The 72,089-nt window shown below is 31.6% G+C and overlaps 2 protein-coding genes across 4 annotated transcripts in view; both read right to left on the reverse strand.

Moving 5' to 3' along the window:
* Positions 1-928: 928 nt before the first annotated feature.
* Positions 929-28,017, reverse strand: LOC111038650. Of its 3 annotated transcripts, none has more exons than XM_022321841.1 (5): positions 27,775-28,017; positions 17,012-17,338; positions 8,283-8,518; positions 2,994-3,153; positions 929-1,299 (listed from the first exon to the last, which is right to left on the reverse strand). In XM_022321841.1, exons 2-5 carry the CDS (start codon positions 17,218-17,220, stop codon positions 1,140-1,142), a joined length of 765 nt encoding a protein of 254 aa, XP_022177533.1. In that variant the 5' UTR covers positions 17,221-17,338; positions 27,775-28,017; the 3' UTR covers positions 929-1,139. The 3 variants fall into 3 exon arrangements, with proteins under 3 accessions (XP_022177533.1, XP_022177531.1, XP_022177532.1); XM_022321839.1 differs by having other exon boundaries at positions 17,012-17,341; XM_022321840.1 differs by lacking the exon at positions 27,775-28,017 and adding an exon at positions 19,472-19,813 and having other exon boundaries at positions 17,012-17,341.
* Positions 28,018-58,161: 30,144 nt separating this feature from the next.
* Positions 58,162-72,089, reverse strand: part of LOC111038651 (potassium voltage-gated channel subfamily H member 6-like) — a gene marked incomplete at its 5' end in the record, with an annotated part of 31,683 nt that continues 17,755 nt past the window's right edge. The window contains 7 exons of the mRNA XM_022321842.1: positions 58,162-60,010; positions 63,835-63,943; positions 65,536-65,705; positions 66,545-66,834; positions 67,394-67,643; positions 67,744-67,943; positions 68,584-68,763. Of these exons, the coding sequence (XP_022177534.1) occupies positions 59,003-60,010; positions 63,835-63,943; positions 65,536-65,705; positions 66,545-66,834; positions 67,394-67,643; positions 67,744-67,943; positions 68,584-68,763 (2,207 nt within the window). The remainder of the gene's footprint in view (positions 60,011-63,834; positions 63,944-65,535; positions 65,706-66,544; positions 66,835-67,393; positions 67,644-67,743; positions 67,944-68,583; positions 68,764-72,089) is intronic.

A 72,089-nucleotide genomic window follows, 5' to 3' on the forward strand; every position in this document is an offset into this window, starting at 1 on the left:
TTCTTTCACCTAATTCTCGTTCCTTCTGGAAATCTGTTCCTGAAAACAAAAACTACTTTTTACTTTCTACCATTATTATTCAATCGTCCTCTACTCAGAAATTGTGTCGATACTGCATTTATTCCCTCCATTTTTTTTAAATTAGCTCTTTTACTTCTCTACTTAAGTCTGGCAATCTTTGAAAGGTTGAAAACGTCCACCCCATTGCTGATCTGTCTTATATTACTCAGCTATTCAAATCTTTATAGTCTTGAATTGAATCTTACTATATTCATTGATTAATTTTTATAGGACGACCACCGTGGTTTTTATTCTCATTGATAAACTATACACATGTAATAGTTTACAGACTCTTTTCATTCTATACAATGTACTTTTGTCAACATCCCCAAATTTACGTCAATTGTACTACTTTAATTAAATCATTTGATGGAACGGGCCTCAATGTTGCTGGTGATAAACAATTTAACTCTAGTTTCGACAAACCTTTGCTTTCCTGTCTAATCCTTATTTTGTCCGAATAAAAATAATGACTTTAACGCTTTAATATAACGTAAACACTATATTATATTTACCTCCTGTAACTACCCTCAAAATCTAAAGTATTTTATTATGTTGGAATAAATTATATGCTCCAAATACTACACGATGAAAGACAATAGATAATAAAACAAAACGCATTGTATGAACTTATTTACTGCAAACTATATCTCCCCCATAAATAGCACCCTCATATTTTACGTACAAACTTTTTGGTTAGGTAAATAAAAACCAAAAAAATGTTTTTAGATTACCTATAGTTTTATATATTATAATTTTAGAAGTCTATAATTCTATGTACAAATAATATTTAAATAATATGTACACATATGGTATGGCGATTGGCTACTACATAAAAAATAAATACAATATTTTAAACGCCTTTTTTCAAATTTATTAATAAAACTTTAAAACTTGTATAACAATTAATACTGCGACAATAATATTATTGTCAACATTGAGTTCGATAATGTAATGTACATTGTATAATTTGATTTTGTTCATCAGTTTCTACTCATGTATAAATATTAAAATAAATATGAATAAACTAATACACAATATGAAGTATCTTAATAATTAAACAAACATTAAAATATAATTTAATATAATGGTGGTAATTTAAACACTGTTTTTCCATTCCTTTCATCCACACATGGCACACGAAGTATATTGAAGTATAAAGTTCCCATGAGATCTCCGGTTGAATGTTTTGCCTTTTTCAGACAGTTGTAAAAAGTTTTGTCACAAATGCAATGCGATCTGTAAAAAAATGTAGTACAATGTGTATCATGTAATGTGTTTTGTTTTATAAAGTTAATAATAATGCTTCATGTAGGTATATCATAATATTAAGTTATTGATAATTATATTGCAATAATCGATAATATAGGGAATTGTTGATAATTATAATAATATATTGTTATCATATTAATATGGTATTGTGCTAATATCACTATCAGTGGCTACCACCACTGTTTTTTCTCATAATCCTTGTCATTGGAAAATAGGTGTATATGCCAACTGATTACTATAGATTATGATATTACCACAGTAAGACGTTTTTTAATAATTTTGAGTGATAATAAATTATGCTAAAAAAAAATTGTTGTTAGCAAGAAAATTATTCGTTCTAACATTGAAAAATCATATAACCGACGTCACAATATGATCACTTATTAGGAAATTTGATAAACATAGTCAATATTAATGAAATTAAATATAATATTTAGTGTGATAGTTTTTTAAATTTAGGTACTAATAAATGATGTAACTTAAATGTGATGCTACCATTAATAGTTATTCTACAAACACCGAATTACATAGGAAAATGATTTTATGCTGAGAAGAATCGATGAGGCAGCATTAATTACTTAAGTTGTAACATATTGGTTAGAAACCAAATTTTCAAGAAAAAATAGGTAAATATAATATTAGTTTTAAATTTGCATTATCGTTTTAATTTCAATGATGTCAAGTTTGCAAAACTTTTAAGTAAAAGATATTACATGAATAGATACAATTAATTGTCTAAGCGATATTGACAAAAACAGTAAACGATATTGCATGGTCAAAGTTTTCACCTTTTATGGGGAAAATTTGATTTTTTTACTAAAAATCTAGAACTATATAACCCGAGTTGTTTTTGTAAGCACAAAAAAGATTTTTATTTATAATTAATGGATTTAGCATCTTCTTAAGTCTGATCTACTATATCATAATACAATATATTTATTGATCCAGTTAGTTGGCAAAAAATATGATGAATAATATGATACAGAAATAGAACGTTCTGCAAACTTTAAGATGGATAAAATTATTGTAAATGGTAAATCTATAGAGTGAAAATGAATTTCATAACTCAATGGTTGCATCATTCAGGGTTCTATCTTCTATCACACGAAAAACACGTTTTTTCAACATTTTTTTTTTTATTGCGCAACATACAAGGATAATATCTACTGATACTGCTTCAACTAAATATATAGAAACACTTGACATGTTTTTATTTAAATTCTTTAGTTAAATTTGCCTATTGAAACATTTTTCGTACTACTCCTAAAAAATCTTTATACTTAGTCGATTAACAAGATAAATTGTGCAATCTGCTTATACTACAAATGTGTTAAACACCTACATACAAGTATTGTTTGAATAAACTATATTTTATATGACATATACATTGTATATTAGCGTTTTATAGTATATGATTATTTAATCAATGATAATTTATACTTCATAATCAACGAAAGTATATATTTTACTAACGTATAAACTTGATTTAGGTACATCATTATCTTTGGTAATTACTTAAACAAGTGTACCTAAAAATATCAAATACGTCAATACTATACTGAAAATATAAAAAGAAATACCTTCTGTAGTTCTGTGTATACTTGGTATGCAGTTAATATTATATTAATGTTTTGTATTTAAATCATAACTTTATTACTTACTTTGTGTACATGGAATCGTTGGTGACGTTGTATCTAGTAGCGTATGATCTGACTTTTGATGGACACAGATCGTGTGTTCTGCAACACATGTCTAGTTTGACCTCTGATCCCAAATCAAAATACGTTGAAGCCAGATCCCCACTGCCGCACCATTTTGTACCTAAAAACAATTTATAGCTTTAGTCAAACTTAGTCCTAAATGTGTATATTTTACATTAAACTATTTTAACTGTTGACAATTATTATAAATTATCATTAAATATAAAAATTCCTTTTAGAAATAACTACCTTTTTGAGTAGACAAATATTTGATAGGGGGACGAGGTGACCGAGTGGTCTGACTCTTCCGCTGCGACTCAGCCGGTCGCGGTTCGATCCTCGGCCACCGGGCGGCATTTTTCTCCGGACAAGTCACGGTGACCGGAGAACAAGTGCTGCCATCCCCCACCCCCGGGGCATGGCAGAAACCTACGGGGGCCCCATTCGAAATTTTGCCAAAAAACAAACACACACGTGTTCCCCCCTACCGTACCAAAAACATACAAACCATCAATACAAAAACCTACAGTACCTACTAATAGCTAATGGCCACAGTTGCCGGGCTCAGGATCAATTTAAAAAAAAAAAAAAAATATTTGATAGTAATTTTAATTTTTCTATAAATTAAATATTTGTAATTAATGTTAATATTTCTTTTCTTTGAGTATGGGGCTCGCTTGAAGTATGAAAATAACTAAGCCATAATTAAAATATTTATAGAATAATGCAAATGTAATCAATACGAACATGTCTTACGCTAAGTATATTCATAATATTTATATGCACAGAATCGTTATTTGCGAGCATTTTCTAGGGAAAATTTCAATAGATGTGAGAAGAAAAGTAACGTGCTTTATGAAAATATATTTCTCTAATTTGTATTACGAATTGAGCACATTGTAAAATTTTAAATTGAACAAAAATTGTCCAAACTAATTTCTTATAGCCTAATTATAGGTCCACTGTAAATTTCACTTTATGTTACTGATTGAATTACAGTCAAATAAAATGCAAAGCCGTAATACGAGTGCAATATACCAAATATGAAAGTACCTACCTAATACGAACAAGATCAACATCCCAATAATAGTATAAAAATCAATGAATAATGATTAGAAAATATAAACATTACATATTCATGCTAGCATGGCTTTTTAAAAAACGATTAATTATTAAAAAAATTACGATGATAACTTAATTTTTCTGGACCCATATAACTAGAGCTGTAAGCTTGAACATTATTTTTCATTGAAATTTTCAGCAACTTCATCGAAAATTGTTCAACACTGACGTTTTATCGATTTTTCAATTTTTTTATTTTTTTTGTTTGCAAACATTAAGTACATAATAATGGTAGAGTTAGGGTAGGAGCAGTAGTCACAATTCCAACTTAATAATAGCATTACAAATTTTTAATATTACTTATTTCGTAATGATAACAAAAACTGTGATGATAATACACAGATTATATTGTTGTAAAACTATATTGACGGTAAATATTTTTTTGCTAATTAACAATTAATAATCTATAAATATAAGAAAAATAATTACAAAATCTATGTGAAAAAAAAAATTTCATGGAAATGTACGGCTCTGCGTACACCATGTACATTTGATTGTGGAACCTATATAAACAAAAATCGTGTATGAATGTTTAACGATTTGTCGATTGTTATATGACAAAAAAAAAAAAATAATAGATTTGGTTATTTTAAACTAGTACAGCTATAATTTGAACAAATTTACATTCACTCGTCTGCTGTCTGTCTGGGTAAAATGATTTCGAAAGTAATATGCAAGCAGGTACTCATAATTTGTACTCAGAATAAATGGCGCACTCGTAATATTTTAGTCAATAATTTGTTATGTGTATGTACAAACATTAGTGAAATTATTTATCTATATATTATTATAATATAATTATATGTGTGTAACATCTGAAACGCGTTGTTAAAACGCTATCAGTGTACTTTAGAAAACAGCGTGCCCGCGCGAAAATCTGTTAATTGTTATACATTAGTGGCGTTCGCTAATCGTTAGAATAATAATAATAATAATAATAGTCGGTTAATTGTTTCGATAATAGTTTATAATGACGGCACATGCAGTATTCATTGATTATCGGCTCGTAGCTTACACAATACCATAATTATTGAATAATTAAAATTCTTTTATTACATAATATTGTGATCCAATATTAATAATTGTTCTAGATCTCCCATTATAATAGTCAATAGTCGTACGAGTATAATAACTCGACAGCTGTGCGGAAAACCCAATTTGCACATATTATCATAATAATTATTATACTCAAAAACAAATGCATATCATATCATTATTAAGTAGGTAACGATTAAGTTATGTATGCGGTTGATTTGATTTTATAACTCCCTCGTAACCGTCATATTTGCAGTGTGAGTTTAGAATGTGTGACGTTACTTGAGAACATTTTCTGGGGGATTTTAATCGACTCGATAATTACATAGGTAATTTAATGTACAAACCTAGTCAAAGTAAATGTGTGTGTTTTTGTATAATATAATAATTATAGATTCATCGTTAATTAATTTTGTAGGAGCATATAACGTCATATCATTGCTCAAAAATGATAGCCAAATATTTTATTCATTATTATTTTATAAAAAAAAGTTGGTTACATTTTACATTTTAAAAATTGGTGAGATGGATGCAACCAACAACCTCCCCCCCCTCCCATCGCTGTGTGGACTAGCTTGTCCGGAATCAACGTAACAAAGAAATACATCTTAATAAGATGCAGATAATTTTACCGAAATGTATAATTTGTATCTTAACTCTTTAATGTTCTGAAAAATTATTATGTTAAATCATCGTCTAATCCAAAAATAATTTTAATAAAAATATGGTGAATACTTACCAAATCACACCCTACTCATTTCTCCAGTATAAAATAGAGAAATTGTCAATGAAATATAACCGAAAAAATTTTTAATATAAGCTGTAAACCTTCTGTTGATTAAAATTCATTTTTAATTTTAACGATAATGTACACAAACATATGTCGATAAACATAATTTATAAGTGCACACCTACACTACTCTATAGAATAAATCTCATATTTATGACAATTTACATACTTCTGTAATCTAAATATTTAGGTAATTAAATTCTTTACATTATTTAATTAGTATTATAATACAATAATTATTGTTCTATCATATGTGTTTTATATTCATTATTAATTATTATTATTCAATGATTGATTTTAGATTTGCACCTTCCCCGCTGTCTCCATCTGTGACACTCGAATTCCAATCACAAATCATACAGCTTAATATCTTGGGTTATCTCTAGACCATAGTTGTGCCATATTACGACATATAAACGACTCAATTTAAATTTTCGATTACGCCTACTCAAAGTATTTTATTAACAATAATAAACACACTAACAACGATTCTAAATTGCTCATCTATAAATCCCTAATTTTCCCAGTGTGGGGAAATGCAAGAAAATCAAACTTAAATGATATTGAAAAGTTTCAGAGTATAGTAATTATTAATTACCCCCCCCCCCCCCCGTATTACGTCTTGAACAAAATAGGTATATAATATTCCGACTTAAAATTAAAATTAGTCCACAAAGAAGCTAAAGTACATATTACTGACGCTTCCAAAACCGTTTTGCCTCCAACAATCACCCATTAATAATTTATTTTTTAATACTGAAAACCGACAATTTAAAATTCAACTACATTTTTAGAAAATTATGGATGGTAAAAACGTTTATTATTTGAAGTCAAATAATTCATTTTTAAAATTTTTTTTAAAAATATCTATGTTCTATGGATTAAATTCATTTGAAACATAACAAAAACCATAATAAATTATTCACCATGATCACGTTTTTATGTAATATAATTTTATTCTGTGTCGCTATAGGTAATTGCATTAAACCTTTTTATATAATTTTACTTTATACCTAGTCACCATCGGTGTGCGCCAATAAAATAATATCAATTCATAAATCGATAAGCCAAAGCTACAATGACCAACACCACCACGACTGCAGTCATCGTCAATATATAGATTAAATAATAGATATTTCAAATGAATAAAAACGAATTATCTAATGCACTTCTATAATAATATACCATAGGTAGTATTATTATATCACATGTAATTACTATTTTTATACAGTATATACTACCTACCTATTTGGGATATCAAGGGCTTCAAACCGACTGTTTATAAGGAGTTCAATATAGGCAATTTTATAAGCGCATGTCGTATCAACGTGTGCATGGTAAGTGTGTAAATAATGACGTATTTTACGCATTTATAAGGATCAACATTTCCGAAAAGTAAAAAAAAACGAAAAATTGGGAATTTAAAATTTCAGGAAAAAATGGTTTTAACAAAAAAAACTGGAATTTACTGGAAAAATTGAATGAAGAAATAGTTTTTTGAAAAAAAAAATAGTTTATGTGATACGTTCGCCACAATGTCAAAATATGTGAAAAGACAATGACAGGTTTCTGAATCTGATTTTTTTTTAAATTGGGTTCTTATATTTAGATTATTTTAAGCGAGAATACAATTTTTTAACTTTTCTAAAATTGTTTTTTTTCGGAAATGTACCTATTATTTTAATATTCTATATTTTTCAATATTTTCCGAAGCTCTGAGAAAAAAAAAACGGTTTTTCCGATTTTTTTTTTGGGAAATTTTCCGGCATTCCTACGTATTTGTAACTATACAAGTGAATCCAACCAATGGAACCAATTATGCAAAGAGCACTTCATATTAAGATTTCTGGGATCTTATTTGAATTCGTCAATAATATTATTATGTCTAGTAGAAATCGATCGGGTGACATTTTTAATTCCATACATTTTAAATATTTAAACCAAATGTTGTTATAAACGTTGAGAATGAAATTCAAAAGTATGATCGCATCACCATAATAGGGTGCTTCATTCCATCGGTACCGTTGTCGACAAATGATTGATACATTTAAAAGAAAATTTAACCACTTAAATATTGTAAAAAGAGAGAGATTATATTTTATTATACCACTATTGTAAATGTTTTATAGGACTGCCATGTTGGATATTTTAGGTAATATTATTAGGTCCTATAATTGAAATCGAAATGTACAACGTTTTGTAAACGGGATTTATTAATACCTAAACGCTATCTGGTGGTCATCGCCGGCTAAAAAGATGCGTTATTTCGTGAAACATAAAAATTTAATATATTATTAACGAACCTGGTAGTATTCCCGAGTACAGCGAACTGGACGTAGTCGTTTGGACGCCGTTCGAGTTCATTTCATCACCGCCGTTGACACCTCGCGCGTGCAGCCTCACCTCTTCGGGATTGACTTGGTGTGGGTCCAACAGATCGCATTGGCCAATCAGTTTCATCATTTGGTCTAGGGTGATCCGCAGCGGCTTGTTGATTCTTGTCAGATTTTTCAACATTTCTTTGCCTTCGTCGTCGTTGCTGAAAATATATTTTATTGTTTGCATATTACGAAAGATTGTTATGTAACCATTAATAGGGAAAAAATAATACATATAATACCTATTATAGTATTACGAGTCTTAACGACGGGAAAAAACAAGATTCCCGGTAAACGTGTCTTAATATTACTTTGTCACTTTTCTATAAATATACGATTATTATAATGTAAGTAGTAAAAATCACTGCCACTATAATAACATAATAATATTATATAGTTTACTAGTTGATCCTGTGTACTTCGCCGCCCTTTAAAATTATAGACTCTATTGTGTGTTTCAAAATGTGTGTTCGGTTCGTCATTTAATAGCCGGCGTTTTTTTTTTTTTTTTAAACTTTCCGTGGATTTCCCCCATCCTAATCTCCATTAAGACCATTAAACCCGATATCTTTAAGAACGATGTGAAATCTTCACAAAATCGATTAAGTAGTTTTTGAGTACCTATATAAGCTAAAGACATACATTCAACTCTCATATTTGTTTTATAAGATATAATTTCTTTGTTCGAAACCATAAACGAGACAGATTTAATGCAAGCTTTTACTTCACCTGCAAAGGTAATCAATGACAATATCTCTTGTTAATATTTATTATAATATGTAAGCTGTAACCAATAGCAACTATTTACAAACAAAAATGTCCATCGTAATTCTCAAAGTCCTTTCTTCGATAAAATAAATTAATAGCTACTTATCGAGATAACAACTATCCTCTATTTTAAGTTGGACCAAATTTAAAATCACACTAATTTAGCATGATCTCATCAACATTAGTTCAGTAGTTTTGGATTGTATATCGCACGTAAACTTGTCGTAGTTATGTATACAATTTATAAACTAAGATAATATGTCACCACATTTTTATTTAGATGGTTTAAGTAGGAAATTTTAAGACGATTTAAGACTTAAACTATTAAATATTATTTTTAAATACTAAAATCAAATTAATTTACTAATGGTCCTATCATTGTTCGCTGTTACGTAGTAATTACACGAGATTAGATCACTATAGAAAGCGGTTTCGCGTGAAAAAGAACCACACATTACAGGCTACAAGCCTTCGACATTCATAATTGTTAAGAAACCAAATTCATTTGTATTTGTTTGATATCATTAATAATAAATAATAATAAAAAAAAATTATTATGTTGTTAAAATCAGTTATTTGTATGCCTTTCAAGTTGAATACAAAGAAATTTCAAAAAACAGTTTCTGGGAGTGTCCTGGCTTCTTCTTAATGGAATGTCACTGATACATTGTATATTTGAGAACAGAAATTTGATTCATTCGTAGAAGGTATACAGTGGACGCGCATCGGAGTTAATTACACTTACCTATCTACCTAATTTTTCAAAGTGATTAGGTACCTAAAACTAAGCGGCCTTGATATGCACTCGTGTGGCCTATTGTCATTCCAATTGTGTTCGCGTGTATAAAAGATTAGTACAAACAAACAAATAAATGATTTTTTATTTTTTTTTATTATGATTTTTGGTCTAACAAACTGTTCATATTAGTTTTGGCACACGAATAATAAAGTGCAATTATTCTTTCTCACGAAATTTATTAAAGGATAATAATATTATTATTTATTATTCTCGTCACATCGCAAGGACGATAATTTAAAAATATATTAAGCCATAATGCACAAACGCTGTATTCACATTTTCTTTTAGTGACGCATAGAAGGATACCATTTTCAATGTTTTTTTTTCTCAGAAAAAAATTTTTTTTACATGAATGCTCAGAACTCGCCCAACTAATTTTACATTTAATTATAAATTTGCTTCTTACACGTAAACGTAATTTCCTTTGGTTACGCTGTTGTCTGTTAGCATTTCATCATGATGAAATTGTTTTTAAATTAACAATATATAAAATTCATTAAAACATATTGCTAAAAATGTCGGAAAATGTTTTATGATTATGAATATAGGTAGGTAGTGTGAGTTTTTATTTCACCGACAAATTAATAAAATTCAGTTTGGTATTTTAAATGGAAAAATGAGGTATTTACAAAAAACTATTTTGCTTATAGGTGAAAAAATAAAATAATCTACTTTTACTAATTTAAATAATTTAAATAACATAATTTTAGATAATAATAATTACTTAAATGATCTGATATTTTAAATAAATAAAATTGGTTTTGTAAAAAATATTTATTGTTCTGGTATTAATAAAACTAATTGGTAATTTTTTTGTATATATTTTTTTTTATGTATTTTTATATCGGTCTCCCGTTAGACAATATCATAATAGGCGTATAATACATATTTTTAAAAATATAAAAAATGTTTATATGTAATAATTAGTAGCATTTACTCCCAAAATATTTACACACAATGATTGTGAATCAGATTTTCATTACTCCGCTAATTATAATTACGATTTCCGAGGAAAATCAATTGATATTCAAATTATTGTAAATACCTATCTGGTCATTATCATAATAACATTATTAAATTAAATCATACTTGTAACAAAATACTACTAAAAGGAACACAAAAAACTGTATTACATATTATAATAAAATAGAACTATCCAAATTAATTGAAGCTATAAACTTTCATGAACTTTGACGATGGCTGTATTAATACTATTATGCTGGTTTTTCGAGAAAAAAATCACGCTCGGCACGGCAGTGATGAGAGTAATATAATAAGGTCTATAATTATTGTGTCGCATTAGTTCCCCACAAAATTTAAAATTTCCTAACTAATAATATATTATATATTTTTTTTTTATCGAAGAAGAAAGCCTCGATGACGTGTTTATTGGCTTGTTTTAGATATGTTTACTTAAATAGTTTAAACTAAATTATACAGTTTAATCATTTTTATAAATGATAATATATTTTGGATGGATTCTTCGTTGAGGCCCTGTGCGCAGTGAAGGTGTTCAGGTATGTTGTATTTTTTATCGGACCTCCAGCGTGTCTCTACATTCTGTAATGATGTGTTCGATCGAGGTTGGATATCCGCACGTAAGACATATTTTTGGTGTCTCTATTTTCATGAGAGGACCATGTGTGTACTGTGTAGTGTGTATAACAATAGGTTATTCTGAGGCGATTTAATACTACTTCGTCTCTTCTTTTGCGAGACATTGGGTTATTCCATTTTGCTGTTGTTCTTTTTATTTCGTTTGATTTGGTGTTTATTTTTAGCCATTTGTCTTGCAATTTTTTTTTAACTCGGTTGTAGATCGTTTATTTTATATCTGTGTCTGATTTTGTGTTTCAGATGGTTCGTTGATGTGGGTTAATTATTAGGTTTTTTCTTTGCAAGTATTTCCACTCTTTCATGTCCAGTTATTCCGCAGTGGCCGGGTATCCATGAAAAGATTATTATAATATTATAATTGTTAAATTTTAGTCATGTTGATTATTTAATTGACGATAACGTCATCGTTATTAATATTACACTAATAATATTGTACTGTGAAACGTCAAATATAAAATAAAATAATAGCACCAACAGAACATTTTAGAAGCCTGCAGTATTATTATACCAGCAATTTATGCTTTCAAAATATTCAGATTTATGGTAGCTGTTATAATAGGTAATTAAATATAGTGCCTAATAAAGTATCGTTTTTGAATTTGACTCCAAACTTTTACCTCTATCTTTCTCCAATGTGTGATATTCATGCTCCATGGCGCCACGTGAGATGATAGTATACTATAACTATATTATAGTTATTACTTATTATTATTGTTACGCCAAAAGGCAAAATATTAATATTACGGTTGGAAATAACAAATCAATTAATATCATGTTTTTATGATTTATGATTGCTTATCGAGCTGCTGATTTTCGAAAAGTAGACAAATCAACTGGCATGCACCATGCACTGCATACACAATAATATATATTAATATAAATATAAAATATCGACGACAACCGGTTGTTGCGGTTTCGGCCTGCAGCCTGCTCCATTTAGGACTTTCGTAGATCTGATTTTTATTTTACACGTCGAGTTATTGATACATTATTATAAATATTATTATTATTATGCTGTTAATGGGCTTGCGCAACGTCGTGGTAAAACCGTCGTCTCGTTAAGCTTCGGAATCGAATGACCGTGAGACGATTGCATAGTCGGTGATACGACGAAGTGTAGTGATGTGCCATTGGCCGATATTTGTGTTTTTCGTGGACAAGTTTTAATATTTTTACCTATTATCAAAATCCAACAAATTTTGCACCCGAATATGTTTAATATAAGTATACAAATGTATAAATAAAGTAAATAAATAATACAATGTTATTAAAGTGTGTTTATTTTAAGAGGATGTCAGTGCACTACATGTTTTCTCTATCCGACATACCAAATTTACGTTTAGCGGAACCGACCGTGTGTTAGCACTTTTAATATTAGAGTGAATTCACTTATTATCAAAGTTTATGTTAACGATATCGTAATGAATAATGACCTGTGTCCCTAAGTTGGCTGTTTTATGATATTTTAATTTCTGTGTAAGTTATTATAACTTACACTTCAAAAAGTAATTATAAATTATATAAAATTGTATTGTAAAAATCCAACATAGGGACACAGGTAATTGTTATAGATTAGTGCTTGATAATAGGTGAATTCACTCTAAAATTAAAATTAACTTCACTGGGTTGGTTCTGATAATTTTAAATTTGGTATGTAAGCGTTGGTCAGAGAGAGGAAATAAATGGTGTGCTGACATCCTCTCAATGTTATAAATCTGTTCGTAATATGAGTGTTGTAAACAGACGGCTAAACCCTGAGCTCCCGTCCCCTTCGATTGGTCGGTAGGTATTTATAAGTACACCTACTTAATATTACTTGTGTAATATTGTATATGAATACATTTTCAGAAAAAAAACTTTTTACAGGCTTATAATTGTATAGGAGCATAATTTTATTCCTACTCGTAGGTAGTGATTAGTGGAGGAAGTAGTGTTATTAGCAAACGATTATAATAAGATATGAAATATGTATTAAAATAATAGGATCATAATGTATGATTGCCAATGAAAATAATATGCTTGTACCAAAACAGCTTCGCCGAGAGATCAAAAGCATCCAAATCAATAGAATAAAATCAAAAATATTGTTTTCTGATTTACTGTTGTGTTATGTGAGGTTTATACAACTCGAAAAATAAATTAAATATTCCTCGATTAATTATAATTAATACTTAATACGTAGGTACCTAAAATAGACCATATACCAAGTACAAGGTATATCGTGGTACCTTTACTTACTTAAATGTTGTTCGCATTCATATAAAAATCGGTCCGGTTGGATATAGCGGCTGACATAGTGCAAACGAGTATTTTTGTAGTATAATAGTTGTGGTTATCTGCTGTGATTAACGTTCGTCTTTTGTATAAGCCCGCTCGTTTAGGTACGAGTTACTTCATTGTGCACTATTATAATATAATATTATTATTATTTATTGCTGTCCGGCCATCGCCACTTCCTGGTGGCGTGCACAATAATAATAATAATAATTGTTATGTGTAACAATGAGTGTATTTTAATTTTGCAAACGTGTGCGCAGAGGTCAACACAATTATTGTTGTCCGCCGAGTGACGTGCCGAGAACGCATAATAAAAACCGAAAACGTACGTTATTGTAATATTAATATTATTTTTATTTCGTTGCTCATACAGCGCAGTCGGCACAACAAAACACAAAACACGTGTGCCTACAATTTTAATATTATTGTAATATGCAGAAAAAAAAATAATAATAACATAATAAAGTATATTATGATACATCAACCCGGATGACCCTAAGTGTCCTTTGTTGCAGAGAATACCGAGAAAATTACAGAGAAAAGTGAATAAACGCTGCCGGCGATAAGACTCGGATTCATCCCCCGAAACGTAGACATGACGGGAGACCCTTCGTCATCCCTCGATGGAACTCTGGACGTTTGGGCCTTGCCCACAATTGTATGTTTGCATTTATTATATTATTTTGTACACTATGATAATATATTGTACTGCGATTTGTTGGTATCTAATTTTGTTATGTAGGTGTTGTAGATGATAATTGGTCACCACGGTCTTCCATTGACGTAAAAACATAATAATAGGCAACATATTTTTATCAAAACACCACGATACTTTTAATCCCAATAACTGTCGTCAGCGTTTAAGTTGAAAACGTAGATGGAATTTTGAACTGCAACTTTTTTTTAAATAAAGATCACATTTAAGCTGCCCGAGGCATAATATATACTCATAACCACAATCCCTTACCAATCTAACAGTTTGTCAAAATAATATTTTTGTGTCATTAGCATTCATATAATATTATAAATTATGGTACATAATAGGTTCGTTTACTTTATTAAGACTAATCTTGTTTGATATTTTAAACTCTGATTGCATTAATTGTAATATATTTTTGTAGCATAACTGTAGAGCCATCATAATATTCCTACTAGAAGCTCTAAGAAAAAATATTTATTAGGTAGGTAGTTACTTTTATTGTGTGTATCACACATATTTTATAAATGTTTCATCGGTAAAATCAATTTTCAAATTTGTATTTGATACCTTTGATAAGAAAACAAGTTTAAAGTTCCATTAATGAGATGAGTCCGACGAAGCTAAAATTGGAATTTATTTTTTAATTAAGGGGGGGGGGTTGAGAATTGTTTAAGGGGCTAAACCCTCTCCTATCTACTGATCTCCACCCACTGTGATTTTAACCTGTACTACTGCGACAAAATACTCCTTCAATCGTTTTACGGCGTTGCTGCAATAATATGCCCGATATTATTATTTATGTATTTCTTTTATTTTAATTACTTAAATTACTATTAAAAAGTGGCGTCAAGTGGAGAAGTTATTCTAATGACATCGATTTTCACAGTATTATAAGAAATTGTAGTGTTCTACCGGTCGTTTTCTATAGGCACCACGGAATTCGGGTTCATGCGCCTATATCGTTAATTATGCACATTTCTCGAGGCGTAAAAATCGTTTAGAAACCGGCGGAAACGGCAAAAGCCAAAACCATGTAGTTGACAACTACAGGACTGTGCACTATCTATTAGTTGTTCATCAGTGCATACGCTAATCGTCGTTTCCACTCGGTATTCTTTTTTTTTTATAAATGCATTACTATGGGTAAACGATAAGTAAGCACAATTATTAAGTGATTATTTTGATGGTGAATCCTTATATTATTATGAAAAAGATGGTAATTATTTTTACTATTTTCAATCTTCTTTTTCATTTTTTTAAAGACATCATATATTTTTAATTTCCTATCCGGAAACGGAATACTTTCTAAAAATTTTAATTTAATGAAAATAAAATTTCGAGTGTATATAGTCAATTAGTTTTAAAGTTTAAATGCATGCCGTGGCACAGAGTGGTAAGCCAGTAATATATTTTTTTTGTCCACTACTCAGTCACCTTTAAATTATGATGAGTAGTTAACTTATCATTTAAAACTTGGTTTCTATTATATACAATTTATTGAAATTCTCAGAAAAAATATTCTACAGTTAAAAAAAATGTATAGTCATTCTAAAAACTTTAAAAAAAAAATATATATATATATATATATTTTAATATTGTTTCGCAATGACTTAAAACAAGGTAAAAAAAATATTTTCAAAAATGAATAATAGTTATGAACAGCGATTGAGGTTGGTTACGAAGCGGATAAATTAAAAACGAGTACCTACCTACTTTTGATAACAATATAGCAAGCGTGGTTCTGACTCATACGTAAGAAATTGCAGATCAGATAATGATAGAAAAATAGCTATAATATTAAGTATTCCGTGGCAGAGAAAAGAAACAGTCAAGTTAATATTCTTTTTCGTTGATCATATTGATTATGCCTATTCATTTAAACTTTTTCAATATGTGTGAGTAATTAATTTACTCTTGATTAGCTGATATTTAATGGTTTTAAAAACTAAAAAAAATTGTAATTACCTACCTCGCAATGACCCTGTTACTGTCGTTATTTAAAAAATATTCAGACCGTAAATTATATATGTGCACTTAATATACCTAGACCGCAATCTGAATACAAATTTTAAATTTGACGCGATAATTTATTTTTAATAACATTATTTCACGCTAAAGTTAGTCTGTAATGGCTCCAAAAAATATTTTTTGAATCGTTAAAAAATGACGAAATAGTCAATAAGAAAATCTTAAAACTGTGTAGAATATTACAGAGATAATAATATTTATATTACAAGACGTATTCATAACATTACTAAATTTGTTCAAATTTACGAAACACATGTGACTAGTGAGCAGCTACCAATTGTTATTAAAAAATAAATCGGATGCAGTGCAGTTATGGCAATTTTTTTTCTCCAGAGGACTATACTATTGTCCCTTTAGGCTCAAAAATCTTCCAAACGACAACATCCTCCCCCCAAAAAAATTATTATAATATTTCCTACATTTGCTTTTCAACGAGGTTGGTATAAAAAATATGTTTTTACTCACTAGATTTCGACGAGCTCGCAGTTGAGGAGCGCTTTGCCTTCGCCAATCTCAACGATGGCTATGGTTTGGTCATGGTGATAAATCATGCGCAGAGACGTTGGCTTCAGCTTGTATCCAGTGTAAGTTTTGGTCGGGCTGTTTACTCCGTGGGTTCCGCAGAGGACGCTGGCCAACAGGGTGCAAACCACCCATACGTTTGGCGAAGACATTTCTTGTCTCGAAGTGATTTATTTATTTATTTACTGATTTCTTTATTTATAATGATCGGGTTACGTGACATTTGGTTGGCGAGTGACGAGGAGACAAACTATGTTCTTATAACTGTTGCTGCTGCAAATAAACATAAATACGATATTATAATGCAAAGTTGTATAATGACAACAGTTTAAATACAATACAGGTGCATTTGAAATATATCATGAAATTAGATGCTGATATGAGATTCTAAGCAAAATACGATTTATTTATGATTAGACCATTTCATGGTATGATAAACAAATTAAAATTTGTATAATTAAACTGACCAAGACATGGGCCACACCATCACCAAATATGATGAACACACCAGTAACAAACGGAAGCTAATTTACACTATAAGTACTGTATCCTGAGGGTACCTAATCCTTTACCTTAGCGTTTATGCTAAGTTGTATAGTGAAAACAGTTTTAATAAAATACAAGTGTATCTGGAATATATTATAGTATTTTTATGTTTTATCTCATTGTGAGATTATCAAATCCTCTAGAAATACTCAAGACTCATGTACAGAATAATTTGCCAACACACGATTATACATTAAGAAAATATCAAAAAAGTAATTTATAACAATTTTATAACTTTTAAAAATTTCAGAGTATCGGAGTAGAGAGATCGATTAAAAAACAACACTCTGATGAGGTCTTCTAAATAAAAACTAGGCCTACTGTAGACCGGGTTATCGTTCGTCTTGGATTACTGTAGGTATTACACACTCTACAACGACGACGACGAATTTTTCTAATCGGTTCAAATTTTACACGCTTCGTCTATACCGCTACAACTATACAGTTGCAGACGAGCGGATCGGATAAACAGACGAGCGTAAAATATTTATGTCTTATATAGTTATATCACAAAAAAAAATAATAATAGCAATAATATCATTACGGTATAACATAATTATTAATGTACGGTAATAATAGGCGCACACGTTTCATCACGTTTTAGTGTGACTAAACGTGTACTGGATTATCGAATTATTTAAAAATAAAGACCTATGATACCGTTAGTGCACGGAGCCCAGAAACTAATCGGTCGAATTTCGATATTGTTTCTAGATGCGCGATCAATTTTTTTTCAAAAAAACATCTGCTTTCAGTATGTGTACTGAGAAAACTGGAAGTACCCATTTGAAAAAAATCAAACCTGCCACACCACGACACCATACTACCACTGAATATTATTATGTATAACCACCATGACACATAACATAGAAAACAGGAGTAGGTATTTACAAATATCTTCTTTGAGTATATTTAAAAAATTTAAAAATCAGAATTTGAGTAAATGCCTAATGAACTGTGCAGCAGTGAGCATGTTGGGTGTCAACCTACACAACATAAAAAATCTAAGTGTTTCAAAATATTTAAAAAATTAAAAAATCAAAATTTGAATAAATGCTTAATGAACTGTGGATAAGCATGCGAGGTGATCACTCAGTGTCTTATAATATTGTGATATTAATATATCATACTACAACTCGCAGTCACTGCCATAATACTTTACCGACCTATAACAACAACAACAACTACTACCTACTACCACTACTACTACAGTACTACTTCCACTATACTTTGTGTAATATACCTACACACAGATGTAATTATATGGTAATTTTTCGGTTGATCTTTGACCTCGAACGTAACACACATGGCACATTATTATAGTGAGAGGAGTATACAATACTCCGGAGGCGACTGCACATAACGGTACTTGAAAAAAAAAAATAATAATAATAATATTCGACTTTAACAATCGGCCCGCGCTGCTAGAAGACGATACACCTTACACATAATAACATAGCTTGCACTTACGTCAGTTAAGCGTTGCTATAATATGTATACATATATACAGGGTGTCCCACGAGGATATAACAATTAGGCATGGGTGGGGGGGGACTCACCACTTGGACAAAAACCGGTTTTTTGACGTTCTACATATAAAATAAAAAAAATAATGAAATTCATGAAAATATACATAATATGTTGAACGATCAAGATTTTCAGAAAAGTAAACTCTACAAAAATTGTTTCGAAAACGAAAAAATATCAATATGTGTAGTCCTTGTCTATGCGAGTCTAATAAAAAACAAAAAAACAGATTTATGATAATATATTTATTAACTCAGGATACATCGCAATGGGTAAATCCTAGCGGAACATCGCGGTGTATATTATATAGGAGATGGCGAGTGTACTTACATAATTTTGAAAACCGACTGATAATATTATATTAATTTATAAAATATTATTATTGTGAGTACGACGACGTTGTCCGGTTGCTGCAGTCGTCGGCGAAACATCGGCGGTTTTAAACTCTGATATCATCATCTCGAGACGACGGTTTTCAAAAACAATATAAATATATTTAATTATAACGCGGAACGTCGCTATAATATTATAACAATATTATATCGATTATCACAGTAATATTATTGGTACGAGTAAACGTATATTAAAGTGTTGCGTATACGAAAAATTGTTTGATATTCGGCCGATATTCGCAGGCCAATAATATTGAAACATTCGCGTTACGCAACCGTCTTCTTAATCCGCGAGTTTTCGACTACCGTCCCCGCCGGGACGCCGTGACGAGAACAATCTGTTGTCCGAAATAATTCGTACAAAACGTCATAGTATGAACGTTTCAATTGTTACATATCATTATTATCATTATTATTATTATTATTATTATTATTATTATTATTATTATTATGACGAGCGTTGTACGCACACGTGCAATGACAGCAGCTTTCGAAACCTATACGAAACGAAACCGGTACGGTTTTTAAAAAGCGCCGTCGGTGATTGTGATTTAGGTGGGTCAGGTAGCATCAAATGTTATACGCATACCGTCCGAAATCATTTCAAATCGCAACAGTGTTATAATAATGTAAAATCATAAAATATTGTAGTCTGCAATCTATATCGGTCGGTTAAATGTTGACGTCGCGTCGACAGCGTGTTTCCCGCACATCATTGACGTAGTGGGCACAGTCGAGCGATACTAACGTACGTCGTTATTGTTCGACTGATATTATTAGGTATAATGGATTATGTGAGAACAAAAAAAAAAATGTTTGAACACAACCCAACGCGTCGTGTCTTTAAGGGTTTTTTTCTTAACTATCCGCGAGACAGTTTATTGTCATTTACAATATAATATATTATATAGGTAAAAAATAATAATAATTTGCATTATTTGTCTATTCTGCGGCATTATGCACGTCGCCAATATTATTATTATAATATATGTATTACCTACTTTCGAGCTATTATTTTCTACGATAATAATACATCGGTAAATTATCGTAACAACATAATAACAACATATCATATTATTATAAGTACGGGTATAGGTGGGTACGAGAACAACGAGTTTTGTTTTGCTTTCTTTCGATAATGTTACGAGTAAAATACCGCTCGTGTGTGCGTTATAATATACCATGTACATTGTATTTTAATGTCGAATAAATAGATGCGAAAATATTAGAGCAACGTTTAACCCCGATACGATTGATAAGAGCGTTGACGATAAAAAACATTATCATCAAATATTTGTACACCGCAAGAAGACCATAGCTCGCGGTATGTCGTAACATTTGAGTCGAGGAAATGCTGGTCTTCAATTTAGTTGTATTAAATAAATACCTATCCACCCATTACGCATAAGAAAAATTCAGTACGAACACACACACACACACATACACAAATGGCATAAATTGAAGATAACGACTAATAAAAAAAAACATGTGTGTCGTGAATTCGTGAATAATTGCGCTTCATGGACGATTTTTATCAAAGCAATTATTTCGTACAGCAACAACGATAATAATAGTATGATCTCGGTTCGACATACTGCGGTGTTGTGTGTATGGAAAACAAAACACATTGTGAAACTTTTAACGCAAACAATCCGGTTTTTTCACACAGTTTTTTATTTATATAAAATCAAAAAAAATACTTTCTACTAACGGTGTAGGTACCTATATTATGTTATTATGTAGTGTCTGCGTGTATTTTAAAAATGTGGAATTCTAAAGTGTACGTTATAATAATTCCATTTGAATACATAGTAATAGCGATAATAATAATAATAATAATAAAAATGAATTTACGTACCTAGTGAAAATCATAATAAAATAACGCAAAACAAAAAATTATGAGTTGTGTAAAATCTTTTATAATTCTCTTTGTTTTGTTTTGTTTTTTTTTTATATTCTGAGCGGAGCGAAACGTATTTTTTTTACAATGATGTGTTTTTTTTTATTATTGATTCTCGGGAATCATTACGCGTGTCTCAGTCTAAATAGAAGATTTTTGAGAATAAATCTAATTAAAATCCTAGTGTATGCGATATTTTATCAAATTATTATGTTGATTGTTCAAACAACCATCATTATGTAGAGACACGAATGTTGTGTTTTCGAGAAGCCGTGATTTTGTTTTTAATGGCTGTGAGTGTATAGATACGAAAAAACAAGCACGTGTACAGTTAATGATCATTCTGTACCTTTTAAACATATTATAGAGATAATCTCCCTTGAAAAAATTGAAAAAAATCCATAAACACACTTGTTGCGTCAACGGAAAAATAAACAATAATATTTTGAGAGTAATATATTTGATCTATGAGATTATGACTTGTCAGTTTGACTATAGAATATTCAACCTAAGTCTTTGTACTAAAATAATCAAATCGTTAATAATGTCTATCATAAGTACCATTGTATTATATCGCATAAACTGTAAATCATTGTACCGATGAGTTTTTGAAACATAATATACCCACGTCCATGGTATAATTATAATATGTTCTTGAATATCAAGTACCTACCTATTTCGTTTTACAACAATATTATTACGTCCGCTAGTCTGCGGTGGACACAACAACAATAATTTCATACGATTGATAAACAATTCATTAGAAATTATAATAACATATAATATGACATAAATAATATTATGCGTGTGCAGTGCACATATTATATTAAGCTATTATAATGTTCGTAGGACAGAAGTAAGCAATATATATTATTATATTATTACTATATGGTGGGGAAATCGGATTTTAAGTGGTATCCTTGGTCGGGAATATATCTAGATACATAATTTAGATAGTTTAATTGAAATCATTAGTATGAGAGACTTGTATGAGAAAAACCTTGTTATAAAATTTCAAGCTTTTTTACTCAAAAACAAAAATGTAATCACTCATAAATCGAAAAAAAAAGAGAAGAAAATTGAAAATATCTATGATAATATCATCAAAAAGGACAACATTTTTTGAAATTGTATCATGTTTAATAAATGCTAATACAAATATTATTGTTTACGTGAGTACTTGGTAAAGATGTAAAGTTGCTGTATTATGTTTATGCTTTTTGAGTTACTACAAAAAACTCAAAAACTAATTTTGAGTAAAAAATCACATTTTTTAATGCTTTTGTTTTTCTTGATAGTTTAAAATAATAAATATCAAGCTCAGCATCTAAAAACACGTGGTTATATGTTGTTGTTTTTTTTTAAACAGGGGCAAGGACAGCAGGTTTTTTTCTAAGGGCTGTAATAAATATGAAATATCAGTGGAACGAAATTACTCAATCCGAGTCTTTGATATATACACCGTTTAAGTACAATTTATTCATAGAAAAAGAATACAACTGAAGAGTTGTGTATAAGTTCGTTGATAAATGTACGTTAATGATGCATATTAAACGTAGATTAAAAAAAAAAAATACCCATAATCGCTGTTTGTATAATTATACGAAATATTATGGTGTTACCTATATTATTTACAATTTATCATGACAGAATTTTCTTCTTCAATACTCATACGTACTAAAGGTGGTTTAATATGCACAGTAATCAATGGTTCGTACGTGCAAAACAAATCTTGGCTGCATGTAGCTTAAACGTACAAAACTCACTTAGTATTAAAAGTGTGTGCTGAATACATACATCAAATACATATAATATGCGATGAGTGTATAGCCATATAATAGTTAGGTAAATATAATAATTCTTTGTTTTGGACTGCAGCCTAAAGGTAAGTAATACAATATTGTTATTATTATTAAGGTAATACCATTATTAACTGTCATAACCGGAATAAATTATTCACATATAATCATACTTAAAATATGTACGCACGATCATGAAGGATTGAAATCAAACATATTTCATAGGTACAATACGTATCTTTTACATTTGGAAACATATTTGAAGGATAAAGGTATATATTTTGTTACCGGTGTTTAAAATATTGTCGTTAATAAACACTCTCAATAAAAAAATAAATGGACGCTCTCTTCTATCCAAACAAATAGATATTGTACGAGAATGGTTCGAAATATTTGAACTTGAGATTGAATCGAAAACAAACTAAAAACGTATGTGTTGATGCGTTCAAGAGAATTAATAATTGCCTACTGAAATAACGAAAATAGTCTTAGCGAATACGTACAAAATACGAGTGCGATGTACATTTATTAGAATTTTATAATATATCATAGAATTATAGAACAATAATATTGTCGAAAGAAATAATCATTTGAATTAAGAATAATAAAAACCTCTTCAAGCAAAAAATTAGTATTGTTAGGAAATTGCATCTTGGTGTCAAGCTGACACCGTCAGCTGGTTGTAGTTGATTGAATAGAAAATTTGAATTCTTAAAAAATATATATTTACTTTTCATAGATATTTAGCTTGTGGCCTACACAGTCAAACATATAATCACTGAATGCTAAAACTACGAAGACACGAGAAAAAATAAAATATTTCGCAACATATCGGAAAAGCACTAGGACCAGACCTACAATCCAAATACTAGCATCATACGATTCAGAAAAGAAATACAATTATATAACTTAATATTTAAACATCGCAGTATCACAATGTAATCACAGCACTGTAAATTAATTATAAGTTAACGTTAAACTAATGGCCTGAATCAATTAAAATAAAACATTATTAAAGTATTAAAAAATGTGAGTTGAATTAATATTATGTTATTTTTGAAATTATATTGTGATAATTATACATTTTATGTGAAACCAATTTATTTTATTTTCTGTAATTATTGTTTACTAAATAATATTTACTATTAGTTGGGTATTTTTGTTATTTTGTTAAACCAAGAAAATACTAAGAAATTTCAAAGTCAGAAATCATTATGATTATATAATACACAACATTTATTACTGTTAAGTAGAAATAGAAGAAAATTTGAAAAATAACAATGTTTTTTTTTATTATATCAGTTTTTGTAGTAAACATTAATTGTATATCAAATGGTAATGATTTTGAATCCATTTTTTATTATTCAAACTTATCTATCAGATAACACCGTTACGTGTTCAATCATATTCAGTACGATTGACCATGACAACGATGTTTGAAGTATAATATTATATATATCGTATTGCATTTAAATCACGAGATTGCTGTATTTCGGACAATCTAAAAATTCTGGTGAATTTGAAATTTGTTTTCAAAAAGTAGAAATCGAGACACTTATGCAGTGTATAATATGTTCATTCTCGAAGTCGGATTTAAATGATAAGATAGTTACCAATGTAAAAATTAGTAAGTAAGTGCTTTTACGATTCAACTAAACAAAATGTCTCAACAGCCATCACTTTATCTAGATACAAACACAACAAAATTATGGCATCATCTTTGTATGTCATCATTTTTCGTTGTTTTTTATACCTTCGATATTATTTATACCACTGATTTCATCTCTAACTATATAGGCGAACGTGAAATATACTTTCTTTGTAGTAGCTAATCTCAGAAACTACTCGTCCGATTATCTTGATTTTTTTTTAAATTATAGAGTATAATATCACGGAGAAGGTTTTAAATCTTTTTCAACGAATATAGGCTATATAGGTAGCACAAGAGTAGATCACAAACGCAATTTTTTTTCAGATTACAAAAAGACACTAATCTTTTTGTTTATTTAAATGGTTGGTATAGATTACGTATTACATTACCTACTGTATAATATCATTATAATTATTAGTCGAAAAATGGCATACACAGTTTTTTCACAAAGATGCTTTTAAAAAAAACAAACCTTTGACTCGGACTACGTTGTAAATTTGGACAGCTAGTATATTATAAAATCAATGCTTATACTTATTATATTGTAGCGCATGTTGTACTATAATATTAGGTAGGTATATCGATTTCACGGAGTCGTTTGTTTCGCAAAAGAATAAAAAATATTATATTAACCAAATCGGTATGAGTACTTACCTTGTTTTCGACAAAAATAATTGAAAACCGTGTAAACAGCCTAAATTATCATTATACGCCGTAGTTGTTATTTTTCTAACCCATATAGTACAGCTACCTACATATTGCAAGCACGTGGTCGACACAAAACAGACATTCGTATTATTAATTCGAGTTCAAGCGGCGTACAATATCATACCAGTCTTTCCTGTATATTATTATATACACGTCGCATCGAGTTTGTTCTCGTTCGATTCGGTTGTCGAGATTATATTACGCTACACGAATATTATATAGGTATACACATAGAGTATATATAACAACGCTCGCGTTAGCCGGATGTGCGTCACCAATGAATTATACTTTCTCGAAATCGATTTGCCGATAAAACGGTCGAAATCGTTTCAATTCGCAGTCGACTAAATCGCTATTTGAACCGATAGTGCGGGAGGGTTTTCGAAATTTTAATAATTTCTAGTTTATTATCGCGGCGAGCGACGGTGGTTAGAAAATTTCGACCGACACGATTGCGTGAAAACGGTCGCTAAAATTAATACGTCGGTTCAATATAATAATTATAATACAATGATTGTAATGTTATATTATTATACAGGGTGATTCACCTTGCACACTCTCCCCTTTTTTCTTCAAAATCTGAGTTTTGTAATTATTAACTCAAAGACCATATTTTTAAGAGCATTTTACTCTAAGGGTCCCCGTGGCGATACAGAATTATGTTTTTCAAATGAGAATGAATCCTGAAAAATTACTGATTGCAGGATAACTACAACGATTGAAAAAAGAAAATGATAAAAGAGAAAAATTGTGTTAATAATTATTTGTAAATAATAACCAATTAAAACATGACGAATATTTAATTTACATAAATCGTATGATATTTGTACATACCTACCTACATAATCGAGTGCTTGGTTTATAATCATCGACCATTGTCCTTAGCACATAATGAGTAATATCTAAGAAACTACTCGTTCGATCTTTGATTTCGATAGATCAAAATTCTCAAAAAAAAATTATTTGCTAAATAATTTGCAGTAAAAAAGGAAGGGGGAAGGGCTCTCATTTGAAAAGCTTGAATCACCACAGGACACTTAACAAGTGGTACAAAAAACCCCAAGAATTTGAAAATATGGTCAAAGTATGTTTAAAGATTCTAAAAATCGGATTTTGAATAACTGCTTAAATAAAGAAAAAAAGGGGATGAGCGTGCTTGGTGAATCACTCTGTATAGTGACTCGTCCACATTTGAACAACACGTTCACTCCGGATCAACTTCAGTACTTGGTTCGTCTATTACGGATAATCAAACTAGGAGAAAAAAATCAGCGGACGAAACGTGATTGAAGTACTTGCCGACGAAGAGCGTCTCGACGTTGAAATCGGTGCGTACTGTAATCGCATTTTCCCCATTTAAATCGGAAACTCATCCGTGTCACGGAAGCTAGATATACCTACAGTGCCTATTTTAATATAGTTGCCCGTACAGAGCTGTCCTAAATTCGGATGACATTTTACCAGACCGCTGACTCGAGGTTACCTACAATCTACGTACAAATTTATATAATACTCATTGATTCCCTCACAACATTTTAAAACTTGCAAAGCTACATGAACACTGCTGCGGAAATCAGGGGTTGTATTTTTAAAATATCATTCCCACAAATTATTGGCTATAAATTTTCATTTATTGCAGATTTTCAGAAAAACACAAAAGCAGATATTATTTTGATTCGTTTTTATTAAAAATTAAAACTTAGCATTTTCTTAAATTAAAAACCAGAAAAATCTGTCAAACTCTTATCCATAACCATTAACCATACTTAAAAAAAATAATTATTAAATAAGTTATTAACTGGAACAACACAATCGACTGAGGTTATTTTCCACCTTTGACTGAACAAAAGTCGAACTATAAAGTGTACTATTAGATATAAGACACGGTAAAATAACGAATTTTATGTTATTCCGAAAAAAAAAAACAACGATAAAACTGTTTGGTACAAAACAGTGGGACACCAGTGATATGATGTATATGCTAGCCGCTAGATTTATACCTACGTCGTATTGTTTGACATTCGTTCGTCATCGCGTCGGAACGTCGGACAAATTGCGAAAAAAAGGATTGTAAACAAATCGACACTGATAAAAAAATATTTAAAAAACAACGACATAAAAAAAAAAACTACGGTCTAAGTTTATTATCAGCTACATTATATCTCGTATTACTGTGTACTCACCGGTGACGATAACGATAACAATTGTGCGTGATATCCTTATTGTGAACTCTGCGAAAACGTTCGATTGGCGGATAGACCGGAAAACCGGAAGTACACGACGTCGGGAAACGATGCCGGTAAATAAAATCGAACGCGCCGGTGACTTTAACGTCGGCCGATGTCTATGGGAAAAGGAGAAATAATAATAGGAGACGTGATCGGCACGACACGCAACACACGACTGTTAGCGTCGACGTCGGTGCGCACACGGCGACGATGGTCATTACCTTAGGATGCGATGCGTTGTTTGGCGCGTGATCTGTTTCCCGTCCTGACCGCCGTCGTATTTATGCTCACGCATTTCCAATCCAATTTCGATTTTCGGAATTTTCTAGTAGGAACGTGTACAAACTTAAAACGCAATACTTAAACCGATCGTTTCAAAGGCTTCTGTTTTTCCACTACATGTGTGATGCGTCTCGCCGACGACAACAACAACATTTTTTTCTACGAAAACATTATTTTAATTTTAAAACGATATTTTAAGGAGATGATTTGTTTGAACATCTTAATATGCGCTTGAATCCAAATTCAAATGTGTACAGCTTACAAGTGTTTCTACTTAATGCATGCTACGATGTCTCAGCGCTGAATATTTGAATAGAAACAGCTGATTGTGTGTGTTTAGCACTTGTGGAATAAGCACACATAAAACACAAGACGTACGTTAACCACTTATGTGTTTTAGTGTTATTTTATTTTTAAACTGTTACGATGTTCAAACCCTCAATACATTGTTATTAAGATTATCCATAAAATAGTCCTCAGACGCACCTGTTCGGAAACTAGTATAATAAATATACCTCTATACTCGTCTGAATTTCTATTCGAGTCAAAAATATAATCTGCATTACGATTAACATCCAAAATCGAATTGAAAATGTGGACTTGACCGCAAACGCTTGATTAAAAAAAAATAACTAAAACTTAGATTTTGAATAAACGCATACAAACCCGATCGATTGCCAAACATGCTGCGCAGGCATAATATAATATTATGGCTGCTAGGATTTCCGTATATTATAATATAATATTATTGTTATTATTGTCGCGATATCGTCGTGTCTCGGCTGTGTGTTGCTGATATTATTTTATTATCTAGGCCAACGGATGAAAGTGCGTTCGTTTTGTCCGACCGTCGCCGTCGTCATTTTCATGTTACGACGAGTTTGGCGGCTCTCTCGCGGTTGCTGCTCAGACCGCGCGACCTCCTCGCCCGACGACAGATTATAATTTATATAGGTACCTATATACGATGCAGTTCGCAGCCTCCGAGACCGCAAAACGGCGATGGGTTGACGGCGGCCTCGCGATTTGTTTTCAAGTTGTTCTCCTCGATCTTCCCGAAACCACGATTGCATTACGTCCGTCATCTGCCTAAACATTTCGTTGTCGGATCGTTCAGCGGGTTTCTAAATTATTATTGTTTTCCGTTCGCGTTTTATCGTCGGCGGTATTAGTTATGGATCGACTGACTACTGGCTGCACGGGTTTTTCCACGAAATTTGCAAGCCACATACATTATATTATGTCTGTATTATACCGAAATTAAATCTAACTGAACAACAATATTATTATGGAGTTCATATCAGGTCCACCTCAAATACCTACCTTTTTTAGTGTAAACTCGAAAAACATAACAAGTAAATTGTACTCACGTAAACTCCGTCACTGAAAAAAACAAAGCAAAATTGAGTTCGGATAAACTCCACCAGTGAAGGAAATCGAGTAACAGGATAAAATTAATATAATGTGTATATTTAAATTAAAAAAAAAATAATCATAATATACACTGGAATGATGATCCACGTTAAATAACAGTTAATAACATATAATATGCTTAATATGCAATTAAATACATAACACTGAAAAATAATAATAAAATCATCAAAACAAATCGTACAAATCGTAATGTGTATCACGTGTTCACGTCAACGAATCGTAACAAATATTTATAATAATCATAAAGTATGTAAGTACCTATGTTATGTTATACTATAAATCATAATATTTTGAACTGTGAACTAAAATTATTTGATACAATTTGTAGATATTCTTACTTTAAGTCTAGTGAAAAATCCATTATTATAATTATTTATTTTCAAAATAAATATTTTTTTTAATTGTTGATGTTTTTTTGGTTGAGATATAGGTACTATCAATAGTTACACAATGTAAGTCCTTAACACTGACGTAGTTTCTGTGTAGGTACTCTTTAGGGAATTAACATTATTCGTTTTCACTACCTTTTTATCTAACCAGTATTCTGAAGTAGCTTACAAATTACAATAGCCATAGTGTTAACAGACTATAATACTGCATAGCAAAATGCGACACACGTTTCATGTATAGCAGGGTAGGTATCGCTGTGTATTGCGTTAATCCGATTTTAATTTTCTACTCTTTTTTTTTTGGGTTCGTGCCAAGTTCAGGATAGTTTTCTTCTTCTGTGATTACTGCATCGATATGTACGCAACTACGTTACTTACGTCCGTGACCCTTCGATTATTTATTTTTCTACGCATATACAAATAACTTCATGGTATACGCTGTGTACTGTACACAATTAACCGAAATATTATTAACCATAACCATATTATAGGTAATCGAAATCGCAATGTCCAAATACCTCTCTATTAAACGTTGGTACAACTAATGATAAGGTTACCATGTTTTATTTTACTGAAACCGGATAAACATATTTTTGGAACTAGAATACCATTCACGATGATCAGGACAATATGAAATAATATGAATGTTTGAAAGGCAAAAACTAATAATTCCACGTCATATAAATCGGAATGAGTAACCGAAATAATCATCAATTAGAGGTACGATAATAATGTTATACGTGATTACAAAAATTTTCGTGGGGAACATCGATTAGGAAAACAATGAACATAATATTTATCTATAACTGTCGTCACCAGGAAAATAATTTTAAAACAGATTTAGTTAGTCAAACAAATAGTTAACTTGATTGTATTATCATATTATATTAATGCATTGATAATCATGTATTATCAAAACAATATTGTTTTTCTATTGTAAATGATTAATAAAATACAAAATATTAACATACCTAAGTTATTCAGGTTTGATTCCAGGAGAAGTAACCGTCTTGAAACATTTTATCTTGACAGAAGGACACCTCACTCAAAACTATAGTTTAGTCTTGTTCAAACTAGAACGTACGACAACCCTAATTCGATAACCCGATTTATCCATTCTCCAAAAAAAACTATTTATTGTTATAAAGACTTTCTGCAGGTATGTTTGGAACCTATATTCCATCGTTACACTGCTTGCCTAAATGTTTTACTTTACAGCCTATATATTATATAAGATTTATAGATATTATATTAGATATTCTCTTAATTCCCATCCAAAATGTTAAACTCATAAAGACTCATGTGATACTAATAATATTAGTCATGTAAAGTATTCAAATAAATGTATTCAAATATTTTTTTTTTATTCGAATACTATTTTAAATAGGTACTATTTGAAAATATTATTCGAATAGGTACGTTTTCTAATTATTATTTTTTTTTGTATTTTTTATCAAAAATTAGTTTTTTTAACTAAAAAAAAGTTTATATTTGAGACAGCATACATTTTCTATTGAAAATTGAGTACATTATAAGTTATAAACAATAATTTTTCTCTTTGAATGAAATGCGATTGACTCACGTTAATTTCTAGCCATTTCAAAATTCACAAACATTAGCGGGGGAGAAAATATACTCTAATTGTATGCGAATACTTTTTCGATTGTTCAAATATATGTATTCAGAATATATTTTTTCGAATACGTTTTCGGAGTACTTTAATACTCACTTATTTCAATGCGTATTCCTAATACAAAATAAAAGTATTTTTTACAATACTGCAGTAATACAGCGTTTTCTAGATCAACCACGTTCAGAATTAACAATTTACATACGTTAAGAAGTATTATTGTTGCCAAACAATGATCGTTCGTTTAACGTCAAATGAGACGTCTAATTATCTGAACAAAACATATTTTTCTTTTATAGTTGTTTGACGATTTATGGATTTTATTGTTATCAACTATACAGTCTTCGATATGATAATGATGTAAAATGTTATATTTTAAATCTAAAAATATGCAAATTAATTATAAAAATTAATATGATAAATATAGCCGTTTAAACTGAAACAGCGAGTGTTTCACTTTTAATCATTTTTCTATTTGTATTATAATATTATAATATACCTATTAGCTGGTTTGTGTGCTTGAGCTCACTGATCCGCCATATACAATGCAGGTACGTATTACCGACGTATTATAGCGGACTTCTTCAATAGTAACTATTAGCACTATACATAATATGCAAAGAGTTGAAAGAACGTTAAAGCTTTGCCATACAATTTGTAGGTGACGAGTGTATGCATGGACATTATGCTACTATACAAGAACCGTGTACAACAACACTCGGGCTGCGTAACAGCATCTTCTAGTGATGTAAACTGTCTTTACGAAAAACACAATCATATAATATTATGTATCTAGATGATACACTAGCTGAATCACCCGGCGTTGCCCGGAAAAACTTCTTTTGGGTGTAATTCACTCTGCATAGGCGTGGAAGCAAAATCATAAGGATAGGTTGCAGGTGGCGGGAAACCCGCGGGCCGATGTGCCGCACGATACGTATTGGCGGTGAATAATTATAATTGTTAATTACTCCGCTAAAACGCAACATTTATGAAAATACTTTCTTATTGCACGGTGAAAATATGAGGAGAACCTCTATTCTAAATGTCAAGTCCGTACGTCGCGTAGTTTTTGAGATACAGCGATCAGTCAGTCAGTATGGTATTTAGATTTTATATATATATATATTACACTGCTATCCTGCGAATGAGTAATCAAGTAATCAAAAAGCGCCCTCTATGTTGTTACGTTTTCCAAACACTCATTGCTTGTCTAGTAGGTCATAGATATTATAATGTCTACGAGTGTGCACATAGTCATTGAAGAAGTCATCGCAGTATGCGTGTTTGATTTCAATGATGAAAATCAATGCATGCGAAAAAAAGATTTTGAGTGTTACCCTATATCTAACAATTTATGTTAGAATATTTTAGGACAATAATTATTTAGTCTTGTAAAGAATGCAACTATTATACTTTATTCGGAATTCGTATCACTATAAATGGATATTAAAGTATTCTGAATACACTGAATTATAATTAAATGATATTATATTATAATTTATATTTAATTATTATAATTTATAATAGTACTTTTCTATATATTTATATGATATACCATTGTTATTAATTTTTGAGCCAATATAGATCTACCGTGAAATAGCGCCAATATGTTTGTGGTGCCTATAAAAAATAAACAATAGCGTAGAATCAAAATGTTTTAAAATAAACCATAATTTAATTAATTAATAAATAAATTGGTTATTTTTAATGACCAGTTACAACGAAAGAACTAAAATCGTTATCCTTATTTTAAATATCTAATTTCGTCCAAATTTTAACGTTTCTTTTCGTTTAAATCTTGAAAATGTTGGACTATAGTACAATTGCTGCTGTTTTAATTTTTGGTTAACTTAAATTATCGATTCTAGTGAGATAACACTGATAGCAGTAGCGAACACACAATCAAAATAATCAAAATGATGTGAAGAACAACGCTATTAATAATGTTCATGAAATACAAACTGGTGCGCATGAAACAAAAATAATAAACTTAGAAAGTTGGTACCGCAAAATGACACAATATAAATGTATCAAAAGAAATGCATTTTTTAAAAATAAATATATACATTTTCTCACCAATGTTTTCCATGGCCATCATATCTCGATTTCCAACTACATGTATACTATATATTACATCATTATAATTTATAATGTTATATACTCATATACGTATACTTGGCGCTGGTGAATAATACAACATAGATATTCAACGATAAAAATTCACCGAACAGTACCTAATATAATATATAATATTATGATCGTTGTTGCGGATTTCTAGAAAGGTGTGGGTTGTATAAACACGAATCGAGCGTTTTGACGTGATTACTGTTTATTTGTGAGTTTATCTTCTTAGACCGTTCGACGCGTAATCAGATTTTACAAATTATTATGCAAAACGTAAGATTATATATACAGATTAAATCCGGTAATTACATCCTGTACCGTTGTCGACGGTCTTGCAAATAGTTATATCAACATAATATAATATTATAAATGTGTGCATACTGCCACACTGCATACTATTGGTAATGTCATGAATCTTGATTTTTTGAAGACCAACCAAACTTGCAAGTTTTTACTCAAGCTTGAACCGAAAAAACCTATCCAAAATACATCGTGCCGAATCCAAATCGAACAAATAATAGAACAATAAGCTATTATAATGTACATTAATACATTTTGCTTTCTTTTAAATATCAAGTTAAAGGCTTTTGTTAAATTTATGTGAGAAAAAAATATTGTTAATGTAATGCCGGAACGACGGTGTAAAATACTTAAAGTAATATCATATGATTTACCCTAATAATAGTTTCATTTCATTTTCAGACTGCGATAGTAAAATAAGTAGAAAATCTGTTCATGGATTAATATGAGTGAATAACTGATGGGAAAGACAATGTTACCTGTGTATATGCTACACAATTATTATTTGTTAAGTAAATAGTAAAATGTACTAAATAATATTAACGGGACTTTTTTTGTGTTAAATGTTTATAGCTCGCAAACGATTTATTGCAACGTTTATAGTTTGAAAGTCGAAACATGTTTGAGTATAGGTTTGTAGGCCACAACATAATATTATTATATTAAGCTGCAGCAGTGTAGTTGTTGTACCAATATTGCAGGTAATATTCTATTTAGATAAGGGTATCTACCGGTTTTGGATTTTTGAATAATATTGACATCATTTCTCGTGATTAACTAACCCGTTGACAAGCTTATTTAGAAAATTTAATATTAGATATATATATATTGTATTCAATTATTATACTAACACAATAATTAAATTTTGTGTCAAAGTTGTTCCGTACAGATTACCAAACCTATAAATCCTACCAGATTGACTCGTCTGCTTGGGCAAAGGTTTATGTAATATTTTCTATTTCTATATACCGATCAGATATTGAGTGTCGAAAAAATCAATGAAATAACTAACCTAAATTAGGTATCGTCAGATTACAACCCGATCTCACAGATCTCACACTGTCGTTTTACGCTGTCCTGCCACCTCAAAACTCGAATCAAAAACATAAACTGGAAAAAAATCCCAACCACCTAAGATAAGCTAATTTTAAGCACCTAACTCTTAAACTTCTATGTCCATAATTCGACTCACTCAACTGTACAAATTCAGTTATTAGCCAATTAACGGGAACGTTTTAAATTTACTAAAATTATGAGCTTCTTTAGAGAAGAATCACCAAATACATATCATAACACCCAACCGAGATCGTCTCGTTAAGTCAAAAAAACCAACTTCACCCGTGAATGAAAAGGTTAGGTTAAAGTCCCGCAAAAAACAATAAGTGACCATTAAAGTACATTTTACACGCAGCATACGCAATACATCGGTTGGAACCGAAATTAAAAATGCCGATATCTGAACATTAACCTTTTTTTAAGATATGGGAACCAGAACTTTACCGGAACGTTTTTCTACTTTCTTAGGAACTGGTACCGGTATTAGCTGCTGTCGGATACTTTAGCTTCAAGGTAAATTACAAAAGATTTCTGAGATAGCGGACAAGCGATTTCCGAAAAACAGTGGTCGGTGACCATTGAAGTGCTTTGCATGGTCCAACGGATTAATCATACACATTACACATTTTGTACTCACAGCAAGCGATTACCAATAGGTACGAACGAGATTAAAATGTCTATACGTTTTTAGTAATTATAAAATAGATTATTCAGATTGTAATTATTGATTACCAATGATTGATCAATTTACCAAAGCTCACAACATAAAAGATTGGTTAAATCAATAAAATAAGAATCATATCAACTGCATACACGAATCACGTTTGGCCGTCTCCGATATAAAAATTGCGATTAGTGACGATTTCATCCTCGTTTTTCCATACGACTATATGCTAATTGAGTTCTGATTTTTCTACATTTCTTTCTTAGTTGTCTCAACTCCTAAAATATTTACACAATTTTTCACGATTCACGGTTTATCAAATGGAAATTTCTTACCATTAGTTTTCTTTTTATTCAATTACATAAATGCAGAAACTTACATGAAAGCATTTCTTCGTCTGAGTTTTGAATGTATAGACAATTTTATTACGTTTTTAATGTATTTATATCGAACTCAATTACTGTAGTTGTTAAATATTATCGGAACTCAAAACATTTTTATGAAAATCGGAACATTGGGACGAAATTTGTTTCCCATCTCTGTGATCCCATGATTGATAAACTACATTATCAAAGCTATAGTAAAATAGATCAATTCAAACATGGTTTATCAGTAATATTTTTTAAATAATAAATAGTAAAATATAATTATACTTTGTTTATCGCCGTTTTATTTGTATGGCACTACCACTTCTATGGTTATTAATTTTTATGTTTTATTAATTTTTTAATTATTTGTTAAATTTTAAAATTTAGTTATTTATTTATTTATTATTATAAATTAACACTGTATGTTAATTTTTAAATTATTATTTATTTATAAAAAGGTATATTATATTACACAAAGATGGTTCAAGGCTTAAACTAGACGTTTAGTTTAATTTATAATACGTATACTTTTGGTGCCTGTAAATCGTTATTCAAATTATTTACTATACATATATTATTCTTGATTTTTTATTATAAATGATTGATTTTAATTGCATCTATTTAATGTCAAGGAATTATTTGCTGCATTTTAAGGCCTTAAGTCACAATGATAAATTGATAACTATCAAGATATAATATAGGATTATGTCACTGCAAATCAGTCGATGTTGTAAGAATTTTTGAATACCTTGATATAGAACTGTGTTATGAAATGAAATGTGATAATCAAGTTACATCTGTCTACATAACAAACTTGAAAAAAAATAAATGTAAATAATAAAACAAATACGTGACATTCTACCTTTTAAAGAAATTAAAATACTTTACTTAGCACTTGTTGAATCTCAAATTACATGGAGTTTAATAGGTTGAGGCCTATAATAATGTTTAAGTTGTAAAAACTGTCAAAATGCACTTAATTAAACATTCGCAATTAGAAAATACCTTAGTGGCTCAAGCGAAAAACTGCTTAAAGAGACTAATGTTTTGAATAACATAAATAAAATAAATCCTATACAATTATACATGCCTAAAATAATATAATTTATTGTTTCTTTTGAAACATCGTGTTTATGATAGATATGTAGTCAAGAAAATATACTACTATGCTAATGACCAAGTAGTCGAAGCAGAAATTGTATACATTTCATGATCAAAAAAAAAAAATATATACTACTGAATTTGGCGAAATAAAACTGGTTTTCGAAATTTTTTTTCGGGACTCGGATATTATACAATTCAATGCCTAATCATTTAGCTTACATGCAATTATCGTTATTTAAAAAGAACATCCACGATGGATAAAGAGTGATAACATCAAAATAAAATTAAATGTCGATACGTGAAAAAATAAATATACTTTATAACTAACTATGTTATATTGTATTTCTTCTTTTGTTGTAACTGTAAACATCTAATATTCTATCAAATGAAATTTGTTGGATATAAACATAATTCTGGTCCCTCCATACGGATTATCTTAGGTAAGCTCAAGATTTAATAAGAAAAATATTCAACAATCTAAGGATGTGCCATCGTGCCTATTCATGATAATATTGTAGCATTATTGCGCACCCAAAAACATTTTTAGTTTTTTAATAACTATAATATTTGTCGTAGTAAATAAAATAGTATTCTGTACATTCTGAATGCCAAAACTATTCAAAATGTGTAATATTCCTACAAATTGTGTGTACCTATTTTGTAACTTATATTTAATTAATGATTCTAACTCGCCACCACGAAGCCATTTTCTAAGGGGCTTGATATAGGCAACTACAACGACATATCATTATGAAAATGGTCTAAATCGTATTTTTTTCATAAGTCCCTTTTTGGTTGTATTGGTCAATGAGTGCCTACATGTTTTACATAGAATACACACAATAAAAATTAAATAGTGGAATTGACTGTGTTTCGTCCTATTAAGCAATCATTTAGGTACTTATCACGTATTACGTTTTGATTAAATAGTACCTAAATACGAGTAAACATCTACATTGTACCACATAATATACATCCTATCAATAATAATAATATATTATTAATTTATTATACCCAGTTGAGTTCCGTGGTGGCTGATCAGTGAACACCAGATTTCAATTTTTTTTTTTTTGTGTGTCGATCAACCTACGACAGCTTTAGAGTCAATTCTTATCGCATACCTTGAATACAATTCACGATATTTATTTTTCCTTTTCTTTTAGCTATTTAATTATTTGGATTTTTTTGTTCATAACTTTTAGTTACAAAAATATTATAGTATATTCCAATTAATTTCCAAAACAATACTCACGTATTTGAAATATTTGAATCATAAATCAGTACTGCGCAAAAATCATACCCAAAATAAAAGAAAATGATTACGTCCTGAAATGTTTTTTTTCTTTTAATGGTAAGTACCTACTTAATATATAGTTAAAATAGTGATTTTGTATTGTAATGAAGAGCTACATAATTCAAACATCTCTTAGTGTTTTTCTTTGTATTGATACAAGACCGTTGGCAACATGGGTCATTGGTTTTACATCTCTTAGTATTATTATAAGTATAATATTATGTACGTAGACATTTGAACCATATTTTATCGTAGGCACCTGTCTACATAACATAATATTATGACTATTATTAATCCTGGCGCGACACCAAAACAACAAGCATGCTGGACATCGTTTAGCTGGACATCAGCTAAATTCTAATTGGTGGGTACCTACTTCCTTTATAATATAATAATTAATAATATAACGTTATAGTCGTCGATTACTGCACATTTAGGCGGTCACAAGGATATTACATTGTATTATTACAGGTACATTTAAACGACAGCTGCACTACAGCTTGCAGGACCTGCGTACATTATCGACCGACTCGATAGAACGTATTTGTCGTCGAGATACATGTAGTTATAAATCGCGTCGTGACCCGAACGGTATAGGATTTTCCAGCAGAGTTCACACAGTTTCAGGCCCGAACAACTGAATTCCGCTATAGAAATACCGCGGGTCTTCAAAATCCCATCTCCTAAAATACCTACATAATAGCGACACCAACGGTTTTTTTTTTTTCAGGGATAATAATTACAAATTTATGCGCTAACAAAATAATAATAACCGTTTATTTACGCTGTACCAAATTATTAGTATTTTCAATGAACAGTATGATTGTCAAAGCATGTTGACTTTTTTAGCTATTTATATACTTGAAATGTTTTATTCTTAAAATTGTTTTTTTATGAAACTGATTCAGGTACATTTATTGTTGTAAAATTACCGTAATTATCTTTCGAGAGAATATTCTCAAGAAGCTAGAGAATATTAGGTAATTTTCTTTTTCTTCAATAATTCATTGACTAAGCCCATATAAAAGATAATAAAACCTTAACACAGTCCACAACTCCACACCATAAACATTAATTAAATAATTATATGTTTTATATAGTATACAGTATGCCTATTGGTACCACTATATTTTAGATCCCTAGAATAATACTTCATTCAATATATTTTCATAGTAAACCAAAAATAAGAAAATTAAAATATAGTTTCTTGTCCAAACATGCAATGTCTTTTTAATAAAATTATATACAAAATAAAAAATGTATAATTAATTACCAATAGTACTACACCAATTTAGTACTTATCTTCAAACATAATCACATCACTACGACACTAAATAGAAAAAAAAGAAAATTACCTACCCGGTAATAATATGCAAGAAAATATTCTTGACAATAATATTCTCTTGTCACATCACTGAGTACATTTGGTTAAGATCGAATATTTAATAAAAGCTTTGCTCATATGCAGAAAGTACCTACATATTAAAATTCAAAACTTTAAAATATATATTTTTCAATTATTTTTGTTATAAATATTGTTGAAGGTAAAAAGTAAAAAGTAAAAAGTTTTAAGGTAAATTAAATGCAATTATATATTTACTTAAATAATAAATGTACGTATCAATTATGATAAAAACAAAAAAATTACATTAATGTTATGAAAAAAACTCTTAAATGCGATGAATATTTCTAATTTTTACACGCCTTAAGTAAAAAATGATGCTCTGAAAAAAATTTGATTTATTTCTAAGATTTTTAAGTAAAATCAATTTAAAAATGTCTAAAATCTTGTATATTCTTCAATGTATGCCATATTCTTTAAAGGTTACAACAATTCTGAGCCAAGTGTGCTAATGCAATTTAAATAAAACGGGAACAAGACTAATTTGAAATGCAATTTATTTTACATTAATTATTAATTAGCTATAGACTACCAATACAATTAATTAAGTTTATATTTTTTAAATAATACTAAAGCATTTAACATGTATAGGTACACCCAACAAGGCTTAAGACGGTGACTAATACTGAAGATGATCCAATAGTGATTATTAATCTCCACAATTTGCAATTAATCAGTGATTAATTACAAATTGTGGAGAATTGTTTTCCTTCCACTTTACACTTTCATTATTTTTACCATCTCGATGTGTAACAGTGTTCTGAGCCACCGTCCGAAAGACATTATCGGCTAAAAGTTTTTAATTGCACCAAAATTAACGAAATAACAGATATTATAAATAAGGCAATCGATAAATATTTGTTCAAAAGGATTGTGGCCGATTATCAGCCACTCTCTGTTGTAGAAAACGTTGGGTCAATAGAATGAAGTAAACAACGAAAATCTCTAAAGTTTATTCCTAGTTGAAAACTATACTGACGACAAAATTATTACTACAGAAATATAGGTAGTATAATAAATCAGCCAAACTTAAATCGTCAGGTACTCGAAAATGTAAATGATTTATCAGTCACAACATATACGTGGACATCCGAAAGTAATAAATCATACATAACTGTGGCGTTTCGTTTCATTTTCAGTTATCATTTATATTCCTGAGTATACTTGCCACGAGAGAAGTTATTGACAGTCATGATGGTCAAAATATGGGTGCTGCTCTTACAAATATTTTTGATTAATGTTCTATTTTCGAATAAAATAGTATCTGTAGTATCGAACAACGGGTCAAACATTAAAAAGCATACCAATGAACATCTTCTTGAATATCAACATCAGTGCGTGACACATAGACTTTGACTTAAGCGTGAACGAGTCAATAAACGGATAACTATACCGATATTACCCAAATTAATAAAAAGCAATGTAGGACAATAATAGGACATTGTTAACAGTTCAGCAGCTATACCACAGGAAACTTTAAAGATTTCCAATTGCAAATGAATACTAACTTATGTATTATTTTAAAAGTTAAGCAAGACGTTACCACAATATGAAATTCTGACAATGATTGAAAAACTTTTATATACTAAAATGTATTCCTCTATTTGTTACTATGCCGTATCTCATTTGTGTGCTTCAGATTGTTTAAACACATCAAAATGGGAAATAATATCAGACAAAATTCAAATGTTAAAGCCATTTTAAATATGACACATTGACATCTGAATCATCAGGAAAAAATGATCCAACATTAATTACATTATCCATACTTATATGTTTATACAATTAATTATTAGATGCCTTCAATATATAATACATACAAATTTAAATACAGAAACAATCATAGGAGGTGTATTTAAAAAAAAAATTGATCGATTTTGTCAGTGGGCGTTTGAGTAATTTAGAAAAAACAAGATAATGTTGAATATCAACATCGTTAGACCCGTATTTAAAAAAGAGTCATTTTCATTAAAAGAAAATGCTGATAGTTTGCAAAAACGGTTATCTATAGTACAAAATAATGAAGATAATAGTGAGATTGAAACAAAAACTGGAACCATACAACACACTTTAAGTATCTACTAATATTTCTATAAACACACATTTTTTTTTTAAACATTTTATAATAAAACTGACCAAGTTAAGATTATGTCGAATATAATTTCTTATGCTACTGTTGAGATACTCATCAGTTGTATTTGGAAATACCATCATTGGATGGGGAAAAAAATCTTTTGGAATTTTGGAAACGGTATAAAGCCACATTTCAAAATGTGTATAAAATGCAACTTAAATATTTGCATATTCAACCACTTTTTCAGAATGTGTTTTTTCAAAAACGGGTCAATTTTTATAAACTAACGTAGAAACAAGCTATATCAGCAAAAAATTTTAATTTGATACATTTTTAAATAGTAATTTAATTATATTTAGAATATAATGTAGTTATATATGTTAAATATGTAGTTATCATGACTTTACATTCGGCAGTTAGAGAGTCTCATGTATAGATTTGTCATTTTCAACGGGCATTGGGATCAGCTAGAGCATACTACCTATTATTGTTTTATAATTGAGGTAGTTACAGTCATAAACATGGTTCCTGACTTATATACCTAAAAAAAATTTTAAAAGTCCAATGATATGCTCTTAAAAACATTCATATAAGCGCTTAAATATGCAGTAAAAATGTTAAAATATGGAAAAAATAAGTTTAAACATTTTACGTATAATATATTACAATAGTCTTTTTAATTTTTGCAGTGTACTTCGCCAACTCGTCGCAAATATCATCGATATGGAAAATCACATCTCTTTTTTGGTTAACCTGTAAAAAATTAAAAAAATTAAAACTTATAGGCTATAGCTAATTGGATTTCGATATTCTAACGTTAAATCGTTAAATAATGATAAGTTGGTGATAAATTTAAGCGAAAAAAAAAATAACAAAGTTAAAAAAGGAAGTTTGCAATTAAAAACAAGTTGCACGCATATACACACTGACGTTTAATACGACATCGGAAATCGGTAGCAACTGATAAATATATTTTAGTGTTTCAAGCACAATGAAAATAATGCGACAATACTTGTTCAACAATAAAATCATTTTATTATTAATAGAGACCTCCTTATCAACGGAATTACCGAGTAATGACAACGATCATATCATATTTTGTCAATTTCATGTTTTTTTTATGACAATTACCCATAATATTATAGACTACAGGTGTATTTGCATTTTCAAATCATTTTCTTTGATGATGGTACATAATATTATGTATGATATCATCATTATATTCCTTACTATGACTTATTTTCATAATCTTGAATTTTTAATGATAAAAATGATTGTTTTAAAATCGTTAAAAAAATATTGATTAGTCCATGTCGTATAGGTTATAATATATATTTAATATAAACATAAAATTAAAATAATTATATTTCACTACGATGATAAAGAAATCAGTTTTATTTTCAGGAAACACACAGCTCGTACCCATGTTGTAGTCAGTACACCAGAAATAATATTTTTCTCCTGAGACTAATGTGACCATAATAATAATAGATAATATACGACTGGAATTTTAATATTATCACGTAGTTTAATAATTGAACTAAAATAACTAATGTAGTGCAGTGCCATTGCAGTCGAAATGTAATGATAGTACTTACAGAGATTACCTAATTTTTAAAACTTGCTTTTTCCGATACTTTTAAGTTTTAGTATACAAAACGTTTTAGCACTATTGTGTTTATGTCCATAATATACAATATTTATTTTATGAACAAAGGTATTACATAAAAATGTACATTAGAAATCGTTAATAATGATACTGATTATAATGACACATCAAGTTATGAAACCTTAAGCTAAAGAACCCCCAAATATACACACTTAAATGTTATATGGTCAATTTTGTCGGTGGTTATGACTATCAGTCATTATGGTATATTTTCTTTGGTCACTTGAACGTCAATTTAAATGGTTTCTACTGTAGTTATGTTATTTAATTTTTTATGTAAGTTATAAAATATAATATAAACGTTTTTAACTTTATAAGTACTAGAAATAACATACATACAGTTTCTTGAACAATGAATAATATTTATTGATAACAAAGTGTCACTGTAACACCTAACCTATACGTAGACCCGTCATATCAGCTGCTGAACCAATCAAGTGACATACCACGGTTCTGGTAGAAGACATATCCACTTCGTTAGAGTACTTGGAGATGGGCTTATCTCATCTTCTGAGTTCCAACATCGTAACAAAAGATCTTAGAAATTGGTTCTTTGCGTTACATCATATATTTTGAGGGCCATGGTCCCACGCATCACGGAATGTCTGCTCCAGATCTCATTGGTAAAGGAAAACCAGAATAATTTTCATGGACAGTTGCAGTTTTTCGATTTTCGTGCGGTACACCATCGAACGAACATAACGGTTTGCTTGATTTTCAAGGATTTCAGAAGATGAGCCATAGTTTGCTAGGCTACTGGTTGGCACCATCCCTGCGAAATACTGAACCCAGTGACTAAGCCGCACCCAGACCAAAACCCGAATAGTTCATCGCTATAAACTTGAAGCCATTTCCACTGTTTTGATTTTTTTACAGCGGTGCCAGTGTTGGTGATTTGTGGAGAAATTGGTCTACTCATACGCCTGGTGTAAATCCATCAACGATTCAGCGCCGTCCACTTACACTGATGGCTATTAACCACCACGTGTCATCCAAACGGTTTCTATCGTCAGTTGAAAACACCTCATTACGACCGTAAAATAAGCAGCTACCATGAACATCGCATACTACACCGTTTGAAAATTGTAAGATTTATTTTCCACGTCATGTCAATTCGTCATACCTAAGGTCACCGTGGCTTACTGAGTTCTAGTGAAGATATTTGAACAAACGATCTCCGATTCGGACAGATGTCAACAGAGTAAAAGAGACGGAAACTGGATCTATTTTAGTGACGAATGATGTTGGGATTCTGGTCACGGTCGTATCTGTAGTCGTCCAGAATAACAGCTGACGGGACTAGCTTCAAGTCCTGAGTAGCAGTCCTGAGTTCCAGTAATTAGGTCCAGTCCCGTTAGCTGTTGAGGTCTTCGAGGTCCAGGATTCAAGAACTACACCCAAGATTGGAACTGAGGACCGTTACTCAGGACTTGAACTCAGACTGGTCAGATGTTGCTCTGGTCGACCAAAGAAACGTCCACTATCAGAATTCCTACATCATTTGCTATTAACGCAGGTACAGCCGCCGTATCTTTGACTCCGTCCACATTCAATCAAACGAAGCATTTGTTTGTTTAGAGATCTTTGCTAGAACTTAATAGGCTACGGAGACCTTAGGTGTGACGAGTTGACATGTGGAGAAAATAAATTCTCCAAGCTTCTAACAGTGGAGTATGCGATGACCATGGCAGCCCCGTATTTCAAGGTCACAATGTGGTGTTTTCAACTGACGATAGAAACCGTTTGGATGACACGTGGTGGTTAATAGCCATCAGTGTAAGTGGACGACGCTGAATCGTTGATGGATTTACACCAGACGTATGAGTAGACCAATTTCTCCACAAATCACCAACACTGGCACCGCCGTAAGAAAATCAAAACAGTGGAAATGGCTTCAAGTTTATAGCGATGAACTATTCAAGTTTTGGTCTGGGTGCGGCTTAGTCACTGGGTTCAGTATTTCGCAGGGATGGTGCCAACCAGTAGCCTAGCAAACTATGGCTCATCTTCTGAAATCCTTGAAAATCAAGCAAACCGTTATGTTCGTTCGATGGTGTACCGCACGAAAATCGAAAAACTGCAACTGTCCATGAAAATTATTCTGATTTTCCTTTACCAATGAGATCTGGAGCAGACATTTCGTGATGTGTGGGATCATGGCCCTCAAAATATATGATGTAATGCAAAGAACCAATTTCTGAGATCTTTTGTTACGATGTTGGAGCTCAGAAGATGAGATAAGTCCATCTCCAAGTACTCCAACGATGTGGATATGTCTTCTACCAGAACCGTGGTATGTCACTTGATTGGTGCAGCAGCTGATAATATGACAGATCTACGTACCTATCACAGTCGTCGTTCTAGTCCCTCTTGACGAACGGCGACATTTTCACCATATTATATCCGACCACTGGGTGAAGCGTCGAAACATAAGTAAACGTGGTCACAGTAGACGAAAGTTTGACAACTGTGGACTTGGCAACAGGAGACGCATTTAATTTTCTGAATGTCCGAGATCTTTTCTTGTGTGTCGGGAGCGTTGAGGACATTTTTCTCAAGCCCTTGTTTGTTCTTCGCGTCATACGAAATTTTTTTGGTGCAATGGTTCCAAGCGACACGGAGTGTCTTTTTATACTCCCAGATACGGGAAAAGTGCTTGTATGGTGAAGTTTTTTTAGCCAGTGTCTTTTTTTTCGGTTTCGTAGATCGGTGACAGAGTTGAGTTTGGTAGACAACACTACTGCTGCCTTGGTCGTTCTGTCGTTCCGCAGTAAGTCCAACACAGATTCGGAATAGTAACACTTAGACCGAGGGCCGGTCACCACCGTCTGTCCCTCGAACCGGTCATCATTGTTTGTCGTCAACCGTAAGGTAACCGGTCTTCCAGACACCAATCTATGTATAAACTCGCAAGTTCCAAAGCACTTGTGTCGACTGGGGACTTCGCTGTGCACAGCCGTTTGGAGCTTGTAGGATTTCTCATTCCAGCTGGTCGTTCCGTCAAATCCAGAACCAAGCTTTCTGCGACCATCTGCGATCCGAACACGTTCGCTTTCTGTGTTGCCTTGGTCGACCAAGGGTACTTCGGTGATCAGAATTCTTGCAACGTCACTCGTCGCTGACATAGGGCGAATTTCCATCGTTAACGCTTTGTTGACATCACGTCGAATCTGAGAGTTTGTTTTTCCATGAATGTACGTGTTTACTGCCACGTGATTATTTGGATTTTTCTCAAAATATCCTAGTGTTAACATGATCAAAAAAGCATTTTAATAATTTGTTATCAAATCAAAACAAATATTTCAATGATTGATACATTACCATAATAATATCGGCGGTTGACTAGTGAATCTGAATATCCAAGAGGTCGGGCTTGTAGTCCATACACTGATGCAATAAGGATTATAATTATTAATAAGTCGTACATTTTTTAGCAATTATTGGAGAAAATAATTACAGAAATATGTCATTACGAGTAAAGTGGGCAAATTATTATAATACAAATTCAGTTTCCTTGGTAAACCGTTAATTAAATTATTCACACCTAACAACTAGTTTATAAATAATTTTATGTAATATAATATAATATCTCACTTAACTATTCTGCCATCATACTAAATAGCAAGATATTTCTAATTTTGTTGAATATAGAAATTTTGGTATCAAATTAAAGCTTACCTTAAATTATTTCAAAAGTCTGTTGTTGAAAAAACAATTAATTATACAGTGTTGGGGCGTGACAGGGAGAATTTTTTCTAATCAACATTTATAAAGCATGCGCTTCATGTATTATAGTAGGTATACCATTTTAAAATTTTTTATTCTTTAATACTGCTGAACATTTTTATTAATCAAAATTAATTATTTTAATGAAATATTTTTTTTTTATTAATTTACATTTTTTATTAATTATGGATTTTTTATTAATTTAAGTTAATTTATTAATATATATTTTTTTTATTCATTTAGGCATTTAATCCAATTAAGACTATTTTTTATTATCCTATTATTTTTATACATCTATGAAATTGTTGAGAAATCATAGTTTACACTAGAAGCTAGTAAAAATATTAAATTAAAAAATACGCTTAGCTACAACTGTTCACACTTGCCCCGATAATTTAGGTCACGTAGTGTAATCGCGGTATCCATGAATTCTATTTGTAATAGACAATAGCTATTACAAGTATGATTCTATGACAAATTTCAGTAGATATAAGCTAAAATAATATTATTTTACTATAAAAATGTATTTATTTTTAAATATTACCTAATCATACATAAAATGTAACGTTTACTTACTAATTGTGCCTTTAGACTTTCAGTTTTATCATGCTTTGTAAATTATTATAGTAATTGAGAAAATGCGTCCATAACAGTGGCGTACCCAAATAGCCTATACAGAACGCCGTGTGAACATAGCCAATTATTATGATATCACTCAATTGTTTAGTTAGTTATTTTACTTGGAATATCATTTGGTAATTAATTATAATATGAACAACTATTATCCATCAAGCTCTACTTGCTAACCCTAGCCACTTCTTAGGTCTAAGAACTTCCTTTATCACTGAAATGAAACTCGGGCATAAGGAGGCTGCAGAGCGTCACAGGCGAACAAATTATGGACAGTTAGGTTAAATGTAGTTCAAATTTTTGGACGGAAGGCCAACCATTCAGGGTGATTAGATGCCCCAATCTAAACATAACGTATTTAAAAGTTATTGAATAAACGGTACGGGACCCGATTGAAGTATAGTGTTAAACAGTTCCCACTCGTGCATTGTTTTTTGAATAGAGGGGGGATCTTTATCTGCATACTCCCCTACATGATCATGATACCAATTCATCATATTATTATATAATTCTTCATATACCAATTTTATCTTAAGTCGTTGGTATGTATTTTATTCACTTTTAAATTAAATAAATATTGTCAACTGATTGAAAATCTAAATATTTTTAATGTAACTATTGAACAATAAATCCGTATATATTTTAGTCAGATTATTGTAAATTGTAAGACAGATCGTAATAACGAATTACGAGTATATTACATATTATTTGAATTAATATACCCACAGAGTTTAACTTTCTAAGTTTAACCACGTTTATGAAATATTACAACTACTGCATTTGTTATCAAAAAACATTTATTCTTATTTCTCGCACTAAGAACCTGACAGTTTTATTCAGTGTAAATATTCCACAGGTGCAGAAATGAAAATTATGCATAACACGTCATTTCAGTTTATTTGTATGCTGCAAATAACTTGAAAATGAATTCATTTTTCATTTATTTTTTGGTTAAATCGAACCACGTCTGGTGCAACGCGTAATGAACCATATAGTTCTAGATATAATCCACTTTAAATAACTGTTGAACATATCATTCAAGAGGAATTATAGCAAATAAACTATTGCTATTTCGATTTAACGAGGCGACTAAATGAAAAAATACATATTGATGGTTGTAGTAATAATAATATTAATAATATTATAGCTATTTGCTTTAATTCTCTTTTTTCACCATCGATTTCCAGTATTTTTTTTTTTTTGTGCACATACAGACTTATCACAGACACACTGTTAAATAATAATATATATTGTTTCAAAAATCATAGAATCATTCCCCCAGTTTTTGGTTTTTAATCAAACTGTCTGTCAAAGTAAAGTTGTAGTCAAAGGGTACTGCCGATTTTTCTTTATATCTTCCTATTGGCGCGTACTGTATATACAGTAGTATGTTCTACAGACAAAATGAAATATAACATCAACTGACACTTTTGATACGACGTAGATGTACGATTAGCGAAAAATATTACTTTTTAGCCGAGTTTTGAAATTATGTTGCATATTATATTGTAATTATACGTATATCTACGTCATATACAGCACAACATAATATTTTGTTTGTTTTCTTTCCAGTCCATATTCGAATATTATACCTAAGTATTAAAAGCCATTATTTTTTATTTTATTTAACATAAGTTCTAACCCACAATTATATACTATACACTTTGACACATTGCAATATTTATTACAATTAAGTCAAATGACAAGTGACCTTGTTGAACAAAACATCGCACTTTATGACGAACTTACGATGTCCAATCGTAATTAAACATCAGATCATCGTTAATAGTGATTAACTTTGTTCCGCATGACTCGTATCAAGTATAAAATATATTTTAAATACCTAGATAATAAATTATATTTAACACATATTATTATATAAATTGAACATTTTAACAAGCTGTAGTATATTAATTGACATTTTAGATTCTGAGCTGAGCGGTGTTTGTAATGATCATTATAAAGATTTTATAATTTTTTGTGTATTTTTTTTCTTAACTGTTGTTTCTGTCACCATCTTTTGGAGCAGTGAAAATTATTTGATTTTCAACTTCAATATCTTTTTTGGGAGGAAAGTTTATCTTATTGGTACATTTAAAGATCAACATTAAAAATATTCCCAGTAATTTTCTTAATTATCTCTGACTTCTTTTTTTGCTATACACAATGTGTACTTATTGTTTATTTTATTTTATTTATCATAATATATAACAATGCAATTAAAACAAAATTATTTCTAGAAACATTTACTAATCCTTTCCGAAATTAACGAGGACATTAAATTACCTCCAAGATAAAATTAAATACTACTTACAGCTATTATAGTACTACAACCAAACATACCTATTATTCAGGCTAAATGTTGATAACTCAATTTTTTCAAACGTTTCTTGTTATTACTCTTCTGGTGCAAAAGTACAGTACTGTTTTCAAATGTCGGAGATATATAGTAATTGATGTAAAAAAATTGGATAGGAAAACTGCAATACAAATTCAGCGATAATTCGTCATTTGGTAAATAGTATAACAAATAATATACATATAACATTATTAATTCATTATTATTATTTCCATATAACATAATAAGAAACATAATAATAATCGTTTACAACAGAATTAATACCTACAGGCGTTTTTTTTTAAATTAAAAATTGTAGATTTATATATAATATTTTAAAATAACAACTGTTATAATGCGGTATCATTCAAACTTAATATGTCACTTTAAACAACAAAACTAAAATAATAGGTTAATTGTTGTATAATATTATTTATATAATATAATTTTTATGTCTTAAGAGTAGAGTGTTAATTGACGGCGTTTTCCGTGTATAAACATTGCAATAATAATATTAACTACGTACAATACGCGTATATTCCGTTTTTTTTTCATTTAGCAAAGAAACATAACAATAACAATAAAAATGTACAACCAAAAAAAAAAAAAAAACAGCTCCGCCATAATGGTGCTTAAATTATAGTTCGTTATACTATTAAATTATACATCTTACAGCCCTGCGCATACAATTAAGTTAAGACGGTTAGGTACATTTTGACACTTTTACACTTATCAGAATATAATGATAATATTATTAAATTAATTGATTGCTCGTTTTTTTTTGTTTTTTTTTAGAAACTAGAAACAATTGTTTTTCATTAAGAATTTATAATATTATTCAAACAATATTTTCGTTATAGAAAAAATAAATAGTTTTAAACCACCCATTTCGATGATTTCATTATTTGAGAAATACAATTTAACATTGTCACTCTGAATTGAACTAACACCATCATAAACTGTAGGCATTACAAGAGCGAAGAGTTCTGTGGATTGAAGGTAAAAAACCATAATTTAGTTCGTAAACTGCAGCAGTGTTATTAAAAATAAATATGAAATGTCCAGTTTTTTTTTTTTAAATATAATGCTGACGAAATTCATCAAAAATACCTAGTGAACATTTTTAATAATTAATAATTAAATATTTTTTCAGTAGGTTTGTATCGGAGAAAAAATGAAAATTCCATAAAATCTATGTCATAAATTGCAACACAATAGATGATATTGTTATAGTACACAGTTAATATTGTGTAGTTTAAATAATGTGTATAAATAATAAATTAGTAATTACCAGTTGGAAATAAAGAGCAATTAACTATTAACAACTTAGTTTTTTGTACGAAATAATAATATGATATTATTAAACTTTGTAAGAATCTTTTCACATTTTTAATTAGCACCTCAACTTATAAGCTCGAGGAGAATTCAACCTACCGAAAACTCCACGCCAGATACGATATCGTAATACAAAGTTACTATTTCAAATTTCGCATCAATTGATTTTTTTTTTTTTAACAAAATTTAAAGAAAATAAATAACTAAACCGAAAATATTAGACAATTAGTTGTTAAAATAGGTACCAATGTAAATAATAATATATGTCTGTGAGAAATTAAATCCGAAAATTATATCTACCGTCAAAAAAACAAAGGAGTCAGCTGTAGTGAGATTAAACTATATAAGTGAATATCGACCGATGGCACCGTGGCCAAGTGATATTTTTCTGCGATGTGACTCTGGCCGATCACAGTGATTCAGAGTGAGAGTGTTAGCCGACGATGGAAAACATGAAAAAAGACGGTGACGACAAATCGAGAATATGATAAATTAACGGCGTCTTTTATTTGCGAACTATTTATCACTAAATATATATTATCTACTACAGTGACAAAGTCAATTTGTAAAGAACTGTTCGTCGATTGCTCAATAACCAGTGATCGTGGATTCGTATTGTGTGGACATGGCGAAGAGAACAAACAATTCAGTTGGACTTGTCCGGGAAAACCGTCGACCTAACCTCCGGCGGGTATCCAGATAATGAGCGGTGCCTCTTTAAGTCTGTTCGCACATTGTAGGTACACACAATACTACATTTGATTAGTGTTGCTCCGAACCCGCTAATTAATACTGCAGACTTGCCTATATAGGACACGCAATTATCTCCTACGACAGTCGTTTATGACTTTGACACGTTCAACGTAGGTACACCCATCTATACACATTATTATTATTACAAGATATTATATTATCGCTCCTCAACAATACGACGATTATATTACGTGCGACGCCAAAAATGTATACAAGGTTCGTGTGGAAACCTCGCACGTAGGTACCTACATAATTATATTTTACTGCTTCGCTTTGTTTCACTTTCGCATATTATTCGATAGTCATAATACGTGTACCTACTATCCGCCCGCGGCACATACCCTCGGAACTCCGTAAATTGTACGATCATATTATGGACTTAATAATGAACGTAACTCGATAAATAATAATGAATGTCAAATATGACTTCTATTGAATTGAATTACTCTCTTTGTCTCCATCTCTTTATCTTGCACACTCACACACACACACACACACACACACAAGCCGTGCGCATTATGATCTTAAGGATGCAGTGGAGTTTTCAGTGTTTCTCCAATCGTTAACGATATTGCAGCCGAACGTTTAAATATTAACTGTGAGTCTCGGATTTAATGACATATTTTTCTTATTTTACATGTACAACTGGCTTTAATTTGACTTACATACCAACCTATAATACGCTATGCGCTATAGACCATACAATTCTATAATAATAGTCTTAATTATACACACGAAAAGGATGAATATCACGAGCACATAATAATAATATTATACAATTTTATGTTATAATATACGTGTGAATGATAACGCGCCATATTATTTAATTATATAAAATATAGGTCAAGGACGATGACCTATACGTGATTGTCCAAACATTATGTACAAGCATACTGATTGATGCATTATCTTACGAATATAATATACTTCAGACTCTGAAGGTGTGATAGGGTCATTTAATTTTCCAGTTCTTGAGCACTGCTATGCCTTATGTTATGTTAAATGCATGTTATTTTTTTTTTAGGCTTCCGCGTCTGTGTTCCATCGGATTTTTTTTTTTTTAAACACTTAAAAACGTATTAATTATTTTCCGGATCAACGTTCGTGACTAGAAATCACTCAATTATTATTACTAACAAGACTCTACGATCCGGAAACGCTGCAGATGTTAACAAAACAATGGGATTAAACAATAACAAAGTGTGCAATTTAAAACAAGTATGAACGAACGATTTTAAACATATAGTAACAATAATGATATTAATATTAACTACGTATATAATATACTAACATAATATTAAATACAATTTACGCACATATCTTTGTCATATATATGTATATGATAATAGTTAAATTTTTAATTAAAACATTCTAAACAATATGTTATTCTCTAACTATAATAATAATAAATATACTATAGGTAATATATTATATATATATTTATGTACATCTATGTAATAGTATAATAGTGCTTAAGATCAAATATACAACAGTTTTCATAGAGCTAGACTTAAAATACGAATAGTAATTATATCACAATAATAAATGATTATATTATTTACCCTGTGTAACACCCTCGGAAAAAAGACGGGAAAGGTATTGTTTAAATTATCTTTCTTTCTTTTCATTTATTTTTTTTTTTTTGTTGGTAACTTTTAATCACCCCCGCGAAGGTCTGGTCGTTTTGGCCCACTCGAGTTTTTAGACGCATAACAGAAAAGTAAGGAAAAAGAAATGTTCGAAACAGAACAGAACAAGGTCGCATAATATATATGCATAGGCTGATTACTTTTGGAATAAAAAATGCTAAACGTAAAGTGTATCGTGCATACTAAAACCACTCGTGTGTGATTATACCGGAAAACCCCGGGCCAGCACGACTGCTCTTTACTGATGCTCCTAAATAGAAAAAAAAATATTGTTTTTTTGTTTTTTTTTTTTATCATTTATGTAAAACCGAAAAATCGGAAAACGTAGAAGAAAGATAACGTTATATTATTATTATTATTTTATATTCTTGCGAATCGCAAAAATAGTATTTACTATCCAGCAAAATGCGTCGGAAAACGACTACCACCTACCTACCTACCTAATCAAGCCACAAACAAAATAAATAGTTTAATTATTAATTGAACACTGCTCACTGCTACTCATCCTAATAATATAATGTAATATTCCGACTGATTTATTACAATATGATAATATTTGGTCTGTGATCACATTGCGGAGACAGGGTGGCGATGGGTAGGTGGTTCGGGTAATGTTGGTGTGGTGATGTGGCTGTGGAGGGGCTGGGCGGTGTTGCGAGTGTGAAGATTGCAGTTTGTGTAAAATAAAATATGTATTAATGACGTCATAAGGTGCGATGACAGTATGTATTCCTTAATAATATTATGGCACGTTAAATATTGAAAAGGGCGCCGCATGATTACCGCTAGTCGTGTAGTAGAATTTCTCTAGTTTCATTATTTATCACTCCTGAAATTACGTGAAAAAGCCATTATAATAATTAAGACTCGAAAGCGCTCCCCGTGTTGGTATTAGAACATAGGTATTGCTTATATAGGTGTCGGTCGTCAAACTTTCACAGTTCAGTCGATTGGAAACCACTTTTTGGGTGATCCGAATCCTTTTGGCGAGAGGTGGGAAGTAGTTAGAAGGTCTAAAAATAATTTTGAAATTTTTTTTTTCGGGCGAGGTACGCACTACGCATGGAACAGTGTTTTGGATATTCTCTTAGCAAGTGTCAAGGAAACGACGCACCGTTTTGAATGAACTCTGTTATAGTTATTTTTCATTTAATCTGCTCATTGCTCACCTATTAGGTATTATCTTAAAAATCTACTACCTGTGAAAAATGTCGGTACTTATCGAATCGTGTCGTTTTAAAAATATTTAGACTTCTTTACACTCCCCCTCCAATTAAATTGGTCAAATCATCTTCTCGTACGTGAACTCATTTCTCGTGTAGATGATTATTATAATTCTATGAAATGGAAATATTATTTTTATGTTCACGAGTTCTGTGAATATGACAGCAGCATTATTGATTTAACGCTGATTGATCGATATTGTTTTGATTACGATGTTCGCAACTTAGTTGTGATCGGTAACCATTATGCGTCACGAAATGATTGGATTCTGTGTTAGGTATTCAAAAAACACTTAATTATTATATCTCAATGAGAAAACATCTCTGAAGTTTCGACGATCGAAGGAGAGTCGCAAGTAGCTGTCTTATCTGCTCTGGACAGACGAGGACGAGTGTAATTTACTTAAGATTATTTTTTTTTATATATATAAAACGACCGCAAACTTTGTAGTTTAACCATTATAAAAACGTTTTCCCGAGGGAATCACGACTCCGCGGAGAGAAACTCTTCTGCCATACCATATTACACAAGGTAATTATATAATTTAGTTAAAATGCGAACGAAGATTTTCCACTTTTACCTATATGACTTCAACCCATTTGACCAGTGCAGCCAAGTCGGAGGTAATTAGTTTTTATGCTTATTTGAAATTTTAGATGTGAAATTATTTTTAAAAATAACAAAAAATAACCACGACAACAAATTTTTAAAGTTTCGATATTAAATTACTGGCAGAGACGTGATAAAATATTTTTCTCGAACTCAAAACCTGATAAAATGATATTTTAATGATCGCCGCGAGGTTGTATTCAATTCGAATGGCTGGCGTGACGGTGAATAAATATTTTCTGATTTCATTTTGATAACGCGTTTGTAAAATATGACGTACTGAAATCGTCGTTAGCCTTATGCGTGTTATCAACTAGAAAACAGACTTTTAAGGATTTGAATTTATCTTGGTCCCACCATGGTTTCGTAAAATTCAGTTTTAAACTATACAATAAATATTAGAATAATATTTTGTTTCGGTTCGGTCTCAGAAGTAAGTAAATACGTTAAGAGGTTTTTTGACTGAGAAGTTCGTCCGTCAATCGGACTAGTATGGTGTTCTCGGGAGTATAAGGCCATAATAAAATCTTAATAGATAACGACGACACAGCCTAGAATTTCTGAAAAATGGTATTTTTTTGGTGAACGATGTCGTAATCATTCTCTTTTATAACCCCGCTTCGGCGGTATTTGGTTGGTTAAAAAAATAATGTATTACATGCATACTGTCGGTCGATGTTTACCGATGTCAAAATTATAAATCAAACTGCAACAGTGACTGTGCGTAACGACACTATCTCCACGATGACATAAACAATGATAATATATGGGTAGTCCAAATCCGATAAATTACAGGTGGGTAGACGTATTCAAAGAATTTTTAATCATTAGAAATAAGCTGATATTATTTAACGTTTGTACATTATTTGTTTGGTTTGGGCGAATATTCGAAGAAAATCGGTTTTTTTTTTTTTATCACAATAATAACGTTACACCTGCACTCGTCGAAAATTCACTACGAGAAAATACGACAACACGCATGGCGTCGTGTGAGGTGATGGTTATACCCTTTGTTCCGAACCTGCGTAATAATATTTGCCACGACCGAAAAGAATAATATCAACATTGTTATCATCGCTGCAGCTGAGATTTGATTCGATTACGAACAACAAACATTCGTCAACAATTCTAGCAGCCGGTAGACAATAACATAATATTACACGATATCTATGTCAGATGTACAGGGCGATATTAATTATTAAACAGAGCGCGTCTTGAGGCGTACGAATGAGAATACGTATATGATTGGAGTGTTTAATATTATTGTTATTGTTATTGTTATTGTTATTGTTATTTGTTATTATTATTGTCGATTTGTCGCTAGAGTTTACCTCGGTACCTACCACGCTAGTGTGGGCTAACCAGAGACAATCAACTGCAACGTTGTTAGGTATTGCGACAAACCATTATATTTTATCGTGACCGTGTTCACACCCTCGGTCTCAACCATAATAATATTACCGAAATATGACGCACTAGTAGTAGATACCTACGACCGACGCAAAAGAATTCGAACAGATTTTCGTCGAAACGTTATTTTCCGCGTTTGAATGTCAATGCAATGTGAAAATATTATTATTATTATTGTGCGACACGTAATGATGGCATTATATTATTATTATTATTATTATTATGGTATTATTATATAGATGTTATTCTTTGATTGATCGAAAACCGTATTTTAAACAGTCGAGGGGAGGTTGTCACGTATTATACTATTACAATATCATCGTGTAGTATTATACGTACTATTATTATTATATTTTGCTCTATTTTGTGAAAAACGCGTTCGACTCCGTTATTGCGGCGCAGGCAGCGTGTGTGGAGAAAAGCAAGTTATACAAACACATACGTTTGAAAAATAATTTATCTTCGAACGACACTAGTAGGTATTATTTGTGTTGTTGTTTTTGTTGTTGTTGTTGTTGTTAATTCCGCGTAGAATCGAATAAAAAAAGAAAACAAACTCACTCGGAGGGTTAAATTTCAAATTGCGAATATAAAAAAAAATAACAACAACGGTAAAACGACTGGCGGGAAAAAAAAGATGGTTTTATATTGTACGACGGACAGAGTGAAAAAAAAAACTAGAATAAAGTGTGCATAAATCACTATGGTGGTCTATAAATCACTAGAACAAAATTCCTCGTGCCCTGTTTAATTTATAATATATAATTATACACCAGCACGCATGCAGGCTTACTCGAGGTGTTGTGTCGGTGTCCGATTTAAATCACTCCACCCGTTTCCGAGTTTTAATTCGTTTTTGTATCGGATTTTTTTTAACGCTCCCCGTATTCCGACTACACGGATCGAAACGTCCCCCCCCCCCAATCACGTAACTATAAGATAGATAAGACGTAGGTGGGTATACTTATAAGAGCGCTGTAGTATGATAATAATATAATTATTATTTTATTTCGATGTACGGAAAACACCGATTCTCCGACTTTTTCCTAAACTTATTTTCACGGCTATTATATAGATAATTCGTAAAAAATATCGCCCAAGCCACTACCTCACCAGAGCTACCGTAATCGTTTCACCAATTAGCGCCATCGGTGGCGGTCACACAGACTTACGAGGTGTAAGTAAAATCGTCAAATTCTACACTTGCAGGGCCACTGAGTGTTTCCGCCCTCACTAGTGTCGAGCCTCACCACGGCCTAAGTATAAAATGTTATAAAAGTCTAAAGTTCACTCTGACGTTCAAGTCGTACAGGTCGATTTGGCCGGAACTAAGGGCCAGGAACTGTCGAGGAGTGTTCAGCGCCTAGAAAAAGCACCCTGTAACTGCACACTGATACCTACTATATGATAATACAATAATATTATAATATTAAAACGTGTACGGAGGCAAAAATAGGAACCAGAACGTAATATTTTAATACAATATGCGTCACACGCTGCCACGGAAACGCTTTCAGGGCGATTTCGGGGGGGGGGGGGGGTGGCGACGAATGCAAGAACATCGTTACGAAAGAAGAAAATATACAACGAACAACCCCCCCCCCATAATGTAATAGATAACATATTATCATGTATTACGTTACGTGAAATTACGACCTATAAGAGTGAGTGTGTATGTGTGTGCGTGTGTGTGTGTCTTGTTCAGTCTTGTCGTCGTCAAACGAACGGGTGGAACTTAAGTGTCGTAATGGGACCGGAAGCGTTTGCTTCCGCCGAGGCGGCGGCAGCGGCAGCAGTGGGCGACATGTGCGTCATCTCGATGGACTCGTGGCCGCTGCCGCCCCCACTTCCGTCGTCCTCGTCGCCGCCTCCGCTGTCGCCCCCGCCGCCGCCACTGTCTTCGCTGACAGTGGCCACCAGGGGGTTGGCCCCGGGGTACCATTCCCGCGGCGCGTCGTCCCGGCCGGCGGGAGGAGATCCGTCGGCGGCGACGGGAGTGTCGGCCACGGACGCCGAGTGCGTGGCCGCGGGAGCGCGCGTCTGCCGGGGCGGCGACGAGCACGAAGACGCCGCGGACGACGACGACGACGACGCAGACCGTTCGTTCCGCGGTCGCCTCCCACCGCCAGCCGCGGACTCGTCGTCGTACACTGTGACGGCCACGTGGTCGCTCTCGTTGAGCCACTCGAGGACGAGCGTCCGGTGCGCCTTGACGAACCGCTCGAACACGTCCACGCCCGAAACGTCCGTCTGCACGGCCACGTCCACCGTGCTGGCCACCGACGACCTGTGGTAGTACCGCGGCTGCTGTAGCTGCTGCTGCTGCTGCTGGTGCGGCTGTGGCGACGACGACGACGGATGCGTGTAAACGGTACCGCCGCCGCCGCCGGTGTGCTGCTGCTGTTGGTACGGCAGGCACTGCTGGTTCGATTGCTGGTACGGGTGGTGGTGGAGGTGGTGCTGCTGCTGGAGGTGTTGGTGGTGCTGGTGGTGGTGGTGCAGGCCGTATGGGTGGTGCGGCTGGTGCGCCGGGCTGTCGTACACCGCGCCGTCCCAGCCGAACACCTCGGGGGGGTGCGACGAGCTCCGCTGCAGGATGGCCATCTGCGGCCGTTTGACGTTCTCCGGCAGGTCCGGGTTCGACCTGGCCGGCAACGAGTACGGATACCTGACGTTCGAACTGGTCGTCGCCAGCTCCTGCAGCGCTTGTATGGCGTTTTTCACCTGAAACAGAGCGCATGCCGTTCGGATTTAGACACTTGTACGGACATGAGTTGTCACATAGTCGGCCATGATATTGTGTGCATAATATTGTTTTAGTATATTATAATAGTATTTATGAGCGGGTGAGCTTGTGTGTACGAGTGAGTCGGCTATGAGATCCTGTGTCCTGGACAGGACTAGCAGTGGACTTGAATAATTCGAAGTATACAATTGGAGAATGCGGTCCAATACAGTGTATTGCCTATCGTGTATAATATTATAATATAATTGTCTAGAATAATATGACGCGTATGCTTATGAATTTGAAATTATTATTAAAAATGTTTTTTTTATCTTTCAAACGTATTCGGTCACATAAATATTTGTAGTATTATTGATTTGAATGCACGCAACAGATCGATGATGGGAATAACACTTATCAACGGATGTTTATGAATTTCAGTGTTAATGACTGTAAATGTAGATGTGTATATTGTAAGATATTATAATATAATGGTTTTATAATATCATAGTATACTTTCGAACTCATTAATTAGATCCTGGCTACTAGTAATTATTTAATAACTATTTATTAGAGTATTCGATACAATGAAACAATTTTTTTTAAATGTTCTCGTGCTGTGAGTTTATGACTATACACATTTAGTTTAATCAACTATAGTTTTTATTTTTTTTTTTCACTTTAATCAAATATTTTGTAAAATATAAATTTCATAATATTTTAAAACCTTAAGAATGTATACATACCTAAATATATACAAAATACGGGTATGTAATGCTGCAAGTTGAAATTAAAAACAACAGTAGAATATGATTTTGAATAATTCAGATTTCGAGAAAAGCTATGAACGTATTAATTTTGCAATATTATGGTGGGTGTATTTCTCGTTGTCTTGGACACTTTTTATCACACTTAACACTTTGAATAATTCAATCGCATATTTTCTGGTAAGAAATTGTATTTGCTTTGTACATTGGAGAATTGAGTGGTAGAACGTAAAAAGTTCTCAATATTTTTCAAGTAATAATTTGTAAAATTAGAGAAAAACAGGTATTTATACACAAACCCAATTTGGTTTACAGTTTTCATATTTTGTTGTAGTTCGAAAAAAATTAACAGCAGATACTCGAAATGTTTCGTGTTAGAATTATTTATACATGGTTTAACTTTCGAAATACTTCGACTCTTTTTTTTTTTTCAGCTATTATAGCTATTTTTTAAAATGTTTAACATTTTAAATCTCAGGTATCACGACAAAATTGATTCTTAGCGAAGAATCGTCTTTCTACTGGTCACCTATGTTTACTTTTTGAACAAACATACTTGATAAATAAGCAGAGTGAGTGATTGCTCTCTACGTAGCGGTAGCCAGTCGACCTTGCGCGTACACTATGTGCGACAAGTAAAATAATATAACCTGCCTATGTATTACCTATTATTCGCGAAGTGCAATATTATTTTAAGAAACAGAATTTAACTCAATACAACGTAGCTATCTGGTATATGGATTATAGACGAATATGGCTGCTTATAATATTATAAGTGTGGCGGGTCGTACCCCCAAACTGCGCCATCGGCCACCGTTGCTAGCACTCGGATGGGTGACCATCCGGGTTTTTAGCAACACATCCTTGCCACGCTTACCAACGAGTTACAACCAACCGCCCCCCCCCCCCCGCACAGTACCAGGCTAATGACCTTAGTAGTTGAACCCTCGATACAAAAACAAAAAAACAAATATTTTAAGTGGATTGTTTTGGGGAGGTTTTTTTTATTTATCGCTATCAGCTTTTTTTATTGTGACATAATGTCACAATACGTACAACTATTACAATATATCCTTTGTCGTTTTTACGGATATTGAAAACGATAATATCACGCATAAACGAAAACGGTTTTTATGTACGGTCGCAATTTTTTACGGCCCACCGCTGCTGCACATCGAAGAGCACAAAAGTACATCCGTTAACTTTCTATAAAATTAATTCAATCGCAGTCACTTCTGCGGCGGCGAGGCTGTACACACTCGCGATATGACTAAATGATTTCTGTGAGAAAACAACGACGACGGTGTCTGTGTTTATAAAATATACACTCAATGAAAGTTTTGCAGTAGGTACTATACATTGTTTCTGCTGGAATTCCTCTCGTACAATTAAGGACTTTAATTTACAACGGGGCCTTGGCAGGGTTTTGAAAACGTTTACTAAAATTAGAATGCAAATTTATTATTATAATCGTTTTTGTTTTTTTTCCCTCCCCCGTCGAAAATTGGAACGCCTCACGTTTATTATAAACACCGTGAGCACTTATTTGAATTTATTGCCATTCCGTTGTTTCCCATTTTTGTTTTTACTTAAGTCGGTCAGGAAAGTATAATAATAATATATATTATAATACCCGAATGATAATTTAATGTGTGTTTTTTGATGAGTTACAGGTACGGACGGTACCCATATAATGTACCTATAATATTTTGGTCGTTAAGTGTACGATTAATGGTCACTTGTGTTTCAGATAATATTATTATGTTATTCATAGCAATTTATGTTCTTTTACGAACGATACACTTTGGATTTTTTAAGCACCTGAAACAATTTATTATTATTTGTTTTGTTATAGAATCATGAGAAAACGTAGGTATTTAAAAAAAATGAAATATTATTTATGAGATATGGACAAAAATTAATTTTTTTTCAAGGGCTTATAATTTGCAATGACATCCATTATATTATTAAGAATAATTATAATTATTGATAAATAGCCTTGGATATGAGTTGTCTAAATAAAAGATGCCTGTCCTACATACAAATGTATTAAAAACATCGATTTAAAATCATAGATAATAGTGAAACCTTAAAATTCCCATCGACGTGCATGAAATAAGAATATAAGATGATTTTGAACTTATTGTATTTTAAAATGTAAAAAAATAATTGTTATTTATTTTAAATTTTACAGCATATTTTGTTTTCCCGAATTTAGAACAAAAATATGGAACGTCTGATTGCAGATAAAAAAATAATCAAAATAATATGTTCTACCATATAATTGCAGTTTGATCAACGGTATATAATTTTGATGAAAAGTAAAACGTAAGATACACTGAAAGGTATAAAAACCCGATTTTTTTATAATGAATTAATGTCTGATAGCCAATTTCGATACACCGTATACCTACATAAAATATAAATAATTCATGCCGAAGTTGCTCCACTGAGATGATTCTTCAATTCCGTTTTCAAAGAACTAATCCGTGTATCACATTCGCGCATTGTTAAATTTTTTACGCAACACTTGGTGAAAATAATAACGAAGTCTTAAAAAATACATATCTGAATACGAACAAATACACTGGTACATATACAAAACGCGCATAATAAAGCAAATAGTCATTGAAGAAAAATAATACCGGAAAATGAAAGTTCACTTTCCATCATAAATTTACTTTTGTATTTACTTAACAGCAATAGGTACCTACTTGTCTACCGAAACGTAATTCAATTTCAATTATTCATCAATAATTTATTGAATAAGGGTTCGTTAAAAGTTTCAAGTTTTAATCATAATTAAATTTCTACATTATAGGTATACCAATGTCACTTTTAATTTCAGGCCTTATATTAAGTTCCGCTTTTGGTATATTAAACTATTAGCTATATAGATTTAAAGTTCAAAATTCTACTTTATCGTGTGATAAATGTGTCCAAATCATTGTTAACAATAACAACTATACATTTTTAAGAATATAAAAATGTTTAATTAATACTCATAATTTTAAAAAGACTCATAAAAACATAATTTGTGTGTGTGTGAGACTTACCTCTTGACTTAAAGTTGCGACATGATAATGTAGTGAAGTAACTTGTGTGTCCAGTCTATCAACATTGACTTTTCTATGTTCGATATCACTTCGAGGCAGGGTTCTCGATCTATGAGCATAAATATATTTTACTATGATTAAAGAGGGAATAGAATAATTTTTAATTTTATTTCAAATCGTCACTAACGAATATAATAACTACATTATTTAAACAATTAATTTAGTATGTGGTAATTTTCAAAAAAATAATTGTGTATGTATCATACTTATACGATTCGTATCTATTGAGAAAAAAAGAATAATGCAGTCAAACATTTCATTTTTGACTGATGTTAATGAATTCAATAAAATAATAATTATGCATTCCTAAGGGAATTAAAAAAAAGTTAAGGTGTGAAAAAATGTCGGTATGAAATTTTAATTTTTCGACAGTGTTAAACTATATTTTTACTTGGTATTAAAAATACCTACCGATATTATTGAGTAGGGATATCTACCTATTTGTACTGAATTGTCATAATATATTACAGTTTATACAATAGTATACAAGTTCAGTGAAAATGTCAGTACTGATATAACTCTGAATACGATTAAGTCAACTTTCAATTTTATATGTTACCTAAACTGCTGTTTTGAAACCCGAACACGTCGTCATGCATAACATTGTATACCTATGACAATGTTTTAAGTTTAAATTTTACTTGTACATTTTGATCACACCTCCCGTAAAGAAACAATTTACACGGCTCCTATAATGGAAGCCTTGAAAGTATAAATTAACAGCGTGAAAGTTTACTAGCAATTAATGGTATAATATTACTCGTGGTCAACTATACTCTAATGTACTGTAGGGAATTTCACTGTCGACTATAAAGTATCCCAGAGTACTGAGATGAGGGAATTTCGAGTTTGCGCTTCAAGCAAAATATATATTTCATAAAAAAAAATGACAAATATAATATACGAACGTGCAACAAGTGCATACGCACATATTATTATTAATAAAACACTTTTGGTTTTTGTTGTTACCTAAAAATAATATCGTTGGCAACAATTTAAATTCAATATGAAAATATAATACGATGACATGCATAAACCTAAACATTGTAGTGTATTTTGTTAATAGATTTCAAAATAAATAATAATACGGAGATTTATAGGTAGCTGAGTCTTTGAAATGTATTCAAATTTTATAGTGAATTACTATTTTAAATTATGTGTTTTAAAAAAAAATTATAATAATCTACATGAAATAAATATATTCAACTCCGATTGTTTAGTACGAATAAAATAAGGTATAAAAATATAGCAATATGAAATAAATATAAATATTATTTGACGCTACTTCTGTTTTTTGTTTCTTTTATCTCACCTACTTGATAATGTTTTAAAAGCGAATACAATTTTTACGAAAAAAAGTACCTACAATTATGTAGGTACGAGATACCATTTTATTTATTGTTATTCGTTCTTTTATATTATTATCCCCGTAGAATTATTGCTGATTTTTTTTTCTAAACGCAATCGTCTGTTTTTACGACATAATAAAGCCCAGGTCACTTTTTATAATTTTTAAAGTTTCTTCGAAATGGTTATTTTTTTAAAATTACTACCGTCGGTTTAATCATTTTCTATACAATCATACATTACACAATGTATACATTATACCCTGCTAGATTAATATTTTTTGAAATTGTGTACCTGTTTTGAGATAGTTTAGTGAGGTTATGTCTGCTTGGACTATAACTGGAGTGCAACGGTGATCTAGAAGGAGGTGATTTCGGAGATCCATCGCATTCTTCTTGCAAGTTTTCATCGTCTTCGCTTATCGAAGGTAACGTTAACGTTGTAATACCATTTTGATCGATTTCCTACGCAAATTAAATTCAAAATAAAAAGGAAAAAAGGTTTAAAATTGAATTATGCTAGTTTGTTCGTTATTATAAATATTACGGAATACAACAAGTAGAGATATTAACATAAATGACGAGAAACAATGTCAAGGGCTCTCAAACTACATCTTTAAAAATTATTTTCAATAATATTATGTATTCTTGTTGGTTTTTTAAAAGTTCCGGCAAAAAATTAGTTCCCAATTATTGGTTAACTCTCTTTTCTAAGTGCCTAATATTAACTAGTTATTAATTTACATGCCACCTAACAATAACGAAGATTCTAAGATTATGATAATGTTATGTAAGTTAGTTGTTATAATAAGTCAAATTGACAAGCAATCAAAAGCGAAGACATTATTAAATTTTGTAAAACCAACTTCCATTCCTATGGACTCCTGGACTATTAGTATATTATTTTCTGTGTTTATACATAATTTTATGTTTTCTAGGTTCATTCCGGCTAAGAACAGGGGTGTGTAAACATGTGATTCCCAATAACAGGTACGCCGTATTATTTGTGTGTTGTTTACTATAAACATCTATTTTTCTGAATATTTTGTTTAAATTTGATTTAGCGAAACCCACAAGAAGCGATAGTGTGTTATATCCTCTCGGCAGTATCTATTATAGTTTAACTCGAAATGTATGCTTATTGTTAATTCCATAATATCTTGTAACGCAAAAAAAAATAGTTTATCATAGTGAATATATATATATATAGTATATATATATTATATATATATAGAAGTATTAATAATAATAATATATTATGCTTTCAATTAAAACAAAATATGTACTTTGTGAGGTTTAATTACTTCGGCCTCGTATCCTTCACGTATGTTGTACGTCAAGTCGTGTTGTATGTCGTTTGCAAACTCCTGTTGGTACTCGGGGTAAAGCCGCAAAACTTCTACCAACCCAAGCACATTAATGCACTTTAGGTCACAATAAGTTAAAGCTTTGACATCACAACTAGACTTGACCACCGTGTCACCTCCTGTTCCACCACCGGTGGTCCCTCCACCGGCGACAACGCCTGTGTTACCTGAGCCGCTGCCTTGGCCCAGCCACGTGCTAATATCGCATCCGACCAAATCGCCTTTTCCTGAAAACACGATAAGTTGTCTGATGTTAAATACTCGATCTCGACGATTTTCGCTGCCTATATGCTAGAGCCTCGTAATAATACGAGACAAGTCAAATATAAGTAGTCCAGAGGTTCCCGACCCATGGGCTGGCGCCCACTTGTGGGCCGCTGGCAATTTGGGGTCGAGAGTCTAAGCCAAAAAGGTCATCCAATTTTACTTGGCATCGACATCGAGATTTGTATAGGTTCTTTATATTGTATTTTCTATGATCTTATTTGTATATTAGGTAAGTGGGCCTCAAAAAGTTGCTTTTACATAATTTGTGGTCCTCACAACGAAAGAGGTCGGGAATCGCTGAAGAAGATAATCGATTTCAAGCAGGTACCCGTATGGCCGTATACCACTATGGTATCGAAATATATAATAGGTTTAATTATTAATCATCATTACTCAATGTAAAATACAAATATGTATCACTATGTGCGTGTTGTGTAACTCATATTCCAGGGTTTCGGCCAATGACAGACGACGTACAATTCAATTGTTTTTAAAAAAATAAATCAACTCTCGGATTACCTAAAATGGCGACGACCATGCCGTTCTGGACGACTTCCATGGACCCGTTGCACAGGTAATAGATGGACGTGAGCGCGTCGCCTTTGTGAATGAGGTATTCGCCGGGGGCGCAAAAGTTGCTCCTGATGTGCAACGATAACAGTTTTAGGCAGCCCTGTGACGCGGACTCAAAAATAGGCAGCTGCAGGATCTCCCGATGAAGGTGCATAGAGACATCGCCCCTGAGCTCCTCCGGAAACTCTTTAAGCGTCTGGAACAAAAACTATCGATTAAAATGGGCGAAATGGCTACCGCAGAGGTTTGGGTGGGAGGGGTGACGGGGCGCACGCCGGATGGCTGCCCACAATTACCTCGTGTATGTCGATACCGTGATTTAGAGACCACATGGTCTGGAAGTAGTCCTGCATCCTGTGCTTGAGCTCACTAGGCACCTGGTGCAGCGTCAGGAAGTCCTTGAGGTCCCTCCACTTGCTCTGGTACAGCGACCTCCGCGAGTACATGCGCTGGATGATGGCCGTCACGTTACCGAACACCACGGCGTGCATGAGCGCTACAGTAGTATAACACAGCTGGTAATCAGTGGCGCCGAAGTGTTTGAAATAAACTATGACATCGTACATCCCCTAGCCCCCCCCCCAACATCATCCCCTCATCTTTTATTTAACCATCATTATTTAAGTGTTAACGTAAATTTAAGACCCACAAAAATGACTCACAGTGCTCCCTCTAAAAATCTACAGTGACATATGTCATAGATAAAGTAAGTGATCGGGGCCACTGCTATAATAGCTAGGTAAGTACACCCGAAGGCTGAATTGACTCGAGTTATTAGCCACAAAGTTAATCCGACGTTATAATAATAATAATAATGTAATATTTTTCATCCCCAATTGATAAGCTTAAATAAAAATTGCATTTCAAACACTTGATTGGTTTTTGCTACCTCGAAATCGTAAATCACTCTAATTTGTTTTTACTCCAAAAATTTGACCATAATTTTTAGTTTTAGATTTTATGACAAAAGTGGGTTAAGCCAGTTTGGGAATAATTCACTTTTTAACTAAAACCCACTTTATTGCCACAGCCCCCGGGGGAGACAATTATAACATTATTTCTCTTGCTGTAAATTCAGAGGCGATAAGACAACGACAAACAACACTTAGGGCGAGATATTATTCTTTCAGCCTTACCTCCAATCAGCATCGTGATTATGCTGAAAATTTTCTCTGCCCCCGTGGTGGCTGACACGTTACCAAACCCGACGCTGGTCAGACTGGAACACGTGAAATACAACGAAGTTATGTACGCCTCTGAGTGGGTCACGTTGTCCACGTCCTTGTGCAGACGTTCGGCGAGTGTGTTCATCCATCCTGTGATCACAGGTTTACAATAAATTAGTATAACATATTTGATAACGATATGCAATACTAACAATAATAATCTTTTCGTCCATATAAATTTATATATATTTATAGTTATCATTAAAGGTAACGTTTGGTTTTTAAATTGCTGATAATATAATACGTCATACGTGTAGCGAACACATAAATACAGTTATGATTGTGTTTAAGTAAGGGTATTTTTATTTTACTACCTGGTCGAAAAGGTTTAGGTTAGATTTTGAGACTATAATACATAATATTGATGGAAAAAAACTTTCGATTTTCGTTACAAGCCGATTAAGCAAAACATGTTTTCCCTTTTAGAAATACAATTTGGGTATTTATGAGTTAATTCCTTTTTAATATAATTTACGCTCCATAAGATTTAAGTGCAGTCATACAATATTGTGATCGGATGAATTCCATTAAAATGATTAATAATATTTGGTCATGTTGACTAAAGAAATTTTGCTTCTCTATAGGTACCTACATTATTATTATTTAGAGTCGCTTGGGATTGTAATATTGTATTACTGTAAAGATATAAGTTTTTTGTCCTCGATGTTTTAAACTTTTAAACGTAATAAATGACTATAAGAGCTTACGTAAAATAAAAAGTATGTTGAAAAAGTTTATCATATTTATTTGTGTTGGATATTAAACAAACTTCAGTCAATACGCATTATTGTGAAATAGAAATAAGAGATCAGAAAGTCGTGCTTAAGAGAACCTATAATTAATTCGATAAAACGTATATGCATTTAAATAACCAATAATCATGGCATCCTCGTTAAAAAGCTATTTGTAAATTCAAATAACCTTGATAGGTACCTGCGATTTGCCTAAATCTGAGTATAAACTACATGCTTCTTATGAAGTGAAAAAATTACAACTGATTTTGTATTGAAATACCGATCATTTGCAATGGAAAACCGATATTATGATTATTGATCTAACATTAATACCTATACACAACTATTATTTTTAACCTAGTCGAAGCATTGTTTTAAAGTACATGTCTCCAACAGCACCCAATCGAAATGTTGACATTTGTTTAAAGTCAACGTTCAGCAGTCAATTAGCAAACATTAGCCCCACCCTTAGATTTATTTGTTTCATGATTAAACGAAAGATTGAAAAATGTGAAAATAGTCTAGCATACTGTTGCTACACTACTGCTAAATAATAATTTTAAAAGAATACAACAATTTTATAGGGTGGGTTTGGGGGTGGGGGGGGGAGGCTGCTGTACTTATCGTTTTCGATAATATTTTTTACTGCAGTATTTTTCAGTTATTAAAATATATACTTTTAATACATGGTTATAATACGATAAAGTTATTTGCAAGTACTCAAGTGCCGTTTAGACCTTATGATATAACAGTTTAATAGGTACCTAAATTATAGTATGTAGGTATGTAGATTTTACAGAGATAAATAATAAATGCAGTAAAACGTTACAGCCGAGTTCTGCTCTTTCGCTATAAATGGATTGCATAATAGTGGCGTATAGTGAATTATTGAACATTGCATAATAATATTATATTATATAAGTGAATTCTAAATAATACTGTTCTTGTTTACCGTCGATGTATGTAATACTGTTTTGTAAATGGAAAAAAAAATCGTATTTTTCCGCAATTTCTACATACTAGGATTGTCCATCCGATTTTGAGTGGGTCATCATACACGTTGTCATCAACTGTTCTTGTATTTTATACGTTGCGGTCGTATTATTATTGTACCGCACGCGTGTTGTTTGAGCAAAATAAATAATTATTAAGTAACATGATGAATCACATGATTAAAAATGCCGACCCCCCCCCCCCCAACAGGAGTCCCGACGAGCTTTCGGACACTCCACAGTACACACACACACACACACCCGCAACTACCGTGTCAGAGGTTTTATTAGAGACCCAGGACATCGCAGTTGAATTTCCGAGCGCAAATGAACCGTGGTACGCCCGCTCGTGATATATATTATATTTAAATTACACAGGACCGGGTTGTATAATTACAAACGTACGACTTAAAATTGAATTTATTAGTTTCAATCAGCTCTTTTGGTCGTCCTCGTCAGAGGTTCGAAATATAAAAACAACGAGGTTTTCCAACAAGCTTGCCCACGAGGTGCTGTTTGTGCAACTCAAAATCATTATAGTTTTTGCCTTGTTTTTTTCGTTTTACAGATATTTCGTTTTATAGGAAAAACTAAGAAAAAAAAACCATAGCAAGGTACTCGATGTTATTTTTCCCCTACAAAGAAAATCTATGACTCCTAAATATGTTTTTGGTAATAAGTAACCACGACAACGAAAAATCGGTCAGAAACGAAAACCGTGTATCCAGCCTAAAAAAATATTGTTTTTAAAGTTATTGTATTACGACGATATTTATACTAAAAAAATCAATAAATAATATGATATCGTAATATGTATATGTTCATATATATTTTATTCGTGTGACAATCTATAAAATCGGTGTTATATACATACGTGCGGCTGTTTAATATGCACCAAAGTCGTACGTCCACCGTGGTCTTTTCCAAACGGACATGAATTTTTCGCCAATCGTCTATTTTAGAATATTTATATTTATTTTTCCGTTGGCGGTGGTTCATGTATTAAGTAGCTCGGGATTAAGTAGCGGCCCTAATGGTTTTAATCCGGGCTTGCGAATGGTGGTTTCTACATTTCTAGTTCATTAACTAATGTATAAATAAAAAGCGGATAAACTGGAAAATTGCAGAGCTGGTGGGACTCGGCTGTACAACAACTACGGTAGGTATATAAAAACAAAAGAATGCGAGGAAAAACTATGATAATTATTATTTATTTAACGGCCTATAGTGTTTTATATTGTACATGCTGCAAGATATTACTTATTACCTTAGTGCCAGTGCTTTTTGATCGCTAATCTTGTATTGCATAAATATCCCAAATGTTCAGCGAAAAACACAAACCAATATTATTAATATTGTAAACTTTAAGTTTCACGTCTTCATTATTCGTTTGCTTATAGTACGTTAAAAACCATATTATACCGTATTATTATCGTGGACTGTTAAATTACGGAATAACAAACAAATTTAAAAAAATAAAATAAACATTATCAATTCATTTTTTACCAATATCGTAATATAAATTAAAAAAAAATATTATAACGTCAATTTAAATAAAAAAAGTTAAAACATGTTGTTTAACATACCTGCAGCAACGATGATGTGCATATTATACAGTCTGGGAAAAAAATTAGTAGGAAAATTAAGTTCCATATTGTATAATATTTATTTTTGATATTTTTAATTATTA

Source organism: Myzus persicae, unplaced genomic scaffold, assembly GCF_001856785.1.
Source record: "Myzus persicae strain clone G006 unplaced genomic scaffold, MPER_G0061.0, whole genome shotgun sequence".
NCBI classification, from domain to species: Eukaryota; Metazoa; Arthropoda; class Insecta; order Hemiptera; family Aphididae; genus Myzus; species Myzus persicae.

Bases quoted from the DNA above. Each gene is read 5' to 3' on its own strand.
- LOC111038650 (XM_022321841.1), bottom strand. From the start codon at position 17,220: ATGTCTTCGCCAAACGTATGGGTGGTTTGCACCCTGTTGGCCAGCGTC. The intron at 8,519-17,011 runs GTGAGTAAAAAC...ATATATTTTCAG, and splicing joins TGCGAGCTCGTCGAAATCTA to CAACGACGACGAAGGCAAAG. The intron at 1,300-2,993 runs GTAAGTAATAAA...ATTTTTTTACAG, and splicing joins AACGATTCCATGTACACAAA to ATCGCATTGCATTTGTGACA.